Source organism: Lygodium microphyllum, chromosome 28, assembly GCF_053477565.2.
Source record: "Lygodium microphyllum isolate KBCC chromosome 28, Lygodium_microphyllum_v1.1.10, whole genome shotgun sequence".
Classification (NCBI taxonomy): Eukaryota; Viridiplantae; Streptophyta; class Polypodiopsida; order Schizaeales; family Lygodiaceae; genus Lygodium; species Lygodium microphyllum.
In genome coordinates this window covers 113099935-113172023 of record NC_141162.1, presented here as the reverse complement: position 1 = coordinate 113172023, position 72089 = coordinate 113099935, and the positions used below count along the sequence as shown (strand labels likewise).

At 40.9% G+C, this 72089-nt stretch overlaps 1 pseudogene; it reads right to left on the bottom strand.

Annotated features, from left to right (window-relative positions):
* Positions 1-56447: 56447 nt before the first annotated feature.
* LOC148011883 (UBP1-associated protein 2A pseudogene) lies at positions 56448-56873 on the bottom strand (annotated as a pseudogene).
* Between the last annotated feature and the right edge of the window lie 15216 nt (positions 56874-72089).

Sequence of the window (72089 nt, the reverse complement as noted above, 5' to 3'; positions counted from 1 at the left end):
TTTCTGTTTTGGTAGTAGAGATGGTTGAATGAATGTTTTGAGAGATGATTGAAGTTGTGTGAAGAGGTTTATGAAAGATTGAATTGGTTTTGTTTTGGTTTTTATGATTTTTATGGGTTCTATTGATCTTCTGTGAAGTTCTGTAAGCTTCTGTAGCTTTGTTGTTTTGTACTTCTGTTGCTCTGTGGTTTTGTTGTTTCTGCTAAGTGTTATGATGGATGTGTGGATATTTTGGGAAGTGTTTTTGTCTTAGGAAAGGATGAATGGAAGCTCTATCCAAGCTAATTGAAGTGAAGTAGTAACTGCTGAAGATTTACAGAAGATTCACAGAAGGTTACAGAAGACAGCAGAAAACGGATCTCACTGGACACTATGAAGTCTTTGGTGACCTTTCATATCAGACATACCTTTTGGAAGGTTTATCCACGACCTAAGAGAGGATTATTGAGAGTGATTATTGAGTATTGTAGTGAGATATGATGTACTATTGATAGAGAGAGAGAGAGAGTCAGAGATAGTCAAATCTATGAAAACAGTGTAATTGTATATGAGAGAAAAGAGAGAGAGAACTATGAAGACATTGAAGATGAATACTATGTGATGTATTTCCATTCAAAGATGGTGTATTCCTTTGTGTTCTTTGTTCTTTTGACGGAGATTATGAAGAATATGGTTGATTTTATAAAATTCGTGGGAGATCTACATGATGCTGCATGAAGATTTGTTGTGCCTGGTGTTCTTTTCTTCATTGTGATCATATAAAACCTAAAAAAAAGCTTGTTGATGATGACAAGATAGATTTTCTTGCAGTAGAAACCCTATTTCCTTGGTGTCTCTCTTGGGGCTCCAGATCGAATGGCAAAAAGGTGACCATTCTGGGTCTAATATTTAGGTTAGATGGAGTAGTTAAGCTGGTACAACTCAAGGCACATTGCATCGAGTTGTGGGGTAAGGGAGTTATTAGGTGCCCTAGCCAATGGTAAAAGGAATATTCCCTAGAATATCCCCTAGCCAACTAGTGGAGGTGCATATGGAAGGTCAACAGACACATGTGCACATGGAAGGTCAACAGACACACGTATGGAAAGTCAATAGATACAAGTGCATATGGAAGGTCATCCATCATGACTCCCTTCACAGGCTATAAAAGGTAGACCCCTTCACAGTTTTCATCTATCTTTCACCCAGTTATAGTTGTTTCAGCTAGCCTAAGCTCTTCACCTATCTTTAATCTAGGTCGCTATCTAAGCTTCATAATGGAAGCGCACGGGTGGACAAAGCCATCTTTGTATCATTTGGTTGGAGTTAAAGAAAAAATTTTAAATTCTCCTTTCATCTGTTGTGAACTCTCTATCTCTTTCTCAGATTTTGTTTGTTGCACCATGTAATTTTTACAACAAGAGGCTCACACAAGAAAGAAGGAAATAGTCCAAGTCCTTAGAAGCTGAATGACAAAAGAAACCATAGAACTTACCCAAACGCAGGGCAAGTGCATAGTAGTATTAGTAGGAGAGAAATGAGTAGGACAGATTAGTGAACCCATTGAATGACCTGCTAAAGTTAACAAAGTCAACTTGGCAAGGGAAGGGGACAAGCCTTGACCTGTGTACATAGTTGACAATTTAGTTGAGAAAGAGGAGCATAATCTCATTAATCTCTTACAAGAGTATGTAGAGGTATTTTCTAGGTGCTTAGAAGAGTTGAAAGGAATCATTTTGAGTATTGTGACTCACAACATTCCTATGACCCCCAACACGACACCAGTGAAACAAAGACTATATGCATTGAATCCAAAGCATGCTCATGTTGTGAAGGAGAAAATAGACAAGCTATTGAATGCTAGATTCATTTTCAAAATTGAGCACATTGACTGGGTATCACCCATAGTAATTATCCTTAAAAAGAATGGAAAGATTTGAGTGTGTGTGAACTACAAAAAGGTCAATGGAGTGACAAAGAGAGAATTATCCATTAGCGTACACTAAGCACATGCTTAAGAGAGTGCTAGAGAAGGAAGCCTATAGTTTCTTGGATGGCTTCTCCATCTAAAACCAAGTGCAAGTGCACCTGGATGATAGGCATAAAATGGCATTCACAACAAAATGGGATGTGTTTGCCTACATAGTCATGCCATTTGGGCTGACTAATGCACATGCTACCTTTCAATGTCTCATGTGTACCATTTTTAAGGATATGCTTAGGAAGTGGCTAGAAGTATTTGTGGATGATCTATGTGTTTATTCCAGTTGTTGGGAGGAGCACCTAGACAAACTTTGCCTAGTCTTTGAATAGTGTAGACAATATGGTCTCTCATTGAACCCCTTCAAATACTAGTTTTGGGTAAAGCATGGATGTATCCTAGGATACAGTGTCTCAAAAAATGGCATTATTACCAACTTTTTCAAATTTAGAATGATTGTTGATTTATCACTACCAATCAACTACAAGGGAGTTCAGTGCTTCCTCAACTACACGTGATACTATCGACGATTTGTGTTGAATTATGCACTCATTACACGACCACTTTACAAGCAGTTTATTATATTTTAGTGGACCAAGGAGTATCAACACATTTATGAAGAATTTAAAAAGACTTCGATGACCGCACATATTCTACAAGCCCCAAATTGGTCAATTACCTTCCATGTGCACATTGATGCATCAAAGTTCACCATGGGAGTAGTTTTGTGCCAACTTGGAGAGCACAACTTGGATTATCCACTGAGCTTTACAAGTAGACAACTTATTGACACGGAAATGAATTACTCCACAATAGAGAGGGAAGGGCTAGCTATGGTTTTTGCTATTAAGAAATTTCAACATTACCTTCTAGGTACACCCTTTACTTTCTTTGTTGATCATCAAGCATTGCTTTATAACAAACCCTACACAACAAGATTCATTGCTCAATGGTTACTCTTGCTATTAGAATTTGACTTCTCTGTAGTAGTACGTAAGGACAAACAACATTACATAGTAGACCATATGTCTCTTTACATAACCATAAGAGAAGCATTTGGACAAGGCATTGTAGATGACCTACTCGATGCACATCTATTTAGAATATCCATTGAAAGAGATTTTTTTAGAGTAGATCTTACACCTTATTGGATGGACGACATAGTCCACATCCTAGAACATGGATTACTTGAATGTCCAATTGAGAAGGCTAGGCTAAAATGTCTCATTCTAAATTTTCAACCCTATTAGTTGATTGCCAACCAACGCTACCAATTAGGATAGGATGGAATGTTGAGGAGATGTGTCTGTGAGCATGAGATGCATGATGTGCTTGTAGAATCTCATGACGGAATTGCTGGAGGACACTTCAATGGGGACATTACAGTATGTAAGGTGCTCTAGTCTCAATTGTGGTAGCCTACACTATTTCAGGATCTAGCCAAGTTTGTGAAGCACTGTGATAAGTGCCAAGAAACCAAAGTCTCTATTTGTAAGGATAAGATGGAGTTGACCCCAGTGATAGCATGCCAACCTTTTGAAAAATGGGAAATTGATTTCATGGATCCAATCAACCATGTGCACAATATTCACAAGCGAGGTACATAATTGTAGCCACAAACTATCTCATCAAGTGGACTAAAGCTCGGGCAACTCAAAAAAATGATGCTAGGACCACTGCCAAATTTATTTGGGAACAAGTGATCTCATGGCTCAGATGTCCCATATAACTAGTCAATGATCAAGAGGCACACACTTCATCAATGAAGTGATTGCCCACTTATTCTCCACCTTCTTGATAATCCATAAAAAATCCTCATCATATTACCCTAAAGCCAATGGTCAAGATAAAGCCATAAATAAAATCCTAGTGACTACCCTAACAAAGGTGGTCTCTACCTCATGTAGTAGTGGCTGAGATAAAAAGATAATGGCAACATTATGGGCCTATAGGGAGGAGGGTTGTTGAATGTTAAATGTTGATTTTTGATGTTTTTGAGGGCTGAATGGTTGAATTTTTATGGATTTTGTGTGATTATTGAAAGTTTTGGAAGTGTTTGAGAGTGCTTTCGATGAGGTTGATTATGTGTAGAAAGCTCATGGTGATTTTCAGTAGAGATATGAGGCTCTGTGATGTTCTAATAGGTTCTGTTGAGGTTCTAATTGGTTCTGATAGCTTTGGTTTTGTTCTGTTTTTCTTTTATATGAAGGAAATGGCATTGCCAAAAAGAGAATAATTTAATGGATGCTTGCAAAGTTGCTTCTATTACTGAAGAATTGGAAATTCTCATTGCCAAAGCCACTTTCCACAAGAAGTTTATCCCACAATGGCGAAAATATATTACCATCATGATGCAACTCTATCTAGTGGACTATTTCCTCTTCTTGTTGAAGCAATAGAGATTGCATCTTGGTGGAAATGTTTTTGGGAACAAACTGAAGTGGAGAAAACGAGGAAGAATGATCATCCATGGGAGGTTTGGCATTCATTGAGAAGTTTCCAGTCATCATTAAGTGGGAGATTGTGAAGAAGCTTCAAGAGTCATGGTTAGTGGAGGTTCACAAAAACATGAAAGAAAAGAGTTGGCATTTGTTTGTGGATGCTCAACAAGATGACACGTGGGACGCATGGTGTACTGACATGTCCAATTAGAAACCCATTGGAAGTTTGTGGATAGAGTATTCTTCACAATATACACTATTGAAACCATCAGAAGCTAGCATTATTATGATGATGGCACAACAACAATCCTCAGAAGAATGAGTTTTGATACCTTTAGAAAGAAACACCTTCCTCTCTGTATAGCAGTCTGAAGGTTGAATTCAAAGATGTAGAAAAGAAGTAGAAGAGATGTTGGCTAGAGAGTCCTCCAGAGAGACTGAAGCCCCCTCTGATTCTATTCAGTTGAGTATAGACCAACTAGTTAGAGCCAACCCCCTGATGAATGATGCAATCAAGAGCCAAGCACTAGAAAGTGTCCAGAGGTATGTGAGAAGAGAGAAGGTAAAAATGAAGGCCGAGAAGGAACTTGCATACCAAAAGCCTCCTTTGATGCCCTAAAAGCACTCTTTACAGAAGTCCTCATGGAAACTCAAGGTCCCCCATGCCGGAAAATGTAGTCCCATTGCCCATTTTCAAGGAAGAATACAATGAAGATCCCGACACTCATGTAGCAGAGTTTATGGTAGCATGTGTGGCTAACAATGTCACAACCCCCGAGCATTGGTTAGAAATACTCCCCACCACTTTCAAAGACGTGGCATTTCAATGGTATGAGAAACAAGCAACAGGAAATTTTGGCACATGGGATGACCTGAAGTTGGCTTTCCTCACTAAATTCAGGCATGAAGGTTTTGAAGAGTGGATGGGAGAGGAGTTCATGAATCGAAGTTAGCCCTTTGGAGAAAGAGGAGAAGCTTATGTTTCGCGAATGGAATCCATACTGAATAGATGGACCAACCATCATTTGGATGAAGGCATCTAGAAGGGAGTTTTCCTCAAAGGCCTACAACTAGAAGTTTGCAAGTTTGTGGAATTGAGAAGACCAATCAATCTGCAAGCTGCAGTGGAAGGTGCAAGACTCTATGATGAAGTTGAAGCAAGATTGTCAATGACCTCTAAGAGAGGAGTCTTACCTCCTCCCATGCCAAGAATGGTATACCTACCAAATGCAGTCTTAGAGGGGCAGTGATGGGACCTGAAATGGGCCCGCACTGGCTATGGCACTAGCCAGACCTCATGCTCATACTAGACAAATACACCCTCACGGCCTCGCAGACCAGGAGCGTCTATCTACTGCTAAAGGACAACCTGTCCTAAAGCCTAATCTATGCGTTTATAGTTTTTAGTTTTGTAGTCCAACGTTTCCCTTTCTATAAACTCCACAGAGGGAGAACCCATACACATTGGCAATAAATACCACGATCACATGAATTCTCTTGGGTAGAGACCACACCAAGGCAAACCTCGGCCCATGCCATCGCATTAGAGGATGGGGTAACCACTAATTGGCTACTCTTTTCATCACATAAATTATCTTTTGCATAGGACTCATGCTCTACATAACTAACGAAGTCCATTAGTAAGTTTTTTATGGGGAAAGCCAAGTTTTTCCATCCTTGAACAAACCCCATTTTATGGATAATTTAGGGTCCCTGGAAACCCTAGATTCGAAAACCGCCACTTATAGCCACCTCCCGAAAGAAGCACCACTGATGGGACCTGAAATGGGCCGGCTGGCTATGGCACTAGCCGGACCTCATGCTCATACTAGACAAACCCACCTTCATGGTCTCGCGGACCAGGAGCGCCTATCTACTACTAAAGGACAACCTGTCCTAAAGTCTAATCTATGTGTTTATAGTTTTATAGTTTTGTAGTCCAACGTTTCCCTTTCTATAAACTCCATAGAGGGAGAACCCATACACATTGGCAATAAATACCACGATCACATACATGGAGGCAACCTCTCGGTAGAAACATCGCGGCCCCACTGCAGCTCTCCTACATCGCAGGGATTAGCACCTTGACGCCCTGCTCAACATATAAACCAAACGAACACACTCCACTCCTCATTTCGAATCCAGGAGATATACCATGTATCCTCACTTAACAGTCCCTTAGGAAACTGATCCTCTATCTTACGGCAAGGGATAACCTTACGCTCTCAATCGTGGGTCCAATTCCTAAGAAAACAAGTGCTATGCAGTCTAGGAGCTTTTTCGTTGATACCATGAACTATGCATAGTGCATAATGTGAACGGTTTAGTGCACAAACAGAAGAAATCAGCATTGTGCATCGTGCGAAACCAATCTTTTCATGATTTCCATGCTAGCGTTTATGTAATGAGAAAAGACACCGAGCCTTACACTCTTTCTGCCTTTCCCTTTATCTTAAAACAACGTCCTATAGGCAAGATGCAACACATAAACCAGATTTTAGTTTATATTTTGACGCTCAACCTCCCCTCTCACCCTGCCGTTTAATGTTTTGCATTCGTTGATAGGTGAAAGGGTCGTTTTATGTGTATTTCCTTACAAACAAAGCAATAAACATGAATGAAAACATAGAAACGAGGGTAAAACGAGGCCAACCTCGTGCTTTACCTTCATTATACGCTACACAAACACACATGTAATTTTCTAAAATTTTCCTTTTACTGTTTTCTAATTTTCTCCCATTTAAAACCCATTTTTTACCATTTTTTGGTATTTTTCCTCTATTTTCTTCAATAAAAAATGACTAGAAATTAAGATTGATTGTGAGTTGCCCCTTAGGTTCCTTGACCGCAAAATTTTAGGTTTTGTAGGCATTATGTCTCATATTTTTCATTTATTTTACAAAAATCCAATTTTTACCCCTTAAACGCGTGTTTTTCGGGTTTTATAATATTAATTTCAGCCATATCACTTATGATTTTTTTGATTTTCATATTATAAACTGTTGAAACTCATAGAAAACAACATCATAATGAATATTCAGCCCATGGGAACAATATTTCATCAATCAAATAGCATAAAAACTCATTTTTCCTTCATAAAAATTGAATTACCGCTTAAGTTTCGTGTTTCGGGATCTCAATTTTGCTACGAGACTGCGGGTGAGCCCACATTCAATTTCCAGCATCTTCAGAATCAGTAATCTTCATGTCTACATCGACCTAGAAGCAATCCGGTCCTAACCGGACAATCTTTCCTTCACCATTCTTCATTTCCTCTTGCACACAGGAACAACCCTTTAGGGGAGAGAGAGAGGGGGGAGAGAGAAAGACTAGAATCGGATTTCTTCATTCAGGCCATCATTCCACGAGCGAAGGGCCGCGATAGCATCAGCCCATAGGGAGAAATCAAACCCCAATATCTGATCTATATGGTCTTCACAGCCAGCAAATCCCAAATCCATGGCATGGAGCGAAAATTGCACCTACTGCCTCATGCCATTTTTCACACCATATTTCCCTCTTCTCTCCACATTTTTTATCAAGATGTTGCATTAAATTTTTAGGGGGCCCCAAACTCTAAAAGGCACTACCCCTTTTGGCCTCTCAAATGTCCACCTCTTCAAATCTTGTCCGTTTGTTGGCTCCTTCCCCGTCTGGCATCCAAATCGAGCTGTGAAAAATCCTGGGCATCCGGCTTGACATCTCGCATTGAATGGCAACTCTTGACAACCTGCACAGCAGTCAGAAAATTTATCAAAAATCCACAAGTGTCGATCGGGCGCCTTTTAAAAGTCGTATTTCACTTGGTGCTTAAAATCGTCCTAGTTGGAGCCACCGCCTTCGATGTTGAATATTTTTCCCCTAAATTCCAGATTTTTTGGCAAATTTTAGGCACATCTCGAGCTCAAAACTCAACTCTCATTGGCGACCACGGGATAGGCGACAACCCGTCGAATCCCACAATAGATCTGCACAAAACAACCAAAGGAAGCATCAAGCTAATACAAAATAGATACATACTATAGCACAACACAATGCTCACCCTACCCCTGACAAAACTAAGGCATGAAATCCAACAGGAGTAGGTCTAACATAATCTGATAGGAGGTCCAAGCTAGTCACTAACCAACTGCTCTAACACGGCCAAACTAAAGAGAACTATCAAAGAGGTCGCCCTAAGTGGTGGTCTGAACCACCTACCATACTAAGGACAACACAACCAGGAGCTCCTACTAGGCAAGGACTCCTATAGCCGGATCAAGAAGTATTTCTTTTAACACATTTTTTCTTTTGGGTTTTTATTGTTCTATACTCGAGCATGTAAAAAGGAGGGAGCTGAGCGTAGTGACCCAAGGAGAATAGGGCATCGGCCTCAGGTCCTGTCTCGGTACCCAAGAACCTACCAAGCCCTCACAAGGTGACACTTAATCCATTTCTAACACTCACTTTTATTTTCGCTCCAACCATCCTTACTTTCTTCTTTTCCAGCAAGATGCCACCCCTAAGAAGACAAGGTACCGGCCCCGGATGACTCATCCCCAGGAACCTACCAGGCCTTCTCAAGGCGATGATCAACTGCTTATAAAATTTCCTTTCTTTTCTTTTCTATTTTTATAGGGGTGAGAACCCCTTTTTATACACCTTTGTATATATATATTTATTGCCTTTTGAGATATTCAGGGTTTTGTTCCTCTTTATCATCATCATTATTCTTCGACAAGCTTCTCTAACTGCCTCATAACTAACAAGAATTCCTAGAACGGCTGCCTAGCAGGCTAGCATAACAGGGCACTAGAACTGCCTTCTAAAACAGGTCTTTTGATGCCTGACAATGTCTTTACAAGAGGCAATGACTACTCAGACCGCCCTCAGACATACCTAACCTAAACATTAGGACTTCATGCCTTGGACTCCGGTTCCCAACAAGTAAAGAAAATCCCCTACACAAGTACACAGATGCATATAGCAGAAAAACACGAAACTCATAAAGGAGAGGTATCACCTAGATAGGGCCACAAGAAGCTTCTGCGCAACAAAGGCTCCTTCCAAGCTCTTCTTCGAACCTATTTAGCACAGAACGGAAACAAAAACCCATTAACCGCACCTGTACTAAACAGACAACTGGCCCTCTTGGCCTAACGAAATAAAGCACTTCCTCTAAAGAAACTGAGCGGCCCACTTGGGCTAACGAAATCTGGATGTAATATCCAAAGCAGCTAGCCTTCCTAGCTTAAAACTAGATAGGTCATTTTAGTCTACGTAATACTGATGTCCTTGGCATATACATCGCACCCTATCAGACTACCCAGGGTGCCAAGGATAGCATATCATAGGTCAACTAGCCCCATCCTACTCATGCAAGTTAGCTAAAAGCTTGATCTTGTATTTTTTGATCTTAGGTTTTTGTAGAGCTACAAGTCCAAGCCTTTCCACAAATAACTCATCAATAAAGCCGATCCCTTCTTGGGCACTATGAGTTGAATGAATGGCCTCAGTGGGCTTGCATGTCCCACATTTATTGTAATCCGAATAAATTGGTCATTCAAGCGGCTGAGTGGCTCCTTTGGGAGAAAGAATCATAGCTTTGTACTCATTCGAACCTCCCCTATTTTGGGTTTTCACATAAATTAGTGTTGCGACCCAAACTAGGTAGAGCTTCAAGATCACATGGGTGTATCCCAAGGTAGTGTATATTGTCAGATGTATATCTGGTCTTATTCTCTTGGGGGTTCGACAAAATATATCCAAATGGGATCCTTGGCCTTGCATCCGACACTCCTGCCATACTTTTGGAGATTTTGGGTCTCCAAACCCATCTCACATTTCCCTTAATATTCTTGCATTCCCTCAATTTGATGCACTGGACTAACGAACTCAATGCAAACTTATCCCTATGACCAAATGGCCTCACATCCTTATGACCTTTGTGAAACACAAGTGGACTTTTAGCATTTTGCATCCTCTTTACAAAAGATGTCTTTACTTGTTTACATACATACTGTAAATTTTTTTCCATAAGCACCATGCTTCCATTGAAGGGAACAACATCCACCCGGAAGAATGATTCCGACACTAAAGGTCTCTCAAGAGCCTTACTAGCAACAAAATTAGAACCACACATAGAATGCTTATCAGCACTCATAGGCCCATTGGTTCTATCCATGTTGCCATCACAACTACCTCTCGTGGAAGTGTTGCAAGGCCTAATGGGACTTACATGGCTTGGGACCTTTTCATTGAGAGGCATGTCATTACTACTCATACGATGGCCATTTTTTGCTTTGAGATTTTGGCCACCAAGGTTCCCCTCATAGGCTACCTTGGTATCAACAAGTGAGCTGTCTTCTTGCAGAAATGGTTGGAAGTTAGGATGCACTTGTACTGAGTGGGGAAAACTCCAAAAGTTTTCCCAACATCTCTGAATATGCCCCTCATAATCAATGGCATGCATTTTTGCTTCCCGTAACGACTTAGGATTCCGCAGTCCCACTTGGATTTGCGTATTAATCTCTAAGCCATTCAGAAAGAGCTCACATAACACATCATCTAGTAGTGCACTGGCTCTTCTTGGCCAAAGCCTAAGAGTACTATCAAAGGCTCTAGCATACTCTTTAACAGAAAGATAAGGCTCCTGTCTAAACTGCATAAGATAACCTAAGACTTGAATCATAGGGAGCTTCTTTTCATACTCATCTAGAAATCTATCACAAGACTCCTCAAATGATTTGATCGACCTTCTTGGGAGGCTCTAGTACCATTTCCTTGCCTCTCCCTTTAGGGTACTTGGGAATACGAGCATCCGATGTATATTGTCAAACCCACTTGCAATGCAAGCTAGGCCATATTCACTTAAATGAATCATCGGATCCTCATTTGGCAACCCATCAAACACTGGGAGATCCCTATAAAGAGGAGGACATTTAGTCCTCCCTTTTGAGATCAACACCGGGTCATTAAAATCTTCATATTCATCATGAGCTGGGTCCAGCCTCTTACGATCTTTAACCTCTTCCATCCCCACCCTTTTTGGTGTAGGGAGGTTAATATCCTCATTGACATCCCTTTCTTCCAACTCACTGAGTGGTCTAGGGAGTCCTATAAATTTCAACATGTCATTTTGATCCCCTCTTAGAGGGTCTTCCATACCTTTCCCTTTAAAAGGAAAGTCCATAATGGGTTTATATAAGAGCTTTTGGTCCTTATCTAAAGCAGATTTATCATTACCACTTCTTAAAACTTGGAAACCATGCTTTTTAAGCAATTGGTTTTCCTTGATAGCTAGGGCTTCTACATCCTTGTGATGCCTACTATGTCGTCATGGTGGCCCATTACACGGGATGTTTCAACCACAAGCATGTTCCATCGTATATCATCACTTTCCCATGGCATTATGGCTTTAGCATGGTGACCTATTGATGCCATAACTACCCTAGTTTCCAACATGCTTGTTTCATGCCCTCTAGGTTGATGGATGGTTAAACATGATTTCTCTTGGGTAGAGACCACACCAAGGCAAACCTCGGCCCATGCCATCACATTAGAGTATGGGGTAACCACTAATTTGCTACTCTTTTCATCACATAAATTATCTTCTGTATAGGACTCATGCTCTACATAACTAACTAAGTCCATTAGTAAGTTTTGCATGGGAAAAGCCAAGTTTTTCCATCCTTGAACAAACCCCATTTTATGGATAGTTTAGGGTCCCTGGAAACCCTAGATTCGAAAACCGCCACTTATAGCCAGCTCCCGAAAGACGCACCACTGATGGGACCTGAAATGGGCCGGCACTGGCTATGGCACTAGCCGGACCTCATGCTCATACTAGACAAATACACCTTCACGGCCTCGCGGACTAGGAGCCTCTATCTACTGCTAAAGGACAACCTGTCCTAAAGCCTTATCTATGTGTTGATAGTTTTATAGTTTTGTAGTCCAACGTTTCCCTTTCTATAAACTCCACAAAGGGAGAACCCATACACATTGGCAATAAATACCACAATCATATACATGGAGGCAACCTCTCGGTAGAAACACCGCGGCCCCACTGCAGCTCTCCTACATCGCAGGGATTAGCATCTTGATGCACTGCTCAACATATAAACCAAATGAACACACTCCACTCCTCATTTCGAATCCAGGAGATATACCATGTATCCTCACTTAACAGTCCCTTAGGAAACCGACCCTCTATCTTACGACAAGGGATAACCTTATGCTCTCAATCGTGGGTCCAATTCCTAAGAAAACAAATGCTATGCAATCCAGGAGCTTTTTCGTTGATACCATGAACTATGCATAGTGCATAATGTGAACAGTTTAGTGCACAAACAGAAGAAAATTAGCATTGTGCATCGTGCGAAACCAATTTTTTCATGATTTCCATGCTAGCGTTTATGTAATGAGAAAAGACACCAAGCCTTACGCTCATGCTGCCTTTCCCTTTATTTTAAAACAACGTCCTATAGGCAAGTGCAGCACATAAACCAGATTTTAGTTTATATTTTGACGCTCAACCTCCCCTCTCACCCTGCCGTTTAATGTTTTGCATTCGTTGATAGGTGAAAGGGTCGTTTTATGTGTGTTTCCTTACAAACAAAGCGATAAACATGAACGGAAACATAGAAACAAGGATAAACCGAGGCCAACATTGTGCTTTACCTTCATTATACGCTGCACAAACACACATGTAATTTTTTGGAATTTTCCTTTTACGGTTTCCTAATTTTCTCCCATTTAAAACCCATTTTTCACCATTTTTTGGTATTTTTCCTCTATTTTCTTCAATAGAAAATGACTAGAAATTAAGATTGATTGTGGGTTGTGGCCCTTAGGTTCCTTGATAGCAAAATTTCAAGTTTTGTAGGCATTATGTCTCATATTTTCCATTTATTTTACAAAAACTTCATTTTTACCCCTTAAACGCGTGTTTTTCAGGTCTTATAACATTAATTTCAGCCATATCACTTATGATTTTCTGATTTTCTGATTATAAACTATTGAAACTCATGGAAAAAAACATCATAATGAATATTCAGCCCATGGGAACAATATTTCATCAATCAAATAGCATAAAAACTCATTTTTCCTTCATAAAAATTGAATTACCGCTTAGGTTTCGTGTTTTCGGATCTCGGTTTTGCTACGAGACTACCGGTCAGGCCACATTCAATGTCTAGCATCTTCACAATCAGCAATCTTCATGTCTACATCGACCTGGAAGCAATCCGGTCCCAACCAGACAATCTTTCCTTCACCATTCTTCATTTCCTCTTGCACACAGGAACAACCCTTTAGGGGAGAGAGAGAGGGAGGAGAGAGAAAGACTAGAATCAGATTTCTTTATTCAGGCCATCATTCCATGAGCGAAGGGCCATGATAGCATCAGCCCATAGGGAGAAATTTTTTATCAAGATGTTGCATAAAATTTTTAGGGGGCCCCAAACTCTAAAAGACACTACCCCTTTTGGCCTCTCAAATGTCCACCTCTTCGAATCTTATCCGTTTGTTGGCTCCTTCCCCGTCCGGCATCCAAATCAAGCTCTGAAAAATCCTGGGCATCCGACTTGACATCCCGCATTGACTGGCAACTCTTGACAACCCACATGGTAGTCTTAAAAATTATCAAAAATCCACAAGTGTCGCTCGGGCATCTTTTAAAAGTCGTATTTCACTTGGTGCTTAAAATCATTCTAGCTGGAGCCGCCGCCTTCGATGTTGAATATTTTTTCCCTAAATTCTGGATTTTTTTACAATTTTTAGGCACATCGCGGGCTCAAAACTCCACTCTCAGGCAGTCCCCTACCCCTACCACCATATGCAAACAATGATGCAGTACACTGCATCAAATCCACAGTGGCCGCCGCAGACGACAGTGCCTCAAATGATGGTTCAACCACAACAACAGTGGCCTCAAATAGTTTCTCCAATGGTGACTCAACAACAATGGAACCCTACCCACTAGAATCAACAATCCCAAGTCTCAATAGGAGCTTTGAATTAAAACAAGAACAGAGGATCCTCTAGATAAACACAACCAGTGTATGTAGTGATCACAGAAGCTTCTCAAAATCCTACTACAAGTAGTCGAGTAGGTGAAAACTTAAAGGACTACCTATCCAACTCAGTTGCAAGCATCAAGAAATAGCTTATGGATGTGATTACAAAATAGCTACATACATTAAAGGTGAATACCGCTACTATATCCACTCCGACAGGAGGTGGGAGAGATGTGATGCATTCTAATACATGGTGTGGAAAGTGCCATCAAGTAGGACATTTAGCCATTGAATGTACCCAAAACCCAACCATTCCTGGAGCTTTCTATTCATACTATTTGAGGAAGAACCATACAACAAAATATCAGTGAGTTTGGGAATCTCCCAATTCCCATTTTTTGAATACTAAAAAGGTGGCACGAAGATAACATGCCCATAAGTTTCTCGAAACCATATGATGTGACCTATCATTGGAAAGCGCTTAAAAAATGGAATCTATTGAGCTATAGAGCACTCGATTTGGAGTTATAGTGTTCAAGTTATGACAAATCCAAAGATTTGACCATGTGTCCCAAACTTATGGAAAATTCCCATATTCCCCAATATGGTGTTATACAGAGGATAACTTCTCTCTAAAAGAGATGCACGAACAAAGAAAGAAAGATGAAGACACAAGATTCAACTTGGTGGAATCCAAAATGACAACACACGATATTGGACCAAATCCTAGGGATTTCAGTCCTACTTTTGGTCCAAGGAGGTTTCCCTCTCAGAGTTACAGAGGATGACAGTTTGGTGGTTGCCAAAGATCAGAGGTGGAGTGTTACAGATGTGGAGAAAAGGGTCATATCTCACTGAATTATCCAAACCCTAGAATTCTGTGGATTACAAGCCCTTATGCAGTCAATTCAAAGGAGAAGGCCACATTGCAGAAGACTATCCAAGTCCAGCTCCTATGAAAGCTACTATTAATACCCAACAGAAGACCTAAGAACCTGCTTCCAATTTGGTGGAATTGGAAGTGGCCGCAATAACATGGGCAAAGAAAGGAGAACCCATAGTTCTAAAAGAGAATGTTCCCTCTGCCAAGACTATGAAGTTCAACCTTCCTCGTGAAAAATAGAACAATGAAATTTAGAATAATGAAGTATAGAGCAGTACAGAGCCATAGAGAGCCCCAAAGACAGTTGCAGAGGCGAGACCAGAGGTTTAGGAGATAGAGGATGCCAAAGTACCTCCTCATGGAGAAGAAGTGCAAATGTTGCCATTCTTAGAAGAAAAAGGGAAGATAAAGTGGGTGTGACCCCATTTTCCCAGCCAATTCGAAAAGCCTATGGGTCCTCTCAAAGAGTATGATTTGATCAAAGACCTAGACACTTTTAAACCAAACTTAACATTCTCACAATTTCTAATGTTGTCTCCTAGCTATTAAAAAAAATTCAAAAGCATACTGACAAGAAGAAGAGGCCTAAGAATTGCTCCCTCCATGACAATCAAGTCCAATAGAACCTCAAAACCCATAAAGGAAGTAGATATGGCTAACACCTTCCTAGATCTGGGAACCCCAAAGATTTGGCGTGTGAATTAAAGGATGTTTTATAGAAAATACATTGATTGATGGAGGCTCATTAATAAACATAATGCCGGATGTGACAATGAAGGATCTAGGCTTATAAGGAATGCAGCCTATGCAATGGCTTATCAGGTTGGCAGACCAAAGTAGAATCAAACCATTGGGAATTCTCCCATACATGAAAACAATCATTGTAGGAAAGAATTATTGGCTGACATATCTTGTGGTCAAACCAAATTCCTATGGGACCTCATACCCTCTCTTGTTGGGAATACCTTGGCTTTCTAAAGCAAGAGTAAGAACGGACTGGTTCAAAGGAACCCTAACCCTAGGCAGAGGACCCGACAAAGCGGTGTTGAAGTTGTATGGATTGCAAAAATGCAATGGATCCACATCCATCGAAGTCATAACTGACGCCTTCAATGAAGTAACAGATGCTACAATAGGAGATGAAGAGGCCATCAAACAGATCTTTTCCAAGAAAACAAAGGCAAAGTCCTTAGTAGTCGGCATTGTAAGCCAACTACCCAAGGAAGGAAAGTCCTTGTCCATGGGAGAATACCTCTTGCCTAAAACCGAATTGACTTCTAAAATCACCTCTAACAAGATAGAAGCATGGATGTATTGTTCTCCCTGTTACATGGCAGTCTCGTAGAGATAGAGCTAAAGACAGAGCTAGAAGCAGGAGGAGAAGCAGAGGACATAACAGACAGCTTGTTATTCTCTTATAGAGCCCCCACTAAGGCAAAAACAGAACCTAAATAGGACGAAGGTGATAATGCAAGCGAAGATTATGGAAGTGAGCTAGAAGAGTCAATCCTACTCACAAAAGGCAGAGATGAGGAAGAAGTTCCTAAAGCGGAAGATCCCTTTTTGTTCGATAGAATGATTATAGTACCCTTTGGATTGATTAATGAGTCACATCATAAGCAATGCCTTTATAAGAAATGGATTAAGAAGAATGGTCTTTCCTTCAAACAGTCACTCTTCTCGCCCAAAGTTACCCTTTCTAAGAGAAGATGATGACGATGCACCTTGCTAACAACCCCAAGTTTGGCAGTTCAAAAAAAACATAGAAGGTTCTTGTTATGTGACATTCTTGGATGCATCTTTAGAGGATGAGTCCTCGAGCTAAGAAGTAACTTATCCCCAACCCAAACCAAAAACCGCAATGATGCCCTTTCATCCTCCCAAAGAATAAGCTAAGCCTCCATCAAAAGAGGACATAAGTTCCAATGAATTATTAGCAGAGGAGACTACTCTCTTAAAGGAGTCAGAGATCTTTACCTAGAAGCAGTCCGTGGGACATTCATCCGTGAAGTGGAAGGCAAAAGCAACTGATATTCATGGATGTTGATGGTACTAAACATCACTTGAAGGTGGGTCTATATCTTCCACAAGAAGTACTATTGGTCTTGTGAGACCTACTAAAGGAGAACTTATACATATTTGCATGGTCGTACAAAGATTTGAAGGGGATTAATCGTACAATATGCCAACACCACATTGACTTAGAGCCTAATGCTAAACCTATGAGGCAAAGACAAGGGTGTATGAATTTAAATTATTCTACCCTAGTGAAGGCCGAATTACTGAATCTCCTTGAAGTTGAGTTCATTTATCCAGTGGCTAAGTGTGAATGGGTTTCACCCATTGTGGTAGTGCTTAGAAGTACGGGGAACTGCGAATATGTGTGGACTTTTGAAAGATGAATTTCAAGTTAAAGAAGGATCATTTCCCTATCCCTTTCACCAGCAACTGTTGGACACAATAGTAGGCCATGAGATCTATTCCCTCTTGGATGGATTCAACGGATATAATCAAGTCTAAATTTCTGAAGAAGATCAATCAAAAACAACTTTCACAACCGAATGTGGAACCTATGCTTAGAGAGTGATGCCTTTTGGGCTCTGTAATGCTCATTCTACTTTCTAACGAGTGATGATGGCTGCCTTCCAACACCATCTCCATGATTTCATTGAGGTGTACCTTGACGACTTCTATGTCTATAGCCTAATTTGTGAGCATTGGGGGCACTTAGATCAGTGCTTTGACATATGTCGAGAGTATGGGGTTTCTCTCAACCGCAACAAATGTGTCTTTGGTGTCTCATCAGGAGTTTTTCTAGGCCACATTGTCTTAGCAAACAATGGTGTAGTACAATGCATCAAATCCACAGTGGCCACAAAGAACAGTGCCTCAAATGATGGTTCAACCACAACAATAGTGGGGTCAAATAGTTTCTCTAATGGCGACTCAATAACAATGTAACCCTACCCACTAGAATCAACAACCCCAAGTCTCAATACGAGCTTTGAATTAAAACCAGAACAAAGGATCCTCTGGATCAACCCAACCACTATATGCAGTGATCACAGAAGCTTCCCAAAACCCTACTACAAGTACTCCAAGAGGTGAAAACCTAAAGGAGTACCTATGCAACTCAGTTGCAAGCATCAAGAAATAGCTTATGGATGTGATTACAGAATAGCTACAGACATTAAAGATGAATAACGCTAATATATCTACTCCGGCGGGAGGTGGAAGAGATGTGATCTGTTCTAATAGATGGTGTGGAAAGTGCCATCAAGCGAGACATTTAGCCACTGAATGTACTCGAAACCCAACTATTCCTAGAGCTTTCTATTCATACTATTTGAGGAAGAACCCACAGAGGATATCTTCTCTTTAAAAGAGATGCATGAACGAAGAAAGAAAGATGAAGACACAAGATTCAACTTGCTAGAATCCAAAATGACAACGCACGACATTGGACCAAATCCTAGGGATTTCAGTCCTACTTTCGGTCCAAGGAGGTTTCCCTCTTAGACTTACAGAGGATGACAGTTTGGTGGTGGCCAAAGATCAGAGGTGGAGTGTTAGAGATGTGGAGAAAAGGGTCATATCTCCCCAAATTGTCCAAATCCTAGAATGTATGTGGATTACAAGCCCTTATGCAATTGATGCAAAGAAGAAGGCCACATTCCAGAAGAATGTCCAAGTCCAGATCCTGTGAAAGCTACTATCAATACCCAAGAGAAGACCCAAGAACCTGTTTCCAATTTGGTGGAATTGGAAGTGGCTGCAATAACGTAGGCAAAGAAAGGAGAACCCATAGTTCCAAAAGAGAGCATTCCCTCTACCAAGACTATGAAGTTCAACCTTCCTCAAGAAAAATAGAACAATGAAGTATAGAGCAGTACACAGCCACAGAGAGCCATAGAGAGAGTTACAGAGGCAGGACCAGAGGTCTGGGAGATAGAGGATGCCGAAGTACCTCCTCATGGAGAAGATGTGCAAATGTTGCCATTCCTGGAAGAAAAAGGGAAGATAAAAGTGGGTGTGGCCCCATTTCCCAGCCAATTGGAAAAGCCTATGGGTCCTCTCAAAGAGTATGATTTGATCAAAGACCTAGATAATTTTAAACCAAACTTAACATTTTGATAGTTTCTAATTTTCTCTTCTAGCTATTGAAAGAAATTCAAAAGCATACTGACAAGAAGAAGAGGCCTAAGAATTGCTCCCTCCATGACAACCAAGTCCAACAGAACCTCAAAATCATAAAGGAAGTAGATGTGGCTAATGCCTTCCTAGATCGGGGAACCCCAGAGATTTGGCATGTGAATTGAAGGATGCTTTATAGCAGATACATTGATTAATGCAGGCTCATCAGTAAACATAATGACGGATGTGACAATGAAGGATCTAGGCTTATAAGGAATGCAGCCTATGCAATGGCTTATCAGATTTGCAGACCAAAGTAGAATCAAGCCATTGGGAATTCTCCCATACATGAAGAAAATCCTTGCAGGAAAGAATTATTGGCTGACATATCTAGTGGTCCAACCAAATTCCTATGGGACCTCACACCCCTTGTTGATGGGAATACATTGCATTTTTTAAGCAAGAGCAAGAACCGACTGGTTCAAAGGAACTCTAACCCTAGGCAGAGAACCCAACAAAGTGGTGTTGAAGTTGTATGGATCACAAAAAGGCAATGGATCCACATCCATCGAAGTCGTAACTGAAGCCTTAAATGAAGTAACGGATGGTTCATTAGGAGATGAAGAGGCCATCAAATAGATATTTTCCAAGAAAACAAAGGCACAGTCCTTAATAGTTGGCATTGTAAGCCAACTACCGAAGGAATATAAGTCTTTGTCCATGGGAGAATACCTCTTGCCCAAAGCCTAATTGAGTTCTAAAATCACCTCTAACAAGATAGAAGCATGGATGTATTGTTCTCCATGTTACATGGCAGTCTTGCAGAGACAGAGCTAAAGACAAAAGTAGAAGTAGAGGACATAACAGAGAGCTTGTTCTTCTCTTATAGAGCCCCCACAAAGGCAGAAACAGAACCTAAAGAGGACGAAGATGATAATGCAAATGAAGATTATGGAAGTGAGCTAGAAGAGTAAATCCTACTCGCAAAAGGCAGGGATGAGGAAGAAGTTTCTAAAGTGAAAGATCCATTTTTGTTCGACAAAATGATTATGGTATCCTTTTGACTGATTAATGCCAGGAGGCATATTCCATAGTGGATTCCGTGAGGTTTTGCGGTGGATTCCGTAAAATTTTATTATCGGGGCTCATACACAAGGTAGATTCTTTGTGCGAAAAGTCGATGGGGACGCCTATCCTTTTCGGGCATTTTGTTAATTTAATGTGTAAGTGGGTGATTCCATAGCGGGTGATTCCGCAAAATACATATTTAAATTAATAAACGTTTATGAGTTTGGAGTGCGCACTCGTAAAAAATTAAGATTAGGATTAAGTTCTAACCAATTTATTTTTGTAGCTGAAGATTGCTAGGTATTCACTTTTGTCGGTTTAATTGTATTATTTTTCTAACAATTGTGAATGCTTCAGTTGATGTGTAGAGCTAGCAACGGTGGGGGGGAGGGGGGGGAGATTGCACCCAATTAGTCTCTTGTCTCATGTCGTGCAAGCTTTCTTCCTTGTTTTTTGTGCAAAAGTAGAGTTCTTTTGTTCTTGGGGACCTTCTGACGCTCACTACGCGCACATACGGCATCCGATCTGTGCACCAGTGGTATCAGAGCGAAGCTGAGATCGAGAGCTTCCAATTGCTTATCATCACACGTGAAGGCGGAGCTCCTAGAACGATCAAGCTCTACAGCCAGTCTCGTGGCAAACAATCGATACCAGCGTGTTCCTGGCAGTCAAGAACCCCTTGCTGTACACTCAGATCGCAAGGGATCGGCCTCTACAGGCGGAGGACCACGCAAGAAGATCCTTCATGTAGTCGTGGAGAACAGATAAGAAATTTCATCCATAGCTTTTCAAGCTTTAATAATAAGCTTATTAGGCTTTAAAAGAAGCTTAATAAAAAGCTTCATTACTCAAATTCACCCATCGGGGGCGATAGCACGTACTGCCCATCGCCGAATCTGGCAATGACATACTCAGGTCCTCAAAATCCAAGCTTAGTCATAAAAGACTAAAACCTCAAGTACTCCAAGTCACTTCAAGTCATTAAGGTCATAAAGGTCATCTTCAACAACTACTATAGTGGCAGTTCGTATTTAGCAACTTACGAATCAGTTTACTACCCTCTGGAAGCCCCTGTTCACACCTGTGAACTGACAGAAGTAGATTACAGCAAACAATCATCAACATGCAGACTATACGCAATCTATACGCAGACTATACGCAAAATTATTTTCTTGGAAGGTGATTGTGACATCGAATTTCGCAATCGTAAAGGAGAAATACTACAAAATCCAAACTAAAAAAATATATACAAGCCTTATAAACCCGCCTTTGAGCTACGCTCATCCCGCTAACAAGGTTTCGAGTGTGTGAGGTCTTTTGGAATTTTGCAGGATGACTGATCAAACTATGGAAGATTTTATGGCTGAAGGTGATCTACCCGAACCAACAATGGAGCAAAATTTGGATTTGATTATGATGCAGCTTCAAGAAGAACGAAGAGCACGACAAGCTTTGCAAGCTCAATTGGCCAATCTGCAACGATCTACCACTGACCAAGATGGATCGCAACCTGAAGATCTTATACGACGTACCATCGATGCAACACTTGAAGCCCAATCTATTCGGAAAGAAACAAAGATAAGTAAAAAAAACTTCAAATTCCGTACTTTCAATGGATCACGTGATGGAAAGACTATCCTTGCTTTTATAAGTCAATTTGATGATTATTTCCATGAAGAAACATATGCTGAGAATGACAAAATTAAATGTGTCACTAACCATTTAGTTGACTGAGCATACTTATGGTGGACTGTGGTCCGCAAAAGCGTTGATTGTCCCACTACTTGGGAGACTTTCCAAAAGAAATTTTTGCAGAATTTCCTTCCTCCCCAATTCTACGAAAAAGCAATCAAACAATGGGATCTTCTATAACAAAGGGATCGCGAACCTATTTTACAATATACTGAACGTTTCTGAAATGCTCTATTGCAACTACGAATGCTCGAAGATGTACCTGGAGCAACTCATAAACGCAAGTTTATGTCTGGCCTACTTGGACATTTTTATGCGGAGGTCAATATGTTCAAGCCAACAACCCTTGAAGATGCAATTTCCTTGGCCCATGATACTGAAGACAAAATTCGCAGACGAGACAAGTGACCACAACAATTCCCAACTAATGGTAACTTTGGTTCCAAACAATTCATTTCAAATTTTCGAAGATTCAATCAAAGTCGTTTTCTTCCATCTTCATTCTGTAAATCTTGGGCACGACCACCTGCCTTGCCATCAAACACAAATCCGAACCCTAAGCCATCTCTACAATCAAATCCCAACATTCCTAAACTTCCTACCATTACTAATAATGTATCTAAAGCAAAACCCATAGTTTGTTATAAATGTCATCAACTTGGACATCTAGCAGCCAATTGTCAATCCAAAAAGCTATCTGTTCATATCAATTATCAGGGAGCAATAGAAGATGAAGAATGTGAAGAGATGCCAGACTTTACGGAAGAAGATGATGACATTGGTACTACTTCTGATACTTTGCCAGGTATGCCAACTCCCCAAAACTTATTAACTATGAAATGTTTTGTGCATGGTAAAGAAAAGACTATTTTACATGATGATGGGAGCACACATGACTTTATTTCTACAAAATTGGTCAAAGAATTGAATTTACATACTGTTTCTACACATTATCGCATCAAGGTTGCATTCCTAGGTACGAGATATAATGGAACACGAGAGGTGCATAATTTAGAAATTAAAATTGGTGAGAAGAAATTTCTTAGTTGTACCTTTGCAGTCTAGTGACATTATCTTAGGAATGCCTTGGCGTCATCAATACAATCCTGATATAGATTATTCTACGCATTCAATTAAAATTTATTTTCAAGGAAAACAAATCACACTGCATGGTATGCACGCTTCCAATAATTTTCCATTGCTTACTCATACTCAGGCTAAACGTGCATTACGTAAAAGTAGCAAATCCTATTTAATATGGGTGAATGAAATTCAAGCTAAAGAAAAACAGATGCATCCTAGGCATGCACAATTTCTTTCCCAATTCCAAGATTTTTTTGTTGTTGATTTACCACTTGGATTACCACCTGCACGTCCTGAAGATCATAAGATAGATTTAATTCTTGGAACACAATCACCATGTAAAGCACCATATAGACATAACCAAATTGAATAGAAGGAAATTCAAAACCAAATAGATGAATTGCTTAACAGAGGATTAATTAGACCTAGTAGTTCTCCATTTGGTGCACCTGTCTTATTAGTGAAGAAGAAAAATAATAATTATCGCATGTGCATTGATTATCGTGCCCTAAATAAAATTATTGTTAAGAATAAATACCCGATTCCTAGGATAGATGATCTTATGGATAAGCTACAAGGATCTGCCATATTCAATAAGATAGATCTTAAATCTTGATATCATCAAGTAAGATTGTACAAATCTGATATATTCAAAACTGCATTTAGAACACAATTTGGACACTATGAATATCTGGTTATGCCTTTCGGTTTAACTAATGCACTAGCCACATTCAATCGTATGATGAATCACATATTTCTAAAACATCAGCATTGTGTCATTGTTTTCTTTGATGACATATTAGTTTTCAGTAAAAATGAGAACGAGCATTATGAACATTTGTCTTTAGTTTTTAAGTTATTAAAAGACAATCAATTATATGCTAATCCAAAAAAGAGTGAATTTTTCCAAACAAAAATTGAATATCTAGGATATATTATTTCATCAGAAGGTATTAAAGTTGACCCTAAAAAGATAGAAGCAATTTTAAATTGGCCGATACCCAAAAATGTGCATGAATTACGTTCTTTTCTAGGTCTTGCTAGCTTTTACAGAAAATTTGTGAGGAATTTCTCATTACTTGCATTACCTTTGACAAAACTTTTAAATAAGGGTATCGTGTATAATTGGTCAGATAATCAACAAAAGTCCTTTGATTTGTTGAAACATGATTTAACTCATGCTCTTGTATTACAATTACCTGACTTCAATATACCATTCTTTTTAGTAGTTACTGACGGTAGTGAATCTGGAATAGGAGCAGTCCTTATGCAAGATTCTCATCCCATAGCTTACTCTAGCTGCAAACTCAAACCATCTGAACTTAAATATTCTACCTATGACAAGGAATTGTTAGCCATAGTACAAGCCTTACATCAATGGAAACATTATTTAATGGGATCTGAATTCATGATCAAAACTGACCAACAAAGCATTAGACATCTTCTTAGTCAACCACAAATATCTCACCGACACATTAAATGGGCTACTTTTATTCAAAGTTTTCATCCCCTTATACAATATCAACCTGGAAAAGAGAATGTTGTTGCTTATGCTTTGAGTGGAAGACCGAAAATTCAAAATATTTCTGTGATATCATTTGATTCCCTTATTCCTATGAAAGATACTTATCAGCAAGATCCTACTTTTCAAGCTGATTGGAATAAACTAGTTGCAAATAATTGGATTCCTATTGATTCATTGTCTTACACTAATGGATTTATGTTTTATGAAAAAAGATTTTGTGTAACTGTTCCATTTCGATCTTTTGTTTTGCATGAAATTCATTGTCCCCCATATCAAGGTCATAGAGGAATTATATCTACTTTGCATACATTGATTGAAGATTTTTATTGGCCACATATGGACACTGATGTATCTAATTTTGTATTTGAATTCCTAATTTGTCAATGAGTTAAAAGACACCATGGTAAACAATATGGTTTACTAATGCCATTATCCATTCCATCACGACCATGGGAACAGATTTCAATGGATTTTATCACTGGTCTACCTAACACTAAAGCTAATCATGATATGATTTGGACTGTTGTAGACAGGTTTAGCAAACAAGCATATTTTATTCCATGCAAGAAAACCTTAACTGTATCTCAAGCTACTCAATTGTTTTTGAAAACTGTTTTTACTAACCATGGTTTACTAAAAGTCATTATTTCTGATCATGATTCTAGATTCTGCAGTAATTTTTGGATTACTTTGTTTGCTAACTTAGGAACAAAGATTGATTTTTCATCTGCATTTCATCTTGAAACAAATGGTCAAACAGAAGCTACTAACAATACTATTTTAGATCTTTTGCGTGCTTACACAATTTTAAAACCACACACATGGGATACATATCTACATTTACTTCAGTTTGCATATAATAACACACCACATACAACTACAAAGAAAGCACCATTTGAAATTATTTATGGATATCGATTGCCTACACCTGTTACATCATTATCAAACAAAATTCAAACTGCTGATGATATTGCCAACATGCATGCTACTATTTTTGATGAAGTTAAAGATATGATTGCCAAATCCCAGCAATCATACACAAAACAAGAAAACAAGAAAATAAAAGCTATGAGTTTTAAAGTTGATGATTATGTTTGGTTACGAATTGAAAAACAAAGATTACAAAGTGTAGATAAACACCCCATTGTCAAATTAGCACCTAGATTTTATGGACCATTCAAGATCATACACAAAATCAATGACAATGCATTTAAACTAGAATTACCACAACATTGGAAAATCCACAACACCTTTCATATCAGTTTATTATAACCCTTTAGAGGACAACTACCTGTACACCTTGTCTATGAAAACCCTCCTTTGCTAGACGATGAAACTGAAATCCTTGAGCCTGAAACTATTATAGATACTAACTTTATGACCACTAGAACTGGCCGTAGATATTCTAAATATTTGGTCAAGTTTAAAAATCATCCTGTTGAAGAGGCCCAATGGATGCACACTAGAGACCTAAGTGCTTTTCCCACACTGTTAGCTCCACATTGAGCTAATAGCAATTGAGGGCAATTGCTATCCCACCTCGGGGATATGATGCCAGGAGACATATTCCACAGTGGATTCCATGAGGTTTTGCGGTGGATTTCGTAAAATTTTATTACCGAGGCTCATACACAAGGTGGATTCTTTGTGCGAAAAGTGGATGGGGACGCCTATCTTTTTCGGGCTTTTTGTTAATTTAATGTGTAAATAGGTGATTCCATAGCGGGTGATTCCGCAAAATACATATTTAAATTAATAAACGTTTATGAGTTTGGAGTGCGCACTCGTAATAAATTAAGGTTAGGATTGAGTTCTAACCAATTTATTTTTGTAGCTGAAGACTGCTAGGTATTCACTTTTGTCGATTTAATTGTATTATTTTTCTAACAATTGTGAATGCTTCAATTGATGTATAGAGCTAGCAGCAGTGGCATTGGGAAGCATTGGAGGATAGCGTGTATTCAAATTATCATCAATGTTTGATGGGCGCGTATCTTAGACATGGCGCCCATATTTTGTCGCACTTATTTACTAAAGCGCTTGATATTTATTTATTATTTTTGTATGCCCATGGGCACACGATTTAAATATTTGTATTGGACATTGTATTTGGGTACCGCCTGACTCCTTGGGCGCCCAATGTAAATTGGGCTATTTTTTGAGCTTGAAGATGAATAATATATAAAATACATGCTTTGTGGAGCGCTCACACAAGGTATGGGGGGAGATTGCACCCAATTAGTCTCTTGTCTCATGTCATGCAAGCTTTCTTCCTTGTTTTTTTGCAAAAGTAGAGTTCTTTTGTTCTTAGGGACTTCTGACGCTCACTACGCATGCATACGGCGTCCGATCTGTGCACCACTGATTAATGAGTCATGTCATAAGCAAAGCCTTTATAAGAAATGGATTAAGAAGAATGGTATTTCCTTCAATAGTGGCTCTTCTCGCCCAAAGTTACCCTTCCTAAGAGAAGATGATGATGATGCACCTTGCCAACAACCCCAAGTTTGTAAGTTCAAACAGAACATAGAAGGTTCATGTTATGTGACATTCTTGGATGCATCTTCAGAGGATGAGTCCTCGAGCTAAGAATTAACTTATCCCCAACCCAAACCAAAAACCACAATGATCCCTTTCATCCTCCCAAAGAACAAGCTAAGCCTCCATTAAAACAGGACATAAGTTCCAGTGAATTATTAGCAGAGGAGACCACTCCCTTGAAGGAGTCATAGACCTTTACCTAGAAGCAGTCCATGGGACATTCATCCGCAAAGTGAAAGGTGAAAATCAATTGATGTTTGTGGATGCTGATGGTATTGAACGTCATCTAAATCTTCCACAAGAAGAACTATTGGCCTTGTGAGACCTACTAAAGGAGAACCTAGACGTGTTTGCATGGTCATACAAAGATTTGAAGGGGATTGATCCCACAATATGCCAACACCACATCGACTTAGAGCTTGATGCTAAACATGAGAGGCAAAGACAAAGGTGTATGAATTAAAATTATTCTACCCTAGTGAAGACCAAATTATTGAATCTCCTTGAAGCTGAGTTCATTTATCTAGTGGCTAAGAGTGAATGGGTTTCGCCCATTGTGGTAGTACCTAAGAAGTATGCAAAACTGCGAATATGTGTGGACTTTCGAAAGCTGAATTTCAAGTTGAAGAAGGATCATTTCCCTATCCCTTTCACAAACCAACTGTTGGTTAGAATGGCAGTCCATGAGCTCTATTCCCTCTTGGATGGATTCAGCTGATACAATCAAGTCCAGGTCTTAAAATAAGATCAATAAAAAACAACCTTTACAACCGAATGGGGAACCTATGCTTATAGAGTGATGCCTTTTAGGCTCTGTAATGCTCATGCTACTTTCTAATGAGTGATGATGGCTGCCTTTCAAAACCATCTAGATGATTTCATTGAGGTATACCTCAATGACTTCTATGTCTATAGCCTAATTCGTGAGCATTGGGGGCACTTAGAGCAGTGCTTTGACATATGTCAAGAGTATGGGATTTCTCTCAACCCTGACAAATGTGCCTTTGGTGTCTCATCAAGAGTTCTTCTAGGCCACATTGTCTTAGAACAAGGGATAGCAACACATCCTGCTAAGGTTGAGAATATTGTTGCCTTAACAATCCCAATCAGCCTGAAACAATTGAGGGGATTTCTCAGCCATGTGGGCTATTATAGAAGATTCATTGTGTAGTTTGCGACAAAGGCATCCCCTTTGCAGAAATTCTTTAGAAACGATGTCGAGTTTACATGGACCACTGATTTTGATGAGGCATTCAACACCCTAAAGTAGTGTTTGATTGAAGCACCCATCCTACAACCTCCTATTTGGACAAAGGAGTTCCATGCACACACTGATGCATCAGTTGAAGGCTAGGTGTAGTCTTATGCCAAAAGGGCCCGTCTAATTTAGATCAACCTATCTATTATGCAAGCTAGAAAGTAATCGACAAAGAGCAAAACTACACAGTGATGGAGCTTGAGTGCCTTGGAATGGTGTTTGCCTTGGAGAAATTCTGACACTATCTATTGTCAATGCACTTCAGATTCTATGTGGATCATGAAGCCCTCTCCTTCTTGATGAGCAAGTCCGATGTGAAGGGAAGAATGATGTGATAAATTCTTTTGTTTTAGGAGTTCGACTTTGAAGTGGTTACCAAACTTGGTCGATCTCATGTTCTGGCTGATCATTTGTTGTGAATCCCTTAAAGCGATGATGAAGAAGAGTAAGATGATCCAGACCTTCCTAATGATTCCTTGTTTCTAGTTGAAATAGTTATCCCATGGTACGCAAACATAGCCAACCTCCTGGCAACCCAACAGTACCCCTAGGTATCTCGAGCCATGAGAAGAAGAAGCTTCTATTAGAATCATCCCCCTACACCCTGTTGGGAGGTGATCTGTGCAAGAAAGACAAGGATGAATTCTTGTAAATATGTGTGGCAAGATAAGAGATTGGTATCGTATTGAAAGTATGCCATGAAAAACCCTGTGGTGGACACTTCACAGGAGAGGCGATGGCCAAAAAGGCCTTACTTGCATGATACTGGTGGCCGACCCTCCATAAGGATACTTATGATTACTGCAAATGGTGTTATCAATGAATGGGAAAGCCTACCAAATCTATGCTATCCCCCTAAAACCTATTCTTCTCCTAAAGCCATTTGAGAAGTGGGGAATTGATTTCGTGGGCCCCATTGATCCGCCAACCAAAAGGAAATAGAATAGATACATCTTGGTTTGTATAGACTACATAACCAAGTGGTGTTAAGCTAAAGCTTTGAAGTGGAGCAATGGTAATAGCATAGCCTTGTTCTTGTATGAGAACATCATCACCCATTTTGACAATCCCCTAGAGTCGTCAGTGACCGAGGTACCCACTTTCTTAACAAGATCATGGAAGAGTTGACAGAAGATCTGTCATTGTAAGTCCACACCCTATTACGTAGAGCCAATGGCCAATTCAAAGTTACCAATTGCATCCTCTGCTCGATTCTAACAAGAACGAAGCTGCACATCATTGTGATTGGGATGATCAACTAAAACCCTTTCCAGCTGGTGTATGGAACAGAAACCGTCTTTCCTGTTGAACTCAAGCTACCCTCTTTGCAATTGGCCATCAAAGAATGATTGTTAGATGACAAGTCCCTGCAACATTGTCTCTTACAGTTGGAGTATCTCGATGAGATTTGCAAGATGGCCCTAGAGTGAATAGAAGCCATGCAAGCTCATAGAAAGGCCTATCATGATAGCTTCATTAAGCAGAAGGAGTTCAAGGAAGGCAACTTAGTCCTCGCTTATGATTCTCAATTTGGCAAGTTTCCATGCAAGCTTCAACAATGTTGGGTGGGCCCTTATAAGGTACTTGTCATCAATCCTAATGGCTCAAAGATAGTTGATGCTTTGGATGATCCCTTCTTTATTAATGGCTATCACCTCAAGAAGTATTACTCTCCCTAGAGATCCTGACAATCACCATCAATAGCTTCCTCACTCCTTATTGACGCTCGATACAGCTTTATCTAATGCTCTTGATAACCCTCTTGCTGATCTTGATGATGTGGTTTCATTTTGATAGCCCCTCGCAGCCAGCTTCCCCTCCTCCTTGGCTTCCTTTTCGTATGATGCAGTAGAGGTGGCAAGGATGGTTCTGATATAGGGCATTCCTGCCATTCTACTCTTCAAAAACAATCTTATATATATATATATATATATATATATATATATATATATATATATATATATATATATATTGGTCATAGGATAAAAGGACTTCGGTCCCTGGCATGCCAACCTATTCTTCAGGAAAAGGTGGAAACAACCTCGGGAATAGGGCAAAAAAAAGAGAAGAAAAAAAACATAAAGATAAAATTGTTATGGGAGAAAAGGAAGCAATTCTTCGACATAATAGGCCTTGTTCCAAGAAAAGGTAGCACACACCATTGGACGGGAAGTTGGTTATGGAAAAGGTAATAACACCCCGCTGTCCAAGATCAGCTGAAATCTTATAGAAGAAGTCTTTGAGCTGCCTCCCTTGGTGCATTGAATTCTGTAACCTCATCAGTGCTTCTGATTCCTACAATAGACTAAATTTCCAACATGCAATCCAAGCATTGAACTTGTTGGCTACCTCCCTGGGTATTCCTCTTTATCAACCAATCCAGGTTAACACCATCAACAAAACGAAGCTGATCCTCATCAACAAACCTAGAGTGTTGTGAGCTTTTATCCTAACTGGATGGGGATGTGAGTATGAGATGCCCTCTATATATATCAACAGAGTGTGAGATAGAGGGTGGAATGAGTGACCAATCCTTATCCTTTATATCCAACTTGGAGGTAAGAGGTGTGAATGGAGCATTGCACACATGTGATGGGCCTCTCAATGCACAAAGCACAAACTTGTTCATGTGCCCGTCACTATAAGGCTCCTTAGCCTTCCTTCTTGCACCATATGCCAGCACATGGTGTGATGCATAATTGTACCATCAATTGGGCACAAGGCATACACCCTCTGCACATGTGACATTGAGGAGAACATCAATGGGTTTCAGGAATGGGAAAACCTCTATATCTATCAACAAAGCATGAGATAGAGGGGGGATTGAGTGTGAATGATGTTTCCTCAAACCCTTATTGAGAGGTGCACATTGAGGGACGTTATGACACTTGGTGTCAAGAACGTTCTCATCTCCCTATGCGCATACGGGATGGGTCCCTGCCATCACCACAGGATACATCACCCTATTTGGTACACTGCACTACAAGGCTCATTTGCCTTTCTACTTGCACCTATGGCAGACAAGGATGGATGTACTAATACACCATCAACTATGCACACTGGCATACTCCCTCTGAACCATTTTCCTTATCAATTTCTAAACCAGTGTGAGACTAGGTTTCCATCATTATTCAATCGAGCAATGTCCATTGTGGGGCGAGTGACTGTTCTTTCATTCTTATATAAGTGACTGTGAGGCAAGTGCAATATCCTTGGCCATCAATGATTTCCCACAATTCCCTCAACATAGCTGCCTCCCTGGGTGCTACTACATAGTCTCTGCCTTGCTGAACATGTGATGTGAAGATACTTTGGTATCTCTTGCAGTTGACGGCGACACAGCACGTGACATTGACAATCAACTTTAATCCTTGGAAACATAGGCCAAGTTTTTCTAACCCTACACCTTCTGCTTCTAGTGACAGTCATGCTTTGAGTGTGGAGATATCCATAGTTGGGTCTAATGTGCAGTCTTAGGTCCTTGATAATCAATTCACCCTTCCTAGTAAGGTCTTAAGTGTGGGGATGCGTCCATGCACGTCAATGTTGCATACCTTCATGCATATACTATGATCTTATCATGCATGTATACCATGTCCCAATTGTACTTTAATAGTTTCCCTTCCCCACCCACTTATCCTGTAACGAAAGAGACCTAACTGTCCTAACTAAGGAGAAGGAGAGAGAGAAGGGCTACAGAAGAAGAGGGAGAGGAGAGAGAAAGTCAAGAAGAAGAGAGAGAAAGAGGGAGAGAGGAAGAAGAAGAGGAAGAAGAAGAAGAAGCCATGGAAGCTTGAGAAGGTGAAAAGAGAGTTTCTTGATATTTTCCATGATGCCTCAAAATACCCTCTTATACCTTATATACTGTCAATGTGACTGGTATGTTCCCATGCCATGTTCCCATGATCCCCATTCATTACAAACCATCCCATCTCATAAAGTTTTTGTCCTAAAAAACAAGGGATGTAGTCATGGACTGTAAGGATGTGCTGTAGGAAATCAGCCATAACTTTGTGTAGGAAACTCCGAATGGGACAGTTGAGGTGTCGTTACAGAGTCCGTGAGATGTACTTTCAGCCCATGTGGGTGGGGTGGGGCTGCAATCAGGAATTACTAGTGATTGTAGCCCCACCCCATCCACATGGGCTGAAAGTACATCTCATGGACTCTGTAACGACACCTCAACTGTCCCATTCAGAGTTTCCTACACAAAGTTATGGCTGATTTCCTATAGCACATCCTTACAGTCCATGACTACATCCCTTGTTTTTAGGAAAAAAACTTTATGAGATGGGATGGTTTGTAAACACTAGTGTGCAGTCCGAGATGGTATGGCTAGAGAAAAACAGCCATAACTTCCACTAGGGAACTCTAATCGGGGCAAGTAAGGTGTCGGCACGGAGCCCTCGAGGTGTACTTTCAGCCATGTATGGAGGATGGGGCTGAAAATGGACCAGGATCAAATCTGGTACAAAACAGGTGGCTGTCCAGATGCAGACTACAGCCCAAAATAGGTGTCATGGTTAAGTTTGAGCCAACACAGGCTCCTTAAGGTGTGGAATTTCATCCAATATAGATGCTGGGCGCCAAGAGGCTTCCTCTATTGGTAGGCCTTGCCATTTGATCAGGTATACATGTATGGAATGGGTGAGGAGTTGCTTTTCACATTGCCCAATGACCGCTTCAAGAATGTACTGAATAAGGCCCTCCTCATCTATGGGTGGTAGATCCTCTACATGATCTTTAGGAGTGCCAATGAAAGGTTTCAATTGGCTCACGTGGAAGACATCATGGATCTTAGTGGTGGGAGGGAGTTGGAGATGGTAAGCCAAGTCCCCGACCTTCTTAATGATCTTGTAGGGCCCATAGTAACGGTGTGCCAACTTATTACAAGAATCGTCCTTTAACGTGGCATAATGGGACTTGGGAACCTTGAGGAGTAACATTTCACCCTCTTGAAAGTCAAGGGGTTTTCTTTTTGCATCAGCATGGAGCTTCATGTGCTCTTGAGCCCTTTTGAGGTTTACCTTGCATTGTTGAAGTAGAGCTTGCATGCGGTCCAACTCTTCTTTTCCCAAGGGGTTGAGCTTTTCATTGAAGATCACAGTCGGAAAGGGCACCTGATAACCATACAATGCTTCGAAGGGAGAGACTCCAATGCTCGAATGAGTGGAGTTGTTGTAAGAAAATTCAGCCAAGTGCAGCCATACGTCCCAAGAATTCTGCACATCATGACAAAAATGTCGCAAATAAGTTTCAATCCACTTATTGACTCTCTCGGTCTGCCCATTCATTTGGGGATGATAGGCTGTGGATGGAGCCAATTTGGTCCCCATGGAGCTGAAAATGGTTTGCCAAAACTGACTCATAAATTTGGTGTCCCGGTCATGTACTATGACTTGGGGCAAGCCATGCAACTTAAAAACATGCTCCATAAACTAAGTGGCAACTTGGGATGCTGTAAATTGGGATTTTGTAGGGATGAAATGGGCTGCTTTAGTGAGTCGGTCAACTACCACGTATATGCTATCCCAACCCTTCTTGGTTGTAGGTAAACTAGTGATGAAATCCATGGTAATGTGGGTCCACTTTCCTTCAGGAATAGGTAAAGGCTGCAACAAGCCACCCGGTTTAAGAGAGCTATCTTTATTTTGTTGGCAAGGCACACATCTAGACACAAAGTCTTTAACATCCCGCCATAGGCCTTTCCAATGGAAGCTTTTTGAAACTCGGTCATATGTTTTGAAGACCCCTAAGTGGCCAGCAATCGGTGAAGAATGCATCTCTTCTAGGATTCTCTGGGTGAAGGGAGAGGCATGGGGAATCACAATACGATCATGGGTCCAAATGAGGCCATTGTGGAGCTGATATTGGGAATTATCATCCATGACACCTTGCTGTAATTTCTGGAAAAGAGGGCTGAATTCAGCATCAAGCAAGCATGCCTCTTGGAGCTCTTCAATCCAATCATGGTGGAGTTGAGTGATGGATGAAACCTTGCATGCCCACATGCAAGAGAGTGTATCAGCCACTACATTGTCCTTGCCACGGGTGTGGGTAATCTCAAAGTCATAGTTTTGTAGGGTAGCCACCCATCTACATTGTTTGGGAGTGAGGTTGGGCCGAGCCAAGAAATATTTGAGCACACGGTGGTCACTTTTCACCTTAAATCTGCTGCCATACAAGTAGCGATGCCACTTTTTGATAGCATGAATGAATGCCAACATCTCCTGATCATAAACATGCAACTCTCTCTCTTTATCATCCAATTTTCGGCTCTCAAATGCTATTACCCCGTGTTCCTACAGCAAGATTGCACCAATACCCCATCCACTAGCATCACACTGGATGGTAAAATCCTTTGAAAAGTCGAGGCATACGAGGATGGGGGCTGAAGTGAGCAAGTCTTTCAGCTGAGCTGAAAACTACGGTCAACCAATTCATCCCATAGGAAAGCCTCTTTTTTCAACTTTTCTATTAATGGGGCTGCAATCGTGGCATAATGGCGAATAAATCTCCGATAAAAGGAGAAGAGGCCAAGAAAACCAGGCAAGGAGGTAGTGGTAGTAGGGGTGGGCCACTCCCGGACACATTGCACTTTCTTAGGATCAGCTTGGATGCCTTTTTCACTAACGATATGTCCTAAATACTCAACCTCTATTTGCATGAAGACACACTTGCTTTCTTTGGCAAATAGCCGGTGCTCTCTCAATACATCAAAAATTTGCATGACATGCTTCAGATGCTCATGCAGCGACTTGCTGTAAATGAGTATATCATCAAAGAATACCAACACAAACTGGAAAAGCCATGGCTACAATATCTTGTTCATTAAGCTCTAAAATGTGGCAGGTGCATTAGTGAGCCCAAATCGCATGACAAGGAAATGGTACAAGCCACGGTCTTCATCACCCACCCTCATTCTGATTTGGTGCTAACCGGATCGCAAATCAATCTTGGTGAAGTAGCGTGCTCCCTTGAGTTCATCAAGCAAGTCATCAATTCGAGGGATGGTGTATCTATTTTTGACGGTGATCTTATTGAGATCACGCTAGTCAATGCACAACCTGAAAGATCCATCCTTTTTCTTAACCAATAGAACCGAGGAGACATAAGGGGAAGAGCTAGGCTCTATGAATCCCATCTCAGTGAGCTCCTTGACTTGCTTTGCTACTTCCTCTCTCTCACATTTAGAGAGTCGATATGGGGGTTTATTGATGGGCTTGGCATGGGGCTCCAAGTCAATCAGGTGATCCACCAATCTCTGAGGGGGAAGGGTAGTGGGGGGCTGAAATAGGTCTGCATATTCAGCCAAAAGCGCTTTTATACTGCATTTTGCTTCCCCAAGGTGTGTTGGTCATCATTATCCTTATGCAAATGCAAGACAAAGATTTGGGAGTGTTTCTTGAATTCTTTTTTGAGTTTTCTTGCTGTTATAAGCTGAAAATTTATATTTTCTTTCATTCCCTCCAAGTGTACAAACTGCCCATGCATTATAAACTCCATATACAGCTGAGAGAAGTCCATAGAGATTTTTCCCAACTGCTGAAGCCAATCACATCCCAAAACAACATCCACGGGGCCCATATCAAGGGTAATTAAGTCCACCTTTGCTGTGTAATTTTCAGCCAGCATAAGAGACACTTGTGTGCATACATGGGAGCTCACTTCCTCATTTCCATTGGCCACTTGAACCCGAAGAGGTTGCTGTAATTCAATGGGAACACATGTCAAACGGCCAAGAGTTGATTTATTCACAAAACTATGCGTGTTGCCACTATCTATGAGGATGGCTCCTAGAGCCGGTCCATGCATCCATGGAGATTGAGCAGGCTGATATAGTGGTGAATGAGGGGTGCCAAGGGTCATTCCCAAGCATGTCATCTTCAGGAGGAATGAATTTTTGACAGTTAGGACTGAAGCCATTCCTTGCCTTATTTTCAGCATACTTTGGGTCACTTTTGGGGGGTGGTGCTGTCCCAAAACTACCATATTTCCTTTCAGCATTAAAAGTGGGGTGAGTAGGAATTTTGGGGTTGCCATTCCCTGCATTGTTGTTGTGATAATTATTAGCATATGGGGGTTTCTTGATAGGGTATCTTTGCTGTCCTGCAATGGGCTGCATGCTCTCATTGCGGCGGTATTTTTGACCATAGCGTTCGGCCAATTCTATGGCTGCAAACAGGGTGGCTGGCTTTTGAGCCATTACATCAGTTGAAAGATGCGCATCTTGCCCATAAATGTATTTATGCAATTTGGCCTCATCACTGACTGCCTCAACATACATGGATAGGTTCATAAATTGGTTGGTGTACTCCCTCACGGTGAGATTTTGTTGATCAAAATGATACCACTGCCTGGCCAAGCATTCTTTTTTCACCAGGGAGACAAAAACTTGGATCATATGCATATTGAACTCTTCCCAATCATGAAACTGCTGATTTTCTCTTTGAACAAATCTCCACCATGTGTGGCAAAACCTTCTAAATGAAGGGAGGCAAAAATGATCTTTGCCTCATCGGTACGGGGGTAGATGAGAAAATAAGCGTCCAATTTAGAGGTCCATTCCTCTAGTTCAATTGGGGATGAGGGTTGCCCATTGAATTTTGTAAACACAATCTTGTCACGCAGCTCATTTGGGCCTGGCTTCCCATGAATGCCATATGCTACATGCTGCCCATACATGCCTTGCTGTCCAAAATTCCCATGGGGGCCATGCTGCCTGTGCATTACATGAGGACCAAATTGCCCATTAGGACCTTGCTGTCCAAAATGTCCATGTTGCCCATTACCATATACATGTTGCCCATTGCCATATGCATGCTGTCCATTGCCATATGCATGCTACCCATTGCCATGTGCATGCTGCCCATGCACTCCATGCATTCCATGTTGCCCGAGATTTGCATTGGAGCCATTCCCTTGAGTGTGCAAGTAGCTTCCGTTACGGGGGAGTTGGGATGCCAATGATGGGCTTGAAGGATTCGTAACGGGGGAGGGAAGGATGGGCTCATCATGTCGAGTGGAGGGCTCACCCGTCTCATAAGCTCTATGGGGAATGCCATGGGTACCACCGAGACCTTGTGGGCTGCGCCTGGTCTCCAAGGGGGGAGGGTGGTTAGCCTCACGGGGAGGGACATACTCCTTGGGTCGATCCGAGGGGGGGGCAATGGCGGGGATGAGGGCGCCCATGCGCTCTATGAGTAAGTCCATCTTGGCCATCATCTCCGAATGACGGTGATCTTGGCGGGTTTCCATCTCCCTGTGGCATTGCTCCATCTCTCGATGTCGTTCAGCATGACGAGTCTCATGTTGGCATAAGGTTTGGTTGAGCAGAGATAAGCGGTTTACCTCGGGGGCACCCTCTTCAAACATGTCTTCAAGATCCTCCTGGGCTGAGCTAGGATCCTTCATTGAGGCACGGGAGTCCCTTATTTCACGCTCAAATTCCTCCTGGGCCTTTGCTTTACCCTTGTGGCCTGCCATTCCAAGTGCAGTCCATCAGACCCCTTGTTACAGAAATGACGATAACTTGAGCTAGGGAACTCCGATTGCCAAACTTTCTGATTCAAATGAAAGCCTCTATCCCCTCTACGAGGCTATGTAAAAATATCTTCGACAGTAAATGATCAGGGCTTTGCTGTAATCACTTTTTGTGGGCTGACTGTTTAGGACTGCTGCCTGTCCCACAGTACCTCTGGGCACAAAACTGAGTGTATCTCCCAAACTGTAGGGCAGAATGGGGAGATTTTTAGCTCAAATCGAAGGGGAAGATGCCCTCTTCAAATCAAGCTATAGAGCTTTCAGTACCTCTGGGCACAAAACTGAGTGTACCTCCCAAACTATAGGGCGGAATGGGGAGATTTTTAGCTCAAATCGAAGGGGAAGATGCCCTCTTCGAATCAAGCTATAGAGCTTTCACTCAATCACACAAGAAGACTTTGCTGTAATTAACTTTTGCGGGCTGATTGTGTAGGACTGCTGCCTGTCCCACAGTACCTCTAAGCACAAAACTGAGTGTATCTCCCAAACCGTAAGGCGGAATGGGGATATTTTTAGCTCACATTGAAGGGGAAGATGCCCTCTTTGAATCAAGCTATAGAGATTGCACTCATTCACACAAGAAGGCTTTGCTATAATCAACTTTTACGGGCTGATTGTTTAGGACTGGCTGTCTGCAATACCCTACAAAGACTCCCTCAAGGAGCATAATTTATCCCAATGTTGAGGGTCTTATCCCAGACATCCAGGGCCTCAACAGTGGCTCTCAATGCCCCATAAATCCATACATCCTTTGCATTCATAGCTCATTGCTGAGACCAATTCCATAACTGCATACCCTGCCCTTCTTGCATTGCATCCACCATACATTACCAAGTGGTTCGTGACATTGCCAATGCATGTAGGGGCTTGTAGGCTCAAGTGATCAAGGTTCGGGCTATTCCATCAAATGTACCTGCACCTGCAATAATTCTTTGGGCTCCGAATCACCGGGAGGTGGGCAAAGTTCCCCCCAAGCTGGGTTATGCACCCCTTCAGGGTCTTTGATGGCAAGGGGGGGTCACCCCTCTTTTGTCTTGCCACCTCGCCTGGCATCGGGCTTTTCCTCACCCGGAATATACATGGTAGACATTTATTAATTAAAAAACCAACATGAGATGCATTTCAGGAATCAAAATTTTGGGCTTTTCATGAAGTGCATGGAATTGGAATGGGAAATAGGGATAGAGAGCTTACCGGCAGTGACTCACTGCCTACTCACCCTTATACAATGGATTTTTTATCACTTCTTGGCTCAGCCAATTAACAAGAAGCCAAACGGGTTATGGGTAAGCAAAATATAATCACAATGAAGCTTCAGCATGAGTAAAATCCATTTCGGTACTATAAGATCAAAGGGAAATGACTGGGATTAATACTCAGCATGCATTCAAGGTCTGGGACTCCTATTATCTACTTGGACTCATACATTCTCTCAAACAAGTGGATGGGATTCAACAAGAGGCTTAAACGAAGAGAATGAGAGCCAAGAATCGGTTACCTTGAGTCTTTTGGAGAAGAAGGCAGCCACTAATGCCACCTCAGTCCTTCATGAGAGCTCCACTTGATCCCACATGCTCCATAGCTCCAAAATGGTTGTGCTCCGTCAAGAAAGGGTGAAGTCACGCTTGGGGCAGGATGGTTCAGGGCCTTCCCATGAGGAGTTCTTGCTAAAATTGAAGTCCTACTCCATAGCCATGGCTGGCCACAAGTGTATGCCTTCAAATCTTGCTCGTAATCTTCTTCATGTGCTTGTTGATTGGCTGAAATCTTGAGCTAGGTTGAAGAGGGGCTCCCGGGGACCAAGAAGCAATCAAAATCTTCAAGATTTCTGAGCTTGATACCAAGGTTCCATAGCTGCCATGGACTACACCAGACCATGGTTTCTTGAAGTGCAAAGGGGAGTCCAAGGGCTGAGGAAGATGCCTCTAATGCTGCCGAAGAAGGTTGCCAAGAGCCAGGAGTGAAGCCAGAAAGGAGAGGAGGGCTGGGAGGGCTGTCCTGCAGGCCAGGAAGTAGCCCATTTTTTGCGCCGCAAATTTCGGGTTGCTCCTGGGGGGGCCACAGGCAGGCTAGATCAGGCTTGCTCCTGCTCAATGTGATGCTCCAACTGAGGGGAAAGCCTTGGGACAAACCATTCTTTCTGAGGAAGAGGGGGAGAGCAAGATTTCTGAGTTTCTTGGGCTAGAGCTTCCATGACAGCTTGGGAAAAAGAGGAGAGAGAAGGTCTTCTTGAAAAGTAACTGAGTTTTCGGCCTTCTCTAACTGTGCTACCCTCCTTTTTGCCCAAAACCCTAAAAAACTTGTATGAAAATTAATGACGACCTGTCAAATTTGTCTGCCCGCCTCCAGATTTGTCCATGGTTCTTGGGAAAGCTCCAAGAAAGGCTGCCACAGTCTTCAAGAGGGCTGATAGCCTGCCTGAGTACTCCTGTGTACCTGTGAAAGAGATGTAACTGGAGCTTTCTAACTGTGGGAAACTGTGAGAGCCCTAAATCTATGGGGAAAGAGAAGGATTAAGGACAAAGCTCTGATACCACTTGTAATGAAAGAGACCTAACTGTCCTAACTAAGGAGAAGGAGAGAGAGAAGGACTGCAAAAGAAAAGGGAGAGGAGAGAGAAAGGCAAGAAGAAGAGAGAGAAAGAGGGAGAGAGGAAGAAGATGAGGAAGAAGAAGAAAAAGCCATGGAAGCTTGAGAAGGCGAAAAGAGAGTTTCTTGATAATTTCTGTGATGCCTCAAAATACCCTCTTACACCTTATTTACCGTCAGTGTGACTGGTATGTTCCCATGCCATGTTCCCGTGATCCCCGCTCATTACACATCCTTCTTTACCCCCTTCTTGTGACCATTCCTTTTTTGTTTTCCTTTATCGCTTGTTTTGATGTTTTTCCATGTGCACGCATCCTCCATTCACTAAAACTCCCATCCAACCTGGTAGCCCGGTTTGTCCCTTTGACCTGGCTACTTTTCCTTTTTACAGCTCCCTATTATGAGCCACGGATCTTGAATTATTAATTTTTGAAGAATTTTATGTCCCTTTCACGTGTTTCCATGCGAACATGCCTTTTTCGCATCAGAACTACAATTTGATATGACAACCCTCACCTCCACCTTCTCTTGAACATTTTTTCTTTTTATTGCCCATCATTCCGATGGACGATTTGTCTGTTATTAATTTTTCTATAAATTCGAGTATTTTTGTATGCATTTTTGAATATTTTTCCATGTGAACCGACCTTAGTTACTTCCGAATTGCATTTTGATTCCATAGCCCTATTCGGCTTGGCCCCGTGCTTGCTTTTCCTTTTTGTCCCCTCCTATTCTGGTCTACCAATTTTATTTTATTAAATTTTTTGTGTTTTTATACTCTTTTTTCCATGCCCTCGGAACTGCGTTTTGACTAGAAAAAACCCATCCCACTCCCTTCCCCTGACATTTTTTCTTTTCATTGCCCTATGTTTTGATGCACAGATGTCTCCACATTAAATTTTGACTCTGTTTTTTTTTGTGTTTTTGTCATTTTTCCCATGCGAACATGCCTTTCCGTCCCCAGAACCACGTTCGACCTTTCCCATCCAATCCTTCTTATTCCTGCAGACATTTTTTGTGTTCATTGCGTTGCAATTTGACCACTGGATCGTTACATATTAATTTTTCTTCTTTGTTTCGGATATATTTTTTTGGTTTATTCCACAAGATAGGGGTCTATCTATGTCAGAATGGCATTCTGAGGTAATAAGCCTATCCGCATGCTATTGTGGATATTTTTCATTTTTTCCACACTTTGTTTCGATGAACGGATTTTTTGAAATTAAATTTTGTCTATTTTTGCATTCCAAAGTCACATGGGTTTGTGTGTCAATGCCCTCGTTTCTGTCTTTTGACCCTCGTGTCACGTTTGTGCCCTCCCCCCACGACCCCCACTCCCTTATCCCCCCCGCCCCACTTGTTGTTTACCCCCCCATTACCCTCATCCCATTCCCCTCTATTACCCCCACCCTTATCCCCTCCTAAGCCCCCCTTCCCACACCCCCCTTTAAACCCCCTTTCCCCTCCTCCGGTCCCACACCTGCCTCAAGCCTCGTTTTTGGCCACTGATCATACCCTCGATGTCTCCATTTTTGGTGTGTTCATGTCTTAGTGTGCTAGAATTTTTTTGTGCGTTGGTTGTTGATGTTCATGCACAGTGCGTATGTGGTCGCGTATGTGTAATGTTCAAGCGCCCGTCCACGTGCGAGGACACGCGTCTTGTTTTAGCCGTGACATAGAGTTGGTTCACACGCAGCTGCTGTCGGGTACCTTGTTGTCCCAACTTTGATTATTTTATTCCTATAAATTAGAAAACCGATAAAATTCATTTTAAAAATGGTAAAATGAGTAAAAATCAATTCAAAAATTCATTAAAATGCTAAAAATTTCTTAAAATTTAAAACAATTTCTTTTGTGTTTCTAACCATTCCAAACATATAGAAAATTAAAAATAAATTTTAAAAACAAAAAATAAATGAGAAAAATCTTAAAAAAATAGTTTTAAAATCCCAAAATTGTTAGAAAAAATTGTATAATCTCTAACAATTGATAATGCTAGTTTTTCAAAAAATAAAAAAACATAAAAGAATCATTAAACCATAAAAATTCCATAAAATCCTTTTAAAAAGTACTAATAATTAGAAAAAAAACCCTAGAACTTTCCATAAATTCGAAAAAAAATCAGCTTTCATTATGGATAGTTAACAAGAGATGGAACCTTCAAAACACATTGAAAGATTATTATTTTCATAATAAATTAATTTCTAAATGAGTTATTTTTCACAAAAAAAATTTAACAACTTGAAAAATAGCTTAAAAATTTTCAAAAATTATGAAAAATCAAGTGGATCTTTTTTTTAAATGTTAACCACACTTTCGCTGATTCAAATACACAAACAACTTTCAACTTCCTCACAAATATGCCTATATCAACCACATTAACTATAAATTATAAAGAATTAATAATGAAAATTCCAAATCTTTAAAGAAACACAATAAGCAATACAAAACAAACAAATAAAGAAACAAACCAGTAATACAAACAAAACAAAGCTAAATCTAAGCCTACACATTTTAGATCATATTCATGGATCCGTTGTTATCTAATTACCACATTAAATGTATATTGAAAATTTCTATATGATGTTTTATTTTTAGCTCATGTGCTCAACTTTCTAGTCAGTGGACTTGCTTATTGGATTTTGTTGTGGTTGCATTCAGTTCGTGTTTGCATCACATCACTGGACGAGTGGGCCAAAGTTTTAGTTACATACACACCCTTGCCAAAGTATTTCTATTTCTATTTCTTTTATTTTTGGTTTTCCCAAAACCATGATTATTTACTAAAAGGAATTTTAATCCACACATGTTTTCACCTGCATTCGCACTAAACATATAAATTTCTAAATGAAAAATAAACCCACAGTTCACTTAGCACATGCTTCATGCGCTACAAACACATCTAAGTTTATCTAAAAATAAACTTACTGTCAGAAGTGCACGCACTAAACAAAAAGTGCTAAATACATACTTAATTTTTAATCAATGAATTTGCATTTAGAGACTACAATCGAGGTTTGAAGCCAGGGTTATGATAAAAAGCATAGTTTTACACTTAATAATTTTTAACTAAAGGATAAGAAGGAACCACTGTTTTCTTTTAAAGGTTTATAACCATTAGTAACATTATTAAAATGATATCTTCATTATATTTAATTCTCCTACATTTCCCTTTTTAATAAATGCAATTTGTGGAAATTGATCACAATAGAGTCTTATCTAGTGTCTATTATCGTTAATGGTGGTTAATAGTTCCAATGTCATGTCAACGTGATTAGTTCCTTTGCGATTTTCCTTTTTGTCATGGTTCTATGGACATGTCAGGGATACGGTATGTCTTGTTATTTTTCTTTTCTGCCTGATACGGGGATCCAGAGTATCTGATTGTATTGCATCGCATGAAGCTTTCGATCACACATGTGTAGAGGTCATGCTGAAATTTTTTTCTAGGATGTGGATTACTGGGGGTGGTTAGTTAGTCGGTTGAGTTTGTGTCAGTTAGTTTAGCTTGATGTCTTATTCGTATCATGTTATTTTGTAGGCACTTGTTGTGATTGTCTGTGTGTGGTGTGTGTGTAATCCATCTGAATGGCACCTCCTACTCCTCCTCCAGTTCAATACGTTCCATTGGTGTCTCATGATTATTCTTTATTACTGGATTCACATCTGGTCAGCAAAGCTCGGATAGCTAAGTTTGTAACACACTCATTGCCACTTATCCTGGAGGATACTGATACTTGTGATCACTTTCTAGCCTCTTATAGTAAGAGATGTGGCCCTGTAAGAGGAACAATTATCCAACTGACACCTAAAAGCTTGGGCAAGGCTCTGTCTTTACCCTATCAGGGAAACTCTTTTCCTATCGCTAGAGAATTATTCTCGAAAAAGGATATCCTTAAGTTGTTGCAAAAGCAGACACAAGATGTGTTGGATTCTAAGAAGGTTCTTACTACCTTTGACATCAGTGTCTCCATGATCTCTAATCATGTGTGGAAGTAGCTATGCCAATTTCTTTAGAAAAGGTTCATGCCTACCAAGACACCCTCTAATTACCTTTCAAAGGAGTTGTTTACAGCTTCCAGAATGGTGTTTAAAGGCATAATTATTGACTGGAGTTCCTACCTTTTGTCAAAGATGGATCCAGAGCCACAAGGGGTAATGTAACTAATGTTATAGTTGGTTCCTACCTTTTTGTCTTCTTGGCATATGTTGTTCCTCCCCCCTCGAAGAAAGTTCCTATGTTGGTAGTTGATTCATTAGAAGTTTCCCCTTCTATTGAACACACTAATGTTGTCATTGAGGATCCCTCCAATGGTAGTTCAGAGGAAACACCTTCAACGAGTGGCTAAATCGGCCCCAGTTCCTCCAATCTCCATTCTTATTCAATATAGCAATCAACTATCATCTTCAACGACGAATCTACTCGGAGCACATTGTGATGGTACTTTAGAGTTTTCCATTCCTTTTGAACGACATTTGGTAGCTGGAGATGCAATTCCCTTCCTATGTCAAGACATCTAGAGTTCTATTGAGCTCTTGATGACTGCATGTATCCACCATCAGCTCTAGTCCTCTTGTTATGATGAAGTTCAATAGACCAAAGAAGAGCCGACAAAAGCAAATGAGGAGCTATCTTTTGCTCATGAACACTTTTCTGATCTTTGTACCCAAATGGAGTAGCAAACTAAGATCATTGATGCTCAAGAAATGGAAATTTCTAGTTTGCATACTCAGTTGGCTAACACTAGAACCAAAGTGGTTAATGTCACTAAGCAAAGGGATAGATTGTTGAAGGAATCTCAAGAGCTTCAAGATTTCATAGCTACCTAGACATAGGAGCTTAAAATAGCAAATACCACCCTAGAATAGAGCAACATCCAAATTCAGCAACTTAATGATCAGTTGGTTTAGTCATGTTCTTCTTCACAGAGTCCTCTTGTACATCTAGTTCCTTCTTTGTCCCTTGCAAACTTAGCAATTGTCCAATGACAAGCCACATTATGTCCTTTGTTCCACGCTAAAGTGGAAAGGCTTCAGTTCCTAGGATGGACTTATTATGGTCTTCATTTGAGCAGTTCTAGGAGTATGTTCCTCCAGATCGCTTTTTTTTTGTACACTACTAATTACAGAAGTTGGTCTTCTATATTAAGCTCTCAATGGTGGATCTACCTCTTCGAAAGGATCAATGGAGTGGAGCTTGGTCTTCCAATTTATTAACTAAAGTAGTCCAAATGGTTTTTGAAGACTCTATGACTTCAAATATAATGCTAGTGTCTTATATGTATTTGAGAGGTGATCTGTTGATTCCATACGATGAAGATCTAGCTTGGTATGTTGGGGATGTGGTCTTACACATTGCCTTGTACGTCAAACATTTGGAGTTGTTTATAGATGAAATGTTTCAGTGTTATTCTTCCAAAGTGGTTGCTTGCCCTAACACTTCATGGCATCCAATGATTGATTCTGTGATCCTAAACCAAAGACAGAATAAAACCTCTATTCATGTGTAGAAAATCAACCAATTGAGGGTGGATCTTTTAGCCTATCTTTTCAAACAATATCCATTTGATTCCTCTTTCTTTGATGCTTACCATCAACAATCTGTTTTAAGTCCATTCGCTCCTAGCTCCTCCTTTATCAACAAATGGCCCATCGATATGATGCTTATTTCCCCTTTTATAAATCCAACTCAACAATCATTTTACCTCTCCTTTTCCAACCTCAGGGTGTCCCTCAAATTCTGATCTTTACTTATTATTCTTTCATTGAAGATTGAATATTTTCCCCTTCTTTGTTTTGGTCTTCCCCATCCATACATATTCCTTCCACTTTTCTTGCTTATCAATTAACACCTTTCTTAACCTATTTGTCTAAACTCTCAGCTAATCCGTCTTTAGCTCATTCCTCATTTTATGATTTTTCCTACCCATCTCTCATCTTCCTAGAAGTATTGTATTGATTGTCTAGGCTATTGTCACAGACAAGCACCTAGTCGTTTTCTTGAATTTCTCTTGGTCGAAGTCGATGTCGCTTATCAAATCTTCATTTGTTCTTTAGTCTTGTTGTCTTTAACTTCTCAATAGCTGCTTGAACATCTTCAGCCTTCTTTCTAGCTGCCATATACGCAAAGTCAGCAACTCTTCTCTATTGATGTCTTCCTCCCAAGGTAGAAAACTCCATGTGATAATAGATTCTTCAATTGGCATAATTGGTTGTTATCTATGCATAAGTTCAGCTGGCATATAGCCAGTCACTGTACTATGAGTAGTTCAGTCATCCCATAATGCAAAAGGTAGCATTTTAGGCCATTCTTTGATATTTCCTCTACAAGACTTTGCTAGAGCTTTGAGAATAGGCTAGTGCCCTCTCTCACTTTTCCCATTGCCTTCAGGGTTGTAGGCTGATGTTAAAGCCAACTTAATATCCAATTGAGCAAAGAAGTTGTGTGCCTCATCACCATCCTCCAATGCTTTCCACTGCCAGCGCTGCTATCTCTACACATCAACTGAAGCATTCACAATCGTTAGTAAAATAATATAATTAAATAGGCAAAAGTGAGTACCTAGCAGTCTTCAGCTACATAAATAAATTAATTGGTTAGAAATCAATCCTAACCTTAGTTTATCACGCGTGCGCGCTCTAAACTCATAAACGTTTATTAATTAAATATGTATTTTGCGGAATCACCCGCTATGGAATCACCCATGTACACATAAAATTAACAAAACGCCCAAAAAGAATAGGCGTCTTCATCGACTTCTAGCACAAAGAATCCACTTTGTGTATGAGCCCCGGTAATAAAAGTTTATGGAATCCACCGTGGCATGGAATCCACCGTGGCATGGAATCCACCGTGTAATATGCCTCTTGGCATCATACCCCCGGAGTGGGATAGCAATTGTCCTCAATTGCTATTACCTCAATGTGGAGCTAACAGAGTGGGGAAAGCATTTAAGTCTCTAGCGTGCATCCATTGGGCCTCTTCAACAAGATGGTTTTTAAACTTGACCAAATATCTAGAATATCTACGGCCAGTTCTAGTGGTCATAAAGTCAGTATCTATAATAGCTTCAGGCTCAAGGATTTCAATCTCTTCATCTAGCAAAGGTGGGTTTTCATAGACAGGGTGTACATGTAATTGGCCTCTAAAGGGTCGTAATAAACTAATATGGAAGGTTTGTGAATTTTCCAATGTTGTGGTAATTCTAGTTTAAATGCATTGTCATTGATTTTGTGTATGATCTTGAATGGTCCATAGAATCTAGGTGCTAATTTCACAACTGGGTGTTTATCTACACTTTGTAATCTATGTTTTTCTATGCGTAACCAAACATAATCATCAACTTTGAAATTCATAGCTTGTCTTTTCTTATTTGCTTGTTTTGTATAGGATTGCTGGGCTTTGGCAATCATATCTTTAACTTCATCAAAAATAGTAGCGTGCATGTTAGCAATATCATCAGCAGTTTGAATTTTGTTTGATAATAATGCAACAGGTGTAGTCAACCTATATCCATAAATAACTTCAAATGGTGCTTTCTTTGTAGTTGTATGTGGTGTATTGTTATATGCAAACTGAAGTAAATGTAGATGTGTATCCCATGTGTGTGGTTTTGAAATAGTGTAAGCAGGTAAAAGATAAAATAGTACTGTTAGTAGCTTCTGTTTGTCCATTTGTTTCAGGATGAAATGCAGATGAAAAATCAATCTTTGTTCCTAAGTTAGCAAACAGAGTAATCCAAAAATTATTACAAAATCTAGAATCACGATCAGAAATAATAACTTTTGGTAAACCATGATTAGTAAACATAGTTTTCAAAAACAATTGAGCTGCTTGAGATGTAGTTAAAGTTTTCTTGCATGGAATGAAATATGGTTGTTTACTAAACCTGTCTACAATAGTCCAAATCATATCATGGTTAGCTTTAGTGTTAGGTAAACCAGTAATAAAATCCATAGAAATCTGTTCCCATGGTCGTGATGGAATAGATAATGGCATTAGTAAACCATATTGTTTACCATGGTGTCTTTTAACTCGTTGACAAACTAAACATTCAGATACAAAGTTAGATACATTAGTGTCTATATGTGGCCAATAAAAATCTTCAGTCAATGTACGCAAAGTAGATATAATACCTCTATGACCTTGATATGAAGGACAATGAATCTCATTCAAAACAAAAGATCTAAATGGAACTGTCACACATAATCTCTTTTCATAAAACATGAATCCATTATTGTAAGACAGTGAATCAATAGGAATCCAATTATTTGCAACTAGTTTATTCCAATCAGCTTGAAAAGTAAGATCTTGATGATAAGTATCTTTCATAGGGATAAGGGAATTAAATGATATCACAGAAATATTATGAATTGTTGGTCTTCTACTTAAAGTGTTGGCTACAACATTCTCTTTTCCTAGTTGATATTGTATAAGGGGATGAAAACTTTGAATAAAAGCTGCCCATTTAATATGTCGGTCAGATATTTGGGGTTGACTAAGGAGTTGTCTAATGCTTTGTTGGTCAGTTTTAATCATAAATTCAGAACCCATTAAGTAATGTTTCCATTGTCGTAAGGCTTGTACTACAGCTAGCAATTCTTTATTATAGGTAGAGTATTTAAGTTTGGATGGTTTCAGTTTACAGCTAGAGTAAGCTATGGGATGATTATCTTGCATAAGAATGGCTCCTATTCCAGATCCACTAGCATTAATAACTACTAAAAAGAATGGTCTATTAAAATCAGGTAGTTGTAATACAGGAGCATGGGTTAATGCATGTTTCAATAAATCAAAAGATTTTTGTTGATTATCAGACTAGTTATACACAATACCCTTCTTTAAAAGTTTAGTCAGAGGTAATGCAAGTAATGAAAAATTCCGCACAAACTTTCTGTAAAAACTAGCAAGACCTAGAAAAGAACGTAACTCATGCACATTTTTGGGTATGGGCCAATTTAAAATTACTTCTATCTTTTTAGGATCAATCTTAATACCTTCTGATGAAACAATATGTCCTAGATATTCAATTTCTGTTTGAAAGAATTCACTCTTTTTCAGATTAGCATACAATTGATTGTCTTTTAACAACTTGAAAACTAAAGACAGATGTTCATAATGCGCATTCTCATTTTTACTGAATACCAATATATCATTAAAGAATACTATAACACAATACTGATATTTCAAAAATATGTGATTCATCATTTGACTAAATGTAGCTAGTGCATTAGTTAGACCAAAAGGCATTACTAGAAATTCATAGTGTCCAAATTGTGTTCTAAATGCAGTTTTGAATATATCAGATTTATCCAATCTTACTTGATGATAACCAGATTTAAGATCTATCTTACTAAATATGGCAGAACCTTGTAATTTATCCATAAGATCATCTACCCTAGGAATTTGATATCTATTCTTAACAGTAATTTTATTCAGGGCACAATAATCAATATACATGCGATAAGTATTATTCTTCTTCTTTACCAATAAGACAGGTGCGCCAAATGGAGAACTACTAGGTCTAATTAATCCTCTGTTAAGGAATTCCTCTACTTCAGGTCATGAAGGTGGTAGTCCAGGTGATAAATCATCAGCAAAACAATCTTTAAATTGAGCAGGAAATTGTGTATGCCTAGGATGCATATGTTTTTCTTTAGCTTGAAGTTCATTCACCCATATTAAATAAGATTTGCTACTTTTACGTAATGCACGTTTAGTCTGAGTATGAGTAAGCAGTGGAAAATTATTGGATGCGTGTATACCATGCAATGTGATTTGTTTTCCTTGAAAATAAATTTTAATTGAATGCGTAGAATAATCTATGTCAGGATTATACTGATGACGCCAAGACATACCTAAGATAATATCACTAGACTGCAAAGGTATAACTAGGAAATTTCTTCGTTCAGTATATTCACCAATTTTAATTTCTAAGTTATGCACTTCTTGTGTTCCATTATATCTTGTGCCTAGGAATGCTGCTTTAATGCGATAATGTGTAGAAACAGTTTGTAAATTCAATTCTTTCACTAACTTTGTAGAAATAAAATCATGTGTGCTACCATCATCATGTAAAATAAACATTTCATTGTTAACAAAGAATGTGGAGTTGGCATACCTAGCAAAGTATCCGAAGTAGTACCAATGCCGTCATCATCTTCCGTAAAGTCAAGCATTTCCTCACGTTCTTCTTCTTCCATTGCTCCAAGATAATTAATATGGACAGGTGGCTTTTTGGTTTGGCAATTGGCTGCTAGATGTCCAGGTTGATGGCATCTATAACAAACTATAGGTTTGGCTTTAGATACATTGTTGGTAATGGCAGAAAGTCTAGGAATATTAGGATTTGGCTGTGAGGATGGCTTAGGGTTTGGATTGGTATTTGATGGCAAAGCAGGTGGTCGTGTCCAAGACTTACAGAATGAAGATGGAAGAAAACGACTTTGATTGAACCTTCTAAAATTTGAATTGAATTGTTTGGAACCATAGTTACCATTAGTTTGAAATTGTTGTGGACGCTTGTCTCTTTCGCGAATCTTGTCTTCAGTGTCATGAGCCAAGGAAATTGCATCTTCAAGGGTTATTGGCTTGAACATATTGACTTCAGCATAGTAATGTCCAAGTAGACCAGACATAAACTTGCGTTTGTGAGTCGCTTCAAGTACATCTTTGAGCATTCGGAGTTGCAGTAGGGCATTCCAAAAACGTTCAGTGTATTGGAAAATAGGTTCGCAATCTCTTTGTTGTAGAAGATCCCATTACTTTATGGATTTTTCATGGAATTGAGAAGGAAGGAAATTCTACAAAAATTTCTTTTGAAAACTCTCCCAGATAGTGAGACAATCAATGCTCTTGCAAACCACAGTCCACCATAAAGATGCTCGATCGACTAAATGATTAGTGACACATTTAATTTTGTCTTTCTCAGCATATGTCTCTTCATGAAAGTAATCATCAAACTGACTGATAAATGCAAGTACAGTCTTTCCATCTCGAGATCCGTTGAAAGTACGAAATTTGAAGTTTCTTTTACTTATCTTTGTTTCTTTGCAGATGGATTGAGCTTCAAGTGTCGCATCGATGATACGTCGTATAAGATCTTCAGGTTGCGGTCCATCTTTGTCAGTGGTAGATCGATGCAAATTGGCCAATTGAACTTGCAAAGCTTGTCGGGCTCTTCGTTCTTCATCAAGTTGCATCATAATCAAATCCAATTTTTGTTCCATCGTTGATTCGGGTAAATCATCTTCAACCATTAAATCGTCCATGTGTTGTTCCTTCATCCTGTAAAATCCAAAAGACCTCACACTCGAAATTTGATTAGCGGGATGAGCGTAGATCAAAGGCGGGTATACAAGGCTTGTAAATTTTTGTTTGGCTTTTGTAGTCTTTCTCTTTTGCAATTGCGGTATTCGTTGTCTTTATAGAAGTTTCGTATAATCTTCATATGACCTTCTGCGTTTGCTGAAACTAGTTCAGCAAGTCTGCAAATAGGAACAAGGTCTTCCAGAGAGCAATAAACGGTTTCTCTGCTTTTGTGTATGAACATCCTTTATGGGAGTGGTTGAAATAAGTCTTTGTTGACTTCTGTGGACTTAATTGACTTGCAGAAGTAATAGAACTTGGAAGACTTGGAGTAACTTAGTGGATTAGAGAGCCTTAAGCTTGATAGGACCTGCGTGATCATCATGTATATGAGGGCATGGACTACCGTTTTGACGCCGTGCGGCACATATTCATGCCGCTCGATGACGAATTTTGTGTTTGAAGCTTTTATAAGCTTCTTATAAAGCTTATTACTTAAGCTTAATAAACTTTGAAGTAAAGCTTTTAAGCTTTATAGCTATGGAAGCTTACTGTCTCTGTTGAAAAACGACTTGAAGTAGGAGATGTACAAGTGGTCCTCCACCTCCTCAGGCCAGTCCTTCGCGATCAAAGGATGCAGATAGGGGTTCTTGACCGCTAGGAATACACCCATATCGACCGTTTGTAACGAAAATGACTGTAGAGCTCGACCGTTCCAGGAGCTCCGCCTTCGCGCAAGATGGTAAGCGATTGGAGGCTCTCGATCTCAGCTTCGCTCAAATACCACTGGTGCATAGATCGGATGCCGTAAGCGCGCGTAGTGAGCGTCAAAAGGTCTCCAAGAACAAAAGAACTCTACTTTTTGCACACAAAATCAATGTAGAAAGCTTGCATGACATGAACAAGAGACCAGTTGGGTGCAATCTCCCCCCATGCTTTGTGTGAGTGCTCCACAAAACATGTATTTTATGTATTAATCATCTTCAAGCTCAAATAATAGCCCAAATTACAAAATAGCACGCTGTAGCTTTTGAGTTTGCTTTTGTGCCAAATAGAGAATAAAGCTAATGGGTGCCCAAGAAGTCATGCATACCCAAATACAATGTCTAAATAAAAATATCTAAATCATGCGTCTATGTGTATACAAAAATAACAAATAAATATCAAGCGCCTTGATAAATAAGCGTGACAAAATATAGGCGCCATGCCTAAGATATGCGCCCATCAAAATATTGACGATAAATTTGAATACACGTTATCCTCCAATGCTTTCCACTGCCAGCGCTGCTATCTCTACACATCAACTGAAGCATTCACAATCGTTAGTATAAATAATATAATTAAACCGACAAAAGTGAATACCTAGCAGTCTTCAGCTACATAAATAAATTAATTGGTTAGAAATCAATCCTAACCTTAATTTATCACGAGTGCGCACTTTAAACTCATAAACGTTTATTAATTAAATATGTATTTTGCGGAATCACCCGCTATGGAATCACCCATGTACACATAAAATTAACAAAACGTCCGATAAGGATAGGCGTGCCCATCGACTTCTCGCACAAAGAATCCACTTTGTGTATGAGCCCCGGTAATAAAAGTTTACGGAATCCACCGTAAAACCTCACAGAATCCACCATGGCATGGAATCCATCGTGTAATATGCCTCCTGGCATCATTCATTACTTGTTGTTGCAATCTTTTGTTACCTAAAACTCCGACAAGCGCTCCTTTCTTCTTCTTTGTATGCTTCCATAGATGCCCTTCTTTAAGAAAAAAGTCATAAGCTTTTCTCTTAATATGCTTGAACTCTTCATCAATCCAAGACTCCTCCTTCTTCATTGTGCCCAAATATTGGCGAATCTTTAGCCAATCTTCTTCATAATGTTCTTCAAGGAAATGAAATAGAACTTGAGCAATGCAATGAGCATTCTGGCTTCTAGTTGACCACCCTTCTTCCATAGATAAATCTTTGATCTTTGTTGCTCTATGTCGATTTACATCAGTACAATTTCCTATTCTTATTGTACTTAATGCTATACCATTAAAAAGATCAGCTTCACCTACAAGATTCAGCTTTGGGTTTGTATATGCAACAACTGAAAATGTACTTTCAGTAGCCATGGAATGAAATTCAACAAGTATAGATTCTTCAGTGTGCGAGGGAGATGAGGAATGGAGGAAGAGAGAGGAGAAGAGAGAAACAAGACACCGAAAGTGGAACCCCAGAGGTGTGTCAACTGAGCACACATGATAGGAATATATAGAGGGGACCTGGGACTTGGGGCGCTATATATAGACAGACTATATATAGCTAACAACCCCACTCAAATAAAGGTCCCTTACTATGGATTAAAAAAAACCCTTGGGGCTCAAGGGAAAAACTCACAGCTCTATATAGGCCTACCGTTATATTAATATTCAAAATATAAAATTATAAAGTTGAACTTACAAGAGCCTATTCATAGGCATCAAAGGAGCTACATCACTCCTGAATTACAACATCAACGGAGAAGGAGCTACATCACTCCTGAATTACAACAGCCTATTCAGAGGCATCAAAAGAGCTTTATCACTCCTAAATATACAACATGTAAAATAAGGATAAGTGACATCACTGGAAAAGATAAAATCTCCAAGAAATTCCTTCAACTAAACTTGGGATGTAAGCAGTATATCTGTCAAATCAAAACTTAAAGAAAAACGTTACAGTGACATTAGAACAACACAAGGTCTATAGAGATTGTTCGCGATGCCGCTCTATAGACAACATAACACATTTGGGGCCCCATGAACAGAATATAAATAAAACAATTTGTCATCAGCTGGAAAGAATATAAACGAAATAATGTGTCATCAGCTGGAATATAGACACTCATCAATGGAATAACGAACGAGGACGATCATCATGAAGCATGGCAATAGTGTCGTCAGCTAGAATATAGACGCTCATCAATGGAATAACGAACGAGGATGATCATCATGAGGCATGGCAATATCAACATCCAAAAGTAATGTTGATATTGAAATGTAGAGAGAGAGTAATGTAGGGAAGAAGCAACTTGCTCTTTCAGGCGGCCTTTGCGTCGCAAGACATGAGCATCTGTGACACTGCCTGCTCGCGATATCTGCGCGTCCTCTAGGGCTTCGGTGCTGAGCAGCATGCTCCACTTGAGCTGAAGCCTTGGCCTGCTGCCAGTGCTGTTGGAGGACGAGTTCTTGGCCCTGCTGCCTTGTTCCTCTATATGAGGACCGCGGCTTCCTTTTTTCGCTGTGAAAGAGCAGCACTGTTAATCAAGCTAGTTGCAGAAGCTACTAGCCCTGCAGTCTGATTAGGTTTGGGCATATTCTGATCAAACGCTTGAGTGACCAAACCAATGAGGCCTGGATGTGCTACCCATGTGCCATCATGCCCAGAAGCATTGTTAATCAAGCCAGATCCAGGAGCTACTAGCCCTACAGTCTGATTAGGCATATTCTGATCAAACACTTGAGTGACCAAACCAATGAGGCTTGGATGTGCTGCCCATGTGCCATCATGCCCAGCAGCATTGTTAATCAAGCCAGATCCAGGAGCTACTAGCCCTGCAATCTGATTAGGTTTGGGCATATTCTAATCAAACACTTGAGTGACCAAACCAATGAGGCCTGGATATGCTGCCCATTTGCCATCATGCCCAGCAGCACTGTTAATCAAGCTAGATGCAGGAGATACTAGCCCTGCAGTCTGATTAGGTTTGGGCATATTCTCATCAAACACTTGAGTGACCAAACCAATGAGGCATGGATGTGCTGCCCATGTGCCATCATGCCCAGCTTTTAGTTCATGTAATTTGTCAGCTCTTACCAGGGCCATAGCTGCCTCATTTGCTTTTGCATTATTCTTGATCGGAATTTGAGCAACCATCCCTCCCATTGCATGCACTCCACCTCTATGGCACGTTTGAATCAGCAACTCAGTATAGCTCTTCATGAAGTGCTGGCTCATGCCGATAAGAACACGATCAAGGAGCCTGTCTGGATGTCCCTGTTTCTGGAAGGTTTTTACATAGTTGAAGATGTAATCCCAATGCCCGCAGGACTCACCCTGCATATGATTATCTACAGCAGTAGCTTTCTCCTGTTTTTGGAAGGTTTTTACATAGTTGAAGATGTAATCCCAACGCCCGCAGGACTCACCCTGCATATGATTATCTACAACAACAGCTTTCTCCTTTTGCCCTTCTGCAAGCTTAGAAGTCATCTGGTGTCCTTCCAAAGTCTTCGTAGGCTCTTCTAGAGCATGTTTAACAGACTCTCCTGACTTGTAAATAAACAAAGCATATCCTTTTGACTTACCTGTCTGCTTATCAAACCTTAGAGGACCTTCTTTAATTTCTCCGTACTTGGAGAACGCAGCCAGGAGCTTCTCAGCTGGCATGTCACGACGAAGGCCCCGGGGATGCAAACTGACAGACACATTTGCGGCCATCGATCTTCTTGCTAGGCTCCTTGAGCGCGCGCTGCATGCCATCCCTGTGCTTAAATGTGACAAAGTTGTAGCCCTTACCTTTGATAGTCTTCTTGTCAGTGATGACAGGGCATTCGTCGATGTCACTGTAGGGAGCGAGGTCCGCCTTGAGAGTCTCGGAGGAGGTCTCCCAGCCAAGGCCATGGACGAAAAATTTCTGGTGAGAGGGGTCTTTGTCAGTGAGGGCTTTGATCTCCTGCAAGATATCGGCATGATCCATGGCTGCTTCTTGTAAAAGGTCCATGAGCTGCTCCTTGGAGAGAGGCTTCATGAGAGAGCGGATGTCCTTAGTGCAGACCTCACTGTCAGACTCACTGCCCCCCTCACATGACAACATTGCTCTCACCTCGTCTCCACTACTCCAGCTGGTGGATTGGAAGACGATGCCAACAACATGTATCTAGCATAAACACTAATGCTAGAAAGCTCTTTGTGATGTTGTAGAACCTCGCTCTGATACCATGTTGAACAGTGCGCGAGGGAGAGGAGAAACGGAGGAAGAGAGAGGAGAAGAGAGAAACAAGACACCGAAAGTGGAACCCCAGAAGTGTGTCAACTGAGCACACATGATAGGGATATATAAAGGGGACTTGGGACCTAGGGCGCTATATATAGACATACTATATATAGCTAACATGTTAGCTATATATAGTCTATCTATATATAGCTAACAGGAAGGACGTGGTACACCGGCCTAGATGTAGCAGAGCGAATGAACTTCAATCACCTGAAAGATCTCTTTATCAAGAGATTTTTAGAGATAGGGTATTCAGAAAAATTCATAGTCCGACTGATGAATGTCAGTCAGAAGGGCAAAGAGGGCATTAGAGACTATGCCACTCATGTATGTAGCCTGTTTAAGAGAATCCCTTCCAACAAACGACCAAACGAGAGAGCGATCTCTACTGTTTTTATAAATGGAATCTGCTATGAGGAACTTTACAAGGCACTGGCAAGTAACTTGAGCTTGCAAAGAGATTTTCTCGCTAGGGTTTTCAACAAGGCAATAAGGGTAGATGACCAGCTTAGGGAGAGAAGTGCTAGAAGCTTGAATCGAGATGGCTCTAGCCAAAGAACCATAGAGAAAGCCACAACCTATAGTGAGAGATCAGCCCCTGACGTGCAAGATAAGGGCAAGAGCACGACACAAGACCAAGAGCTAGCCAAAGTCAGGATGGAGCTAGCACGGTTGCAGGAGTTGGTAAAGAGACCCACTAGACTACATGTCTAGTGTGTGCACTGTGGAGGCAACCACATCCCTGCTGAGTGTGAGGATCCAAGATCCAGGCCTTGTGCAAGTTGCAAAAGGTTTGGCCACGATGCAATGCATTGTCGATTGCCAAGAAAGTTTCCCTGCACACAACAGTACAACTCACCAGACTATTGGAATAGGCTGCCTAACTTCTTCGAATGAGGAGTCCCATTGGCCCTTCCAGTACCTAATGATGCAAAACCAGCCGTTCCTAGATTAGAGATCAATCCCATGGGCATACCCCCCAGACCGCCTAGACCCTTCGTGACACATCCATCGAGTGACGCTCCTATCCACTACATTGAAGAGCCCAATGACGAGGAGTCATATGTGAACCCTTACATCTTGTATGATGAAGAGGGTAATCCGGTCCTCATGGACTATTAACTAGTGACAGTGATGGCGTTAGGAAGGGGAAGAGGCAGAGGTCTTTCAGGGCCAACCCAAGACCTAGTCACATGCTGGACTTGTGGTCACCATAGTCACAAATCAACACGATGCCCAGAAAAAGAGCATGCTAATAGGGAGAGAGCTGATCTCAAGTGTGCCGAGTGTGGCATCTCCCATCTCTTTAGGGAATGCCCTAGACAAAAGCCATCCTCGAGCTCAGGCAATGTACCATCAATACCTTTGGGGCTGTTTGGCATTGAGACATTCGATAGTGAGGATACACCCATCCCACTGCATGTCATGACACATGCACAAACGCGGCAAGCCAACATATCACTGATTGGGCCTAGCAACCTAGACGCTGCCTCAATAGGGAAGAAGAGTCATAGGCAGAGAAAGAAGAAAATCGACACTAAGATCACTCTCAAAATTCATGGAGAGACAATGCTAGTGAGTGGCAAGAAGATAATTGATGCTGAGGCTGAAACCACCACTCTGAAAACAACAGAGAAAGGGAGTGCTAAGGTAGGGGAGTACCCCTGCCCGAAGTGCCAATTAGAAGCAATTGAAAAGGTCAAGGAGTGGGTAAAGGAAGCCCAAGAGAACCTAAAGGATGTTGAGGCCATCATAGAAGATGGAATTGATGACTTCTCTAGTGTGAGCACCCAAGTCTCACCCTCTCAACCAAGGTCAAGAGATGTGTCTATGCCATGGGCAGCACCACCCAAAAGAAGCTTAGGAGACATGGGTGAGAAAACACCCAAGGCCAATGACCTAGAGGCGTGGGAATGGAGGAGAGACAAATGACATGTAACCTCCTCATGACATTAGTAACCACCCCAGTAACCCTGAGCCTAGGAGACCTACTTAGGCAGCATCCGACGCTTTAGCTAGAACTGAAGCACTGAGTGGAGGAACAAATTGAGCAGATTGCTGCTAACCTACATGAGCATGATGTAGTCACATAGATAGCGAGCTTCACGCTGCACTTAGTGCCTAAATCTTTGCATCTAAATGCTTTTTGGGAGGGCACCGAGATGCACGATGTGCTACCTATCCTGGCCCTAAGAGACATGACGCGGAAAGGAATTGTAGACATGCACGTAGGGGTTAGTGTCTTGAGCCACAAAGTCTTGTAGGCCTAAGGAAACCCTTCCATTGAGGCTCGTAGGTTCAATGTCACCTAGCAAATGGAATGAAGGTAAGGTCGTTCGGAGTTTTAAAGAATTGGCCAGTGAAGATTGCAAGTGTCCAGTTTTCTGTACACCTCATTGTTATGAAGGGAGTGGACTATGACATCCTGCTAGGCCGTAGATGAGGAATGCACGAGTCATCGAGGACTAGGGCAATGGTCTAATCTTCTTAAGGAATCAAAAGGAAGCAGTAAGGGTGGAGATGGATACCTAGAAGACAACATCTATTGATCTAGATGCCATCTCATCCACATTGAGGGGTGACACGTAACCAACCACATCAAATGGGCTATTGACCAAGTATATCCCCTGCCCTGAGGATGAGCGAGATTGGATGCATGTCCTTGAAATCATCGATCTCCCATTCTCAGACAATGAGGAGGAGTATAAGCAAGCAGCACAAGCCATGGGCACGCGAGATGAGAAACACTGAGTACCACTCTGCATGATGGCAAGGAGTGCGTGTGGTCGGCCCAAACCTGTCACTTTCCATGTCCCAAATAATAAGCTAGAACTCCAAGAGACCCTAGAGTATTTGATAGCCAGATTGGAGGGCAATCCTTTCACTAATCTCTTGCCCCTCGGAGACCTCCTGGGTGAGCATAAGTGGAAGTGGACCAAAGTTCACGACCTAAACTTGCTATACGGTTGGGCTCTAGTCAACCGACGAGAATGAAACTAGAAAGGAGGACCCAGGAGACGAAGAGCAGTCAGGGAGTGATGGTTCTGACAATGAATATGAGGATTGTTCTTCCATCAGTGAGGAGAGTGAGGAGGAAATGGATACCGTGGAGTACGATACTGATGGAAGGGTGGTAGAGCAGATAAGAGTTGACTCCAGGCCTCGAGAAAGGAATGCATGTGAGATCAAGAGAGGAGTTATGAGATAAGATTGCAATCGCTCTTGGTTGGAATGCATAGGGATAGTGGATTATGAGCACGCTGGAATTGCCAACCACTAGTGGTACCTGTGCTTAGGACAGACACACCTACTAAACTACGACCACCTAGGGAGATTCCTTCCTCCAGTGAGGGTTGTGAGTTCAACTCAGAGTTTGAAGTTAGTACAGAGAGCGACCCTAAAATACCCATGCCATCCAAAACCAAATGCACCAAGGGGGACTTTCCGGTCCACCTAAGGCACAATCGGCTAAAGGAGGAAAGAAAGAAATGAACAAAAGAGTCAGACGCAGAACGACACAAGAAACCATAAGACCTACCCAAACGCTTCACTAAGTTCAAGAAGGGTGATAGAGTGGTGGTCCTACTAGGAGCAAAGAGGCAAGGCCGGACCAAAGAGCCTATTGAAGGACCCACCAAGGTCAAGGAAGTCAACCTGGCAGGGGAAGGTGAGAATCCTCGACTTGTATTCATAGCAGATGACCTGACCAAGGATGAGGAGGCTAGCCTTGTACCTTTTAGAGTGTGTGCCATCAGTAGGATGGGCAATGTCAAACTTGAAACACCGGAAGGCGAGGGCATAGCCTTTTTCAATGGTAGTCACATGAAGAAGTACTACCCTCTCACACATCCTTTACATGAGCCCCCCCTATGATAAAGGCCCCTATCAATGTCTATATTGCAACCATCATCGAGATAGAGGATGATGAGGAAGCTATTGCTCCAACTTATTTACGAATCACAGTGACAACCCAAAAGACACATTCTTTTGATGCTTTGATCAATGAGGGAATTGATGTCAACATCCTAACCCATGCTCATTGGACCCTCATTGGTCAACCCCAATTGCAGCCAGCTAACGCTAAACTTAGCCCATTTGGGGGCGAATCCTATGCACTCCTTGGGAAATTCAAAGTCGTTGTCTCTATTGAGTTTTAAAGCTTGCCAATCATCTTCTATGTGTTGCCCAACATGAAGGAGGCAGGCAAGGCGTCATTGCTAGGGTGCACTTTCAAAAACAAACCCATTTTTATGTCGATTACGACATGTGGTGTATCCACCTTGCAATAGGAAATGTGCGCATCTTGAAAACTTTCAGCAAGGGAAGTGCGGGTCCCTCCAAGACTACCACTCTACTAATAGAGAATACCATGCCAAAGGCTAAGGAGGGGGGTCATGATGTGTCACACCCCACTCAGCCCACAAAACACCACCCCACCAAATCCACTCCTAAGGTTAAGCAACCTACATTTCAATGGGCACCTAAACATCAAGGCAAGCCTTCCCACAATAAGCAAATGCGACCTCGAAGACCTAGGAACTCTCATGAAAAGCCTAGAAAGCAGCCTAGATGCCAAAGCCATGAACGCACCCTTAAGCTGCGATGGGTCCCCATAACCCTATTACGTGCTCAAGGATACTATGAGGGAAACAACTGGATCTGGGTGCTCAAGACATCAATCCTTAATACCCTTACACAACTTGTGGCCACACCTGCTTCAAGCAGCATGTTCACTAAACAACCAACCATACCTAAGACCCAAGCTGTCAAATCTATGACAACCACAAAGGCCAAAGCCCCACAACCTAAGCCCATTTATCGGCCAAAGCCATAACCCGCTGGCTCTAAACCAACCACTACTAATTCTAGAGTAAAGTTTCTAGAGACTCAATCAATCAGTCCCATGCAACCTGAACCCACTATGTCTCTCGAGATCTCATAAACCCATCAACTTACGTGGCAACTAGATGTCCTACAATCATCTAATGCAACCGACTCTTGCATGCTCAAAGCAGCTCATGATGAAGGTTGCACGTCTTCCAAGCCCCTCGCAGGACACACAACTAACCTTCCAAGCAGATGCTCATCCCAAGGAGCAATCTAGTGGAACATAATTGCTAATGCATCCATCTAGTTTTGTTCTACCGTAGCCACCAACAAGTCTTAGGCCTTCATATGCGCAACACTCATTTCTTGCTATGGCCAAGGACCTTGCTGCCAATTCAGGTGATGACTTGGTTACTTGCATTAAAATAATGGACAACACATTCACGACCTTCGCCAGAAGTTATGGGCGGCTAGACCTTGGCCTTCTTGATGAGCCACTTTCTTCTGAAGTCCGTGCCTTACCATGCACTTGGAAAGAGTACGACGAGCTCATGACCATCAAATTCCCCAAGGTTGCAGCTAAGCTTATCGCTAGTGGTGAAGTCTCAAAGGAGCAAGCAATCATTGGCAAGATGCTGACCTCACATCGAAAGCCTACCGGCTTTGCACCAATCCAAGAGCTTGAAGAGCTCGTGAGTCTTGCAAACTCTACCTCTTCATTCTTACAACAATGTTACGCCTTATGCCTCCAATGGGAGCAAAAAGGTTGCCAAATTATGACGAATGCTGAGCAGAGACGCACAATCAAGGCTGCAAAATATGACCCCACGTACGTAGGTCCTACTTCTTTTAGGGTTATGGCCATCCTACATAGCAAACTACTTGACAACCATTTATTGGCCCATCCTTACATTGACCAAGTCCTTACAAAAGAAGAGCTACACGTTGCTAGCCGCCTCAAATCTGGCGATGTGCTACATGATGTCCTAACGTATATCACGCAAGCATCCATTAGATCGCATGAACTTGACTGTCATGCCCAATTGGAATACAACCCAAATTTCTACCAGTGTGGTTGTTGTCAAATTAAACACACCACACTGTTCTTTAACACCCTTGCCTCGTCCTATTCAATCCTAGGAATGATTTTTATCTTTCCATGAGGGGGAGGGGGTAAGGTGATCAGGAAAACATAACACAAAGGAAAAAAAAATGAAGAGTTAAGGTGATTAGGAAAACATAACACAAAGGAAAAACATAATGAAGAGTTGAACTATGCATAAAAACTTAAGAGCAAAGCGCACTTGGATTTTGTGAGTTTGGCTTAGCAAATGCCCTATGTGATGGCAAATCAACTATGAGTTTGCTACAACTAATATGTTTGTCACCTAATGTTTGCAAGGAGTTCAAGAAAATCCTACAAACAGATTAAAGTTTTAGGACTTGTTGTGATGTCAATCAAGTGAGTAGCAAATGGTGGATACATGTGGAGAAACATTGTTGTAGGGTGCGCATGTAAGTGGATTTTGATAGAAAGTGTAGTGGTAGACACAGGTTCATCCATGAACATAATGAGTATGGACTTATTGGAGAGGCTTGGTCTGGCCATCCAAAATAATATCAGCACAATCCAAAAAATGACTTATGATAGCTTGAGATATCCAAAAGGAGTGGTATCTCAATGTAATGTGCATGCCTATCAGCTGCCCAAACACATTTTAACGGTCCATCAAGAAATGAATTTAAGTGTCACCGCCGAGCACTCCTAGGGAATGTTCGGGGGTTTGTCGCCTAGGGTTTCCTAAGTCCACCTCACAACAGAACGTTCACGGCCAAACCCACTAGGATCGACCTGAAATTTGGGTTCCTAGGGCCAAGGTCTCCTAACAGCATTTTAGCGTTGGGTTTTGGACATCTTACTTTATGCAGAGATACCCAATCCGAAGCTAATCCATACCACACTTGGTTCAAAGAGAATGGGAAACGAGAGGGATGCGCCACTCAACCTCTCTGCCCATAGGGCACAATCCCATTCCGTTCCCCTAAAACGGCATGAATTGGGTTCTAACTTAACAATACCTAAAGTCCAACGGTGATAAATCCTTGTGAGAAGCCTCCCAGTTCTCTCGAACCACCCTGCCATAGGACAAACCCATCAGGGATTTCGTCCACCCGCTTCCCTTGATAGCTTTAGTTTTCTAATTGGGTCCTACCACATTTATGTGCAACATTCAAAATTAGCTTCATTAATTAAGTCTTTTAGTGCATAGGGTTTGTTCACGTAATTTATAGCACAGACACAAAAACAAAATAAACAGTCCTTTTGTTAAACAAGTTCCTTAACTTATCTTCAAGTTAATCTTTGTCTCTTGCCCATACACGAGAATTATGTATCCCTTCTGTCCAACAAAAGCACCCGGTCCAAATCAGATGGCACCATAATTTCCATCCTTTATCTAGAATAGGATCTTCCAATGCCCCAGACATTGGGCTCATGGTAGTCTACAACTTCGTTCCGGACTTGGCAAGGGGTGTCCAGAGCTCCACTGACCCCGAGCGACCTACCCATATCATGTTGGAGATGTGGTCATCCAAGTCATATCTCATCTCACTACCCTGAAAAGGAGTAAGCAAATAGAGAGAAGGATGATTTGAGGTGCCCCAAATGTGGAGTCATACATCTATTTGCTAATTGCCCTAGGCAGAAGCTCTCCACTAGATCAGCAATTGCACCATCTATGGTGCTCGAGCTCTTTTGTATCAAGTTGCATGATAATGATGCCACACCTATTCTATTTGTTGATTTCCCTAGGCGAAACCCCTCCACTAGCTCGGCAATTGTACCATCTATGCCACTCAAGCTCTTTTGTGTCAAATTGCATGACAATGATGCCACACCTATAATTACCCTATAAGTCATGAGACAAGCTCAAATGAAGTAATTCAATATCTCACTACTTGGGCCTAGCAACTTGGATGCATCCTCCATAGGGAAGAAGAATGAACGATAGAGGAAAAAGATAATTGATGTAAAAATAGTGCTCAAAACTAAGAGTGAGACCATAATAACCAAAGGTAAGCAAGTTACGGATGTCGAAGTAGAGACATTGGCTCCTAAGATGAGAGAGAAGAAAAGCACTAAGGTTGGAGAGTACCATGACCCCAACCAATAGCTAAAGGTTGCAGATAAGGTGAAGGAGTGGATAAAAGAAGGAAAGACTCACCTTCAAGATACTGAACCTATAGTTGAGCAAGAGATTGAGGAACTCTCAACCATGAGTGCAATAGTCTCACCCACATATTTGAGGGCACAGAAGAGACAACACCACCATGTGAGCAGCTGCATGGGCAGAGTGAGATGACAAGGAATTAAAAAAAATGAGAGTGTCATTGGGAAAACTGCTTAAACAAAACCACGCACTTTGGCAAGAATTGAAGCGATGGGTAGAACACAGTAATGACCATAAGCCGCAAGACTTTCCAAACCACCATGCCATGACACACATACCAAGCCTAACACTAAATCCCATGTCTAAGTCCCTACGAATAAATCCCTTTTGGGAGCGCACTGAGTTGCACACAGTCTTACCTATCATTGCCTTAGGAGATGCTACATGAAAGGGGATAGTGGACATGGAAGTAGGGGTTAGTATACTTAGTCATGCAATCTCACAAACTTGAGAAAACCCACCGATGGAAACCATAAGGTTCAATGTCACTCTAGCAAATGGGATGAAGGTTAGACCCTTTGGAGTCCTAAAGGAATGGCCACTAAAGATAGTGGAAATCCAAATCTCGGTGAACTTCATAGTTATAAAGGGAGTGGATTATGATATCCTTCTAGGGAGGCCATGGATGAGAAAAGCCAAAGTAGTAGAGGATTGGGTAGTGGCCTAATATTCTTGGGCAATAGATTTGAAGTAGTTAGAGTAGAAATGGACACTAGGAAGACTTCACCCACGTGGATTTAGATACCATCTCTAACCTATTGAAGGAGGACTCAAAGTTGAGAGAGGCAATTATGGGCCTTTAACAAAATACATTCCTTTCCCTGAGGATGAGCAGGATTGGATGCATGTGTTGGCAACCATTGATCTCCCATTCTTGGAGAAAGAGAAATAATATAGGCAAGTTGTAGACTCCACTAGCAACCCTAGCCCATAGTACCTGTGTGCATAATGTCCGAAAGCCCCACGGGCCACCAACATCAATCACTTGCCATGTCCCAGGAAGTAAACTTGAACTTCACAAAATTCTCAAGCACTTGTCTAGAAATCTTGTGGACAAACCAATCACCAACTTGAAGCCCCTCAAGGATCTTATGGGAAGTAGGGAGTGGCAATGGATCAAGGTGTATGACCTAAATTTGTCATATAATTGGGCTCTCATGACAAGTGAGACTCCATCCAAAAAGTAAGAACCCTACAAGAAACCTGTAGACCCAGTCTAAAAATTCTAACGATGAGTACGAGGACGGTTGCTCCACTAGTGAGGAAAGAAAGGAGGAAGTATAAACCATAGAATATGATACAAAAGGAAGGATAATTGAACATATTAGAGTAGATTCTAAACCCCAAGATATGAACATGTTCTGAGTAAGAAGAGGAGTTGCCAAGGTAGACTACGATCGAAATTGGCTAGAGTGTCTTGAGGTGGTAAATCATGAGTAAGTAGGATTATCTCATCCTTGCCCCCCACCACTATTTGGAGTTGAGACATCTTCAGAGTTGTGAGCACCAAGGGAGACAAGTTCTTCCAGTGAGGAGGGCGAGTAAAATTCCGAGTCAGAGGAAAGCTCCAATAGTGACCCCAAGATACCTCAAGCACTTGGTACCTGGCACACCAAGGGGGACATTTCAATCCACCACCTAAGGTGGTGTAGGAAGCTAAAGGAAGAAAAAAGGAAATAGTCACAATCGATAGAAGCTAAATAGCAAAAGAAATTCTAGGACCTATCAAAGCGCTTCATGAGGTATAAAAAGGGTGACAGAATAGTGGTGTTGGTAGGAGCCAAATGGAAGGGGCAAGCAAGGGAACCCATTGAAGGATCAGCCAAGGTTAAGGAGGTCAACTTGGCAAGAGAGGAGGACAAGCCTCGATCAATGTACATAGTAAATGACCCAGCTGAGAAGGAAGAGAATGATCTTATAAATCTCCTGAGAGGGAGTTCACTGATGTGTTTGCATGGTCTTTAGATGAACCAAAGGGAATAGATTTGAGTATCATGACTCATAACATTTCAATGACCCTCGACGCAGCACTAGTCAAGCAACCACCACATGTAATGAATCCTAAGTATACACATACCATAAAGGAGGATATTGATAAGCTATTGAAGGCAAGATTCATTTACGAGATAGAGCATACAGAGTGCGTATCACCCATAGTCATATTCATGAAAAAGAATGGGAAGATTTGAGTGTGTGTAAACTATAAGAAGGTCAATGCAACCACCGAGCAAGACAATTACTTGCTATCATACACGGAACACATGCTAAAGAGAGCAGCAAAACAAGAAGCCTACAACTTTTTGGATGGCTTCTTAGGCTATAACCAAGTGCAAGTCCATCCAAATGATAGGCACAAGATGACATTTGCCACCAAATGGGGTGTCTTTGCCTACTTAGTCATACCATTTGGATTAACTAATACTCCTGCTACCTTCCAACGTCTCATGTGTTCAAGAACATGCTTAAGAAATGATTGGAAGTCTTTGTCGATGATCTATTCCTCCACACCAACTGGGAAGAGCACTTGGAAAATATGTGACTAGTCTTTGAATGGTGCATGCAATATGGTCTCTCCTTGAACCCCTTAAAGTGTCAATTTTGGGTAAAGCATGGTTGCATCTTAGGGCACGTTGTGTCAAAAAATGGATTAACCACAAACTTTTCTAAATTCAAGGTGCTTATAGATCTTCCCCCTCTGACCAACTTTAAGGGAGTTCAATGTTTCTTAGGCAACACAAGATACTACCAATGGTTTCCACTAAACTATGCATTGATTACCAGACCTTTGCATAAGCTATTTATAGTATTTGAGTGGACCCAAGAATATCAGCAGGCCTATTAGGCTTAGTCTTGCTATCCTATATCAAAGAAAACGAGCAAAAAATGAAGTTTAGGGGATTGGGACCCTTCAAGGTTGGTACTATCGGTAGAACGGGGGATGTGGAACTACAAGCCCTAGAGGGATAGGGTATAGGTTTCTTTAATGAAAGCCACATCAAAAAGTACTATCCCCCATTTGAGTATCCACTTATCATGAACCTTTGAAAATGGACCCATCATTGATTGTGATGGTTGTGACTATCACAGAGCTTGAGGATGTGCATGAGGAAGCAATAGCACCAACCTACATGTGGATTGGCGTGACCTCCCAAACAATACATATCCTTGATACGCCATTGACGAGGGAGCTAATGCCAATATCTTAATGCATGGACAGTGGACCACATTGGGTCAATCCCAATTGCAACCAACCAATGCAAAACTGAGCCCATTTGGGGGACAGTCCTATCCACTCTTAGAAAAATGCAAATTGATGGTTTTTATCAAGACAACTAAGAGTCTACCCCTCATTTTCTACACGTGCTACCCAACAAGCAAAGTCTTGGCAAGGAAACCCTATTAGGATGAATGTTCAAAAAATGAGTTCATTGCAATGTATACTACGACAACTTGTAGTGCATCCACCTTGCCATCGGGCATGTTAGAATTGTAATGGATCTTAGTAAGAGCACTGTAGCTATCCCAAAATCTATAGTGCTTCTAGTAGCTAAACCTAGTGTCCACCCCAAGGAGGAGAGTGATACATTTTGACGTGCTTCCATAGTACCTTCCCCTATGCATCAAAGAACCAAGACCCAAACACACAAGTGAATTCCCAAGCATAAACCACAATTTCAAAAATGTGCAACACCAGGTGTGCATAATTTCCATTACTCATGCTCTAGGCCTAAACGGTGGAGTTGGAACTCCTATAGTACACATATGATTGAGCAACGCTAGGTCCCAAGGGCCTTGTTGTGAGCCCAAGGATACTATGAGGGTAATACCTTATAGTGGGTGCCCAAACTCACAAATGCTAACTCGTATCCTCAATCTCAGGCCCCACAAATCAAGCTTCCTCAACATCAATCAAAAAAGGAGAGGAGAAGAACCAAGACAGAAGGTGATAAATCCTTTAGTGCTCAAAGGGTCTATCGATCAACCAAGAGTCCATGAGAAACAAAACAAGGCTATGCCCTAAAGGCTCTAATATAATCACCACGAACCCCAATACCTACACATCAATTGAGTTGCAAACCTCACAATCCAAGCCTAGCACACCCACTACAAATCTTCCAGTGGAAGTGTCGTGAGTCAACTTGTCCTGCTCAAGCCAAACCCAAGCCACCAAAAACACCTTAAGTCACCGCCATGATGACAATCAATTCTTGAAGTGGCATCTAATATGGCACATGGCCACAGGGGCTGATTTGGCTACATGCATCCAATGGCTAGATTCAACTTTCACACCATTCGCTAGAAGTTATGAACGTTTAGACCTAGGCCTACTTGATGAGCCTATAGAAATGAGATATGTTCCTATCATGTTCTTGGGAAGAATACAAATTTATATTTATTAAAAATTTTGCTATTGCAAACAAGATGATTGGTGATGAAATCTCACGAGAAAAGGTTGGAAGGAAATGCTTGATCACGTCTTATCAAAAAAGAAAAACTTCCATGCCAATCCAATTACTCTATGAAATCCAATAACTCATTGAATCTGAGTCCAATTACATATGTAAGTGGTATAATTTGTGGCTTTCACGGGCCCAAGAGGGACACCAAATCATGACCACTAAGTAGCAAAGACGTGCCATCAAGACTTCTGAGTACAACCCAACCTATGTGGCCCCCACCTCATTTGGAGTGTTGGCCTTAACTAGGAATCAGAAATTAGAAGACAATGTCATGCTTCACCCATGCTTGGATAAGATTCTAATGAAAGAGGAACTCCACATTGCAAGTTGGCTCAACTCAGGTGACCTCTTGACTGATGTATTGACTTACATCATGTAAGTAAGCATTCGGCCACGTGATTTGGACTGTTATGTGACAGATGATTTTTGACTCCGAGAAGTGCTCAAAAATAGCTAGAAATTCCGAATGTCAAGGGAAAAATAGACTTCGTCGAAGGCGGCCACTACAATTACTACGATTTTAAGCGACAAAGCCCCAAAAGTGCTTTAAAGACCCACCGGGCGATGGTTGGGGAATTTTCATAATTTCTTGGCATGTCAGACGATATTCTCAGAGATGCGTGGCAGTGGGGGACTTTGAGATGGATGCCCAAGAATTTTCAAATCATGAAATGGAGGCGAGACCAGGAATTGGGGATGGCCGAAATGGAGGACCCAAAAGAGGGTCAAGTTAAATGAGTTTAAGGCCAAAGGGTGTGACCTTTGGGGGCTCCCCTTGGAGCCCCCAATCCAAAATTCACTTCCATGGGGGGGGGGGGGGTGTTTTTTTTCCTATGCATGGCAGAAAAAACGGTGACTCCCCCCCTCCTCCATGGAAAAATTGGATATGGGGGTTGAAAAGCAACCCCCCTAGCAAAAGCATTAGAGATATTGAGTATTTCCATGCTCTCCATCGCTAGTCTTTGTGCATCCAATGGCTACTATGACATAGAGATACAAATTTAGTCTTTCTCTCTCCTCTTTCTCTCTCTTAAAAGAGGCAATTGATGTGGGAAGAATCAAGAAGAGAATCAAATGGTGAACGCTTGTCCGGCATGGTACCAATCACTCCAAACTCGATGGAGGGCTAGAGTTGGCTGTTTGGAGGTGGGTTGAGCCTTGAATGAGGGTTGATCTACAGTCCCGCATTAGATTTTAAAACCCACAAAGAAGGAAAAAAACGGTAACTCTATTTTACAAAGGAAATTTGCTTTTTTTAAATATTTGATTGAGCCAATGCTGTTTTTATGGAGTGAAAATTGGTAGACATGCTATTTAGCATTTTTTTAATGCTATGATAGTGGAAAATTAGAAAACACAAAGTCAAAATGCTGGAAATAATTTTTAGAATCCTGTAAAACACAATTTTTATGAAGAAAATGGGATTTTTGGTGTTTTCGGGTGGGATAAACCAATACACATGGGATAAAATGCCAATAAAATCTATATATTCTACTGTTCTAAGAATCAAGAGCCACAATTATAAAAATATATCAATTTTTTAATTAAAAAAATAGAGAAAATTAGAGAAAAATAAGGGAAAAATAGAAATACGCCTTAGAAAAAATAGAAAATATATAATAAGTGGTTGTGAATGTATGGTAGTGGTAGAGCATGTGGTTTGGCTTTAGTTTTCCCTATCTTTTTGTCACAGTGCATGATTTATTGCTTTTTATACATTAAACCATGACAAAAAAACCTCTATGCACCTATGCAATGAAGCAAAACCTAAACGGTGAGGGGGTGGAGAATTTTGTGCAACAGTTTGAGGGCTGAAATAATATGAATTCTGATTTTTTTTTCTATTCATAGCATTTAAGAAACAACCTATTTGAAAATAAGGGATCTAGTAGCACAAAGTTCGCCTTGGTGCTAGATTCTTACAACGAAGCATATACGTATTAGTTGGAATTCATGAAAAGACTGTTTGCATACTAGCACATAGACTGATTTCAAAACACAACTGTTTGTGCACAATGATACATCCACTATTGTATTGATCATATATATGGTATCAACTCTTGGAAATGCATAGCAATTGTTTGAATTATAGTTGGCCCACGCTTGAGAGGGTAAGATTCCCCTTGCCGTAGGTTAGCCATTCGTTTCTTGGGGAAAATTATTGGTTAGGAAACATGGTATCTCCTGGATCTTGCTGAAAAAAAGAGGACTGTTTTGCAAATGTGTTTATATATAAAAGCATCGCATCGAGGGGCCAATCCTCAAGATGTAAGAGAGTTACAGTGGGGCCACAGCAATCAACTGACGGGTGTGCCTCCTATGTCTGTGATACGTGGCACTTATTGCCAATATATGTGGGATACTCCCTTTGAGGGGTTTTTGGGGAAGGTGTCATTAGCTACAAATGCAATATTAGATATATCTAGTGTGCATTTAGTTATTACAGATGCTCCTGGCCCACGAGGTCCTGTAGTGGTGGAGTTGTCTGTTGTGTGCATGAGGTCCAGCTAGTGCCATAG